The sequence below is a fragment of the Xiphophorus couchianus genome, chromosome 24, assembly GCF_001444195.1.
Source record: "Xiphophorus couchianus chromosome 24, X_couchianus-1.0, whole genome shotgun sequence".
Taxonomy (NCBI): domain Eukaryota; kingdom Metazoa; phylum Chordata; class Actinopteri; order Cyprinodontiformes; family Poeciliidae; genus Xiphophorus; species Xiphophorus couchianus.
In genome coordinates, this window is record NC_040251.1 from 5,597,687 (window position 1) to 5,664,702 (window position 67,016).

The 67,016-nt window shown below is 48.1% G+C and overlaps 6 protein-coding genes and 1 long non-coding RNA gene across 21 annotated transcripts in view; 4 read left to right on the forward strand and 3 right to left on the reverse strand.

Moving 5' to 3' along the window:
• Positions 1-2,146: 2,146 nt before the first annotated feature.
• On the reverse strand, positions 2,147-9,527 carry uxt (ubiquitously-expressed, prefoldin-like chaperone). 4 transcript variants are annotated; one of them, XM_028011167.1, is made up of 6 exons: positions 9,073-9,527; positions 4,488-4,952; positions 4,311-4,392; positions 3,677-3,744; positions 3,467-3,574; positions 2,147-2,536 (listed from the first exon to the last, which is right to left on the reverse strand). In XM_028011167.1, exons 3-6 carry the CDS (start codon positions 4,353-4,355, stop codon positions 2,257-2,259), a joined length of 501 nt encoding a protein of 166 aa, XP_027866968.1. In that variant the 5' UTR covers positions 4,356-4,392; positions 4,488-4,952; positions 9,073-9,527; the 3' UTR covers positions 2,147-2,256. The 4 variants fall into 4 exon arrangements, with proteins under 4 accessions (XP_027866968.1, XP_027866969.1, XP_027866967.1 ...); XM_028011168.1 differs by lacking the exon at positions 9,073-9,527 and adding an exon at positions 8,864-9,058; XM_028011169.1 differs by lacking the exon at positions 4,488-4,952 and adding an exon at positions 2,676-2,739 and having other exon boundaries at positions 2,305-2,536; positions 9,073-9,517.
• LOC114140880 (uncharacterized) lies at positions 5,060-5,860 on the reverse strand. The gene is made up of 2 exons (XR_003594714.1): positions 5,490-5,860; positions 5,060-5,378 (listed from the first exon to the last, which is right to left on the reverse strand). It is a non-coding gene; the product is annotated as an uncharacterized LOC114140880 (long non-coding RNA).
• A 5,004-nt stretch (positions 9,528-14,531) lies between the features above and the next one.
• On the forward strand, positions 14,532-18,581 carry cdk20 (cyclin dependent kinase 20). 2 transcript variants are annotated; one of them, XM_028011165.1, is made up of 8 exons: positions 14,552-16,471; positions 16,557-16,670; positions 16,746-16,934; positions 17,047-17,168; positions 17,257-17,319; positions 17,412-17,535; positions 17,992-18,147; positions 18,229-18,581. In XM_028011165.1, exons 1-8 carry the CDS (start codon positions 16,397-16,399, stop codon positions 18,418-18,420), a joined length of 1,035 nt encoding a protein of 344 aa, XP_027866966.1. In that variant the 5' UTR covers positions 14,552-16,396; the 3' UTR covers positions 18,421-18,581. The 2 variants fall into 2 exon arrangements, 1 of the variants encoding a protein (XP_027866966.1); XR_003594713.1 differs by lacking the exon at positions 18,229-18,581 and having other exon boundaries at positions 14,532-16,471; positions 17,412-17,916; positions 17,992-18,125.
• Positions 18,582-19,213: 632 nt separating this feature from the next.
• LOC114140706 (endothelial transcription factor GATA-2-like) lies at positions 19,214-23,359 on the forward strand. 3 transcript variants are annotated; one of them, XM_028010815.1, is made up of 5 exons: positions 19,214-19,952; positions 20,419-20,647; positions 20,716-20,942; positions 21,073-21,195; positions 23,161-23,359. In XM_028010815.1, exons 1-5 carry the CDS (start codon positions 19,629-19,631, stop codon positions 23,281-23,283), a joined length of 1,026 nt encoding a protein of 341 aa, XP_027866616.1. In that variant the 5' UTR covers positions 19,214-19,628; the 3' UTR covers positions 23,284-23,359. The 3 variants fall into 3 exon arrangements, with proteins under 3 accessions (XP_027866616.1, XP_027866617.1, XP_027866618.1); XM_028010816.1 differs by having other exon boundaries at positions 20,716-20,930; XM_028010817.1 differs by having other exon boundaries at positions 19,216-19,952; positions 20,716-20,849.
• A 1,556-nt stretch (positions 23,360-24,915) lies between these two features.
• LOC114140705 (uncharacterized) lies at positions 24,916-30,534 on the forward strand. 4 transcript variants are annotated; one of them, XM_028010812.1, is made up of 15 exons: positions 24,916-25,157; positions 25,777-25,978; positions 26,091-26,640; positions 27,389-27,450; positions 27,544-27,578; positions 27,650-27,724; positions 27,837-27,884; positions 27,971-28,108; positions 28,178-28,333; positions 28,448-28,630; positions 28,705-28,791; positions 28,860-29,177; positions 29,252-29,410; positions 29,486-29,620; positions 30,085-30,534. In XM_028010812.1, the coding sequence occupies exons 2-15, from the start codon at positions 25,900-25,902 to the stop codon at positions 30,295-30,297; spliced, it is 2,238 nt and encodes a 745-aa protein (XP_027866613.1). In that variant the 5' UTR covers positions 24,916-25,157; positions 25,777-25,899; the 3' UTR covers positions 30,298-30,534. The 4 variants fall into 4 exon arrangements, with proteins under 4 accessions (XP_027866613.1, XP_027866615.1, XP_027866612.1 ...); XM_028010814.1 differs by lacking the exon at positions 24,916-25,157 and having other exon boundaries at positions 25,188-25,978; positions 26,091-26,143; positions 26,198-26,640; XM_028010811.1 differs by lacking the exon at positions 24,916-25,157 and having other exon boundaries at positions 25,188-25,978.
• A 743-nt stretch (positions 30,535-31,277) lies between these two features.
• Positions 31,278-52,636, reverse strand: magixa (MAGI family member, X-linked a). 6 transcript variants are annotated; one of them, XM_028010808.1, is made up of 22 exons: positions 52,408-52,632; positions 47,515-47,601; positions 46,676-46,727; positions 46,359-46,602; positions 46,060-46,176; positions 45,703-45,822; positions 44,823-44,996; positions 44,588-44,753; positions 43,806-43,876; positions 43,193-43,360; positions 42,812-42,978; positions 42,526-42,616; positions 42,223-42,394; positions 41,082-41,685; positions 40,687-40,753; positions 40,414-40,596; positions 40,081-40,332; positions 36,121-36,309; positions 34,108-34,178; positions 33,560-33,706; positions 33,343-33,481; positions 31,278-32,461 (listed from the first exon to the last, which is right to left on the reverse strand). In XM_028010808.1, exons 3-22 carry the CDS (start codon positions 46,715-46,717, stop codon positions 31,944-31,946), a joined length of 3,702 nt encoding a protein of 1,233 aa, XP_027866609.1. In that variant the 5' UTR covers positions 46,718-46,727; positions 47,515-47,601; positions 52,408-52,632; the 3' UTR covers positions 31,278-31,943. The 6 variants fall into 6 exon arrangements, with proteins under 6 accessions (XP_027866609.1, XP_027866605.1, XP_027866606.1 ...); XM_028010810.1 differs by adding an exon at positions 32,623-32,710 and having other exon boundaries at positions 32,313-32,461; positions 44,588-44,996; positions 52,408-52,636; XM_028010804.1 differs by having other exon boundaries at positions 44,588-44,996; positions 52,408-52,634.
• Positions 52,637-63,156: 10,520 nt separating this feature from the next.
• cacna1fb (calcium channel, voltage-dependent, L type, alpha 1F subunit) overlaps positions 63,157-67,016 on the forward strand; it is a 28,397-nt gene continuing 24,537 nt past the window's right edge. The window contains exons 1-3 of the mRNA XM_028011476.1: positions 63,157-63,363; positions 65,921-66,159; positions 66,886-66,986. Of these exons, the coding sequence (XP_027867277.1) occupies positions 63,342-63,363; positions 65,921-66,159; positions 66,886-66,986 (362 nt within the window). The 5' untranslated portion in view covers positions 63,157-63,341. The remainder of the gene's footprint in view (positions 63,364-65,920; positions 66,160-66,885; positions 66,987-67,016) is intronic.

The following is a 67,016-nucleotide window of genomic DNA, read 5'->3' on the forward strand; positions in this document are numbered from 1 at the left end:
TGATGGAGAACATGGAGCCATTGATCAGAGATCAGATTGATCTGCTGGTTTCTGATCGTTTAGATTCATCCAGACTGATCATCCTGGAGCTCTGAGCAGAACTTAAAGCAGGTACCGGTACCGGTCCAGCTGCAGCCGTCCTCCAGTGGAGCCAGAAATCATCTGGACTCTGTAAATGTAACTTCTGCTCCTGATTCCTGGATTCAGAAGAAACGTTGAAATCCCGGCTGAACGCTCTGCTGCTCTGAGATCTTTAGGATTCATTTGGAGTTTGTTTCTTTAAAATGTATTAGTTTGATTTTTGTGAGGTGACCTTTGTGCCCTGAAAGCAACTTAGAAATAAAAGATAGAATTATTATTATTATAAATACTTATTCTGCTTCGAACAGGACGTTGCCATGGTTACTGCTTCACTTTGCGGCAGACTTCCGGGTATTTATACCAATTTACATTAAGATGTATTTATGGAGGCGACAGGCGGCGCAGCAGCTGCTCTGCTTCCTGTAAATCAGGATGAATAAAGGAAAGGTGCGCAGGCTTCATACATCGGAATTTGTTTGTGCGCCGAACTTTTCTAAATTTGTCCTACGCCAAGTTTTAGTGTGAAAACTGCGCAGTGTTTTGTACATGAGGCCCCTGGTCATTTCATGCGGTATGACTGGACGCTGTAAGCCTTTCTTACAGGCCTCCTACTTTCTGCCTCTATTTGAGGTTTTCAGGAGGTTTTTCCATATCTCGTTGTGAAACATTTGGAGTTTTATATCTTTTTCTTTAGAAAAGAAATGCACCACATTGCTTTCTTAGGTTCAGTTCAAGCCACTTCTAACACAATGAACTTTGACCTCTAGGAGCAGACGCTCACCCGACAGGACGATACGGAGCTTTACTCTGAAGGGAAGCCCGGGTGTTTTGATATAGTTTCCGGTGGGAGCGTGACATTTCATGCAGGACTGTTTCTGCGGCACCAGGATGGAGACGTCATCAGGAGCTGCTGCTGGCGAGGAGCCGCAGAGCAAGGCAGAGAAAAGCCTCGGTGTTAAATTCCCGGAGGAGAATTTAACCAGATTAATTTAATCTGGCTTTATTTCCGGTTCATATTAATCTGGAAATAAAACTTCAAGATTCATTCTGCTTTTTACTTCCGGTCAGAAGACCTACAATCCTGGAAAATATCAACAAATATCAGAAACGTACTAATAAAAAGAACAAATAAATGAATGTAACTAATCTGAATTCAAACAAATCTTAAACAGTAAAGACCAGCAGATATCTGAACACAATATGGGAAGAATTAATAAAAGTATCAGAACAAGAAAATAAATCTGCATTTTAGTTCAGAAGAGACGAGTTGGTCAGAATTTCTTTCTAGAAATAAAAGAAAAACAAGAAACAGAAGAATCTAGATGAAAGTGAACTTTGACCCCAAGGAGGCAGCTGAGATGGAAAAGGTCCAAACTATTTCAGTTCTGGTCCGACCCGGTTCAGTCCATTTTCATGTTAATTTAAAAGCTGCTGCTTTCTTCTTCTGCGGCTCATTCAGCAAGCCGTCCGTTACCATGGAAACAAGCTCCACGTTGCCAAGCATCTGAGAGCAGCTGAGACCCGACAGCACCGGACCGGTTCCGAATCAGCAAAGTCAATAGAAATCCAGAACAAAGTTGTTAAATATCCTGAAATAGGTTTTGTATCAAAAAGAATATTTACAAAAACATCAGATTTTAGAATAATTCAACATCTTCTCAATATTCACAACATAAAGAACAAGAATCATAAAACATATGAGAGAGCCCAACCGGACCTGAACCGGACCAGAACCGGACCTGCGGGGTTCAATAACCAGAATGGTTCTAATTAATCTGGATTACAAACTGGATCTGTTGGAAATCAGCATAAAATAAACTTCATAACATTTTAGGTGAACTTCTGTAAATATGTATTAGTGGCTAGAAATGATAAAATAAGGAGAAACATTTTCTAATCAAAAACACACCTAAATAAAATCTAAAGGAAAATGTCAAATAAAATACTTTATTGATCCCTTAAAGGGGGAAATTTTGTTTGTCCTAGGATAGTACACAATAAAACATAAAATAAATAAAAGTCATAAAAATAAACATACAATAATAAATCAACCAAAGCAACAAAATATTCTCAAATTCTTTATTAAATTTACAATAAAAAAAACACAACAAACAGCAAAAAGACGAGAACTTGTTCATGTTTGTTTCTTCAGCTTCAGTTCAGCTGATTCTCTGTTTACCAGACAAAACCACTTCCTGACATTTTATTTTGAAATGTCTCAGTGATGTGGAGGACTTCCTGTTTGAGCAGCAACAGGAAGTAGATGTCATCAACGTTTCCGTTCACGTCTAAGAAGAAGTTGGTTCCACTGTGTGTCCAGTTGGAGATCATTTGCCTCCTGATGAAGAGGCTCCTCCTCTTCTTCCTCCTCATCGTCCAATCAGAGCTGAGCAGCAGCAGCAGACTTCCTGCAGACGTCTGGAAGCTCCTCCAACCCCTGCAGCTCCCGCAGACCCTGGACAGAAGAAGAAGAAGAGAGCAGCCAATCAGATTTGCCCAGAGACAAACTGGTTCTACTGGGACTGATTTAAGACCCAACGGTCCTCTGGGTCAGACTGTGATCAGAACCGGTCCAGTTCTGCAGATGAACTGACCTCCAAGACCATGCGGATATGGGCTTTTATTTTGGCGGCGTCCTTGGTGAGCTGCTCAGTGAAGCTGCAAGCAAACACAGTTAGCATGACTAGCATCTCTCATTAGCATAGCTAGCATACATCATTAGCATGACTAGCATCTCTCATCTGGTCCACAAGTGGATCCTGTTAGCGTCGAGCTAACCTGACTGAACTTGTAGAAATCTGACATTTATATGTTGCTGAATATTCAGGACAAAATACAACAATTTATCATATCAATTTGCTTTAACTTGGGCTAATATTGTAAAAAATCTCCAATATTTATGTTTGATATGGAGAAAAACAGAAAAATATTCTAGATTAAACATTTTGTCTCACGCTTCAGCTGATTTTTTTCTTCAATTTTTAAAATTAATATCAAAATGTTCTACAGAAATATTACTATTTTAAACAAAATGAAAAAGATGTTTTAAAAACGCTGATAAATTGCTCAAATTTAAGTATATAAATAAAATCAAAGTTGAATTTTTTACATTTTATATGTTTAGACAATATTTTAGTATTTGATATGAAAAATATTTTAAAATCTGAAAATAAAAAAAATCTTGCTAAAGCATAAAAATCACAGGGAAATTTTTCCATTTCTAAAATAAAATTTACATCTGGAGAAATTATACTTTGAACTTTTCGAACTTGAATAATTTGAGACAAAGTAAAAACAGAAATCAATAAAATGTTAAAATCAGTTTCAAGAAGTAAAATTTCCAAAATATCCTCTATTGCTGTCGCCATGGCGACAGCGAGCGTACAGCGTCAGCTGATTGGTCTTCTTGTCGATGAAGCGCAGCGCCTCCTGGTGGCTCATCTCCACGAAGAACCCGAACCCGACCAACACCAGAATCCTGGACGGATTGTCCCTGAGGAGAGGAGACGAGCCAGTCAGAACCGGAACCGGAGTCTGGATCATAAACGCCTGGCGCCGTCCGGGTCACATGGCCACGGGAAGGGGCGGGGCTTACACTCGGGCCTGAACGAAGAAGCTGCAGCCCAGATCCACGTCTGCCTTCAGCCGCTGAGGCCCCGCCTCCTGCAGGAACACACCGTGACATCACCGTGACGTCAGAGACGCCAACTACAGCCACACAATATGAAACTAACTTACAAATAAAATATGGAAGAAATTCAAATCAAAATGAAAGGTGCCCGAGGTGTAAATGTGAATTAAATCTTTAAAAACTGAAAAGATGTGAGAAAAAATGTACAATTATCCTTTGGAGTAAAATAATAAAAGATTATTTTTAATCCCAAAATAAATTAAATGTAGAAATGGTAAAAATCCAGAATATTTCTTTATCCAATCTGAAAATAAGCTCCGGCTCTTTGTTTGATCAGCTGTCCAGACTGAAGATCAATAATCCTGAGAAATGACGATCAGGAGCTGATTGGTTGTTTTTCATGTTTATCCAAATGAATAAAAATGAAACTAAGAGGCAGCTTCTGATTTCAGGTTATACTTTCATTTCATCTCCTGGGATTATAATCCAACTCCTGAAAGCTGCTGAGGTCACAGCGCCCCCTGCTGGAGAAATGAGGGAGAAAGGAAAGCAGTGGCAGAGTGAGACCTCTGTCTGGATGGAGAATCTGTGCAGCTACCTCCAGACTCTGGATGGCGTTCTTCAGCTGCAGGTAGTGAGACATCTTCTCATAGAGACGATCCCTCTGCTCTAACACCGCCCTGCAAACACCACAACACCAGAACCGGGTCAGAATCCCTGTGTCCAGCAGAACCAAGACTTCCTCCATCTTGACCTGCAGACATGGTTCTGGTACCGGGTTCTGGAGGACGGGAACAGTTTTCATTGTAGTCCAGAAATCGATTACAAATGGAGAAAGTGTTCTGATGGTCCGGGTCCGCTCAGACGGTTCTGATGGTTCCGGTCCAGGTCGAGCCGATCTTCAACCAGATCCAGATCCCAAACATCAGCTGACATTCTGAGCAGAACCAGAGAGGTTCTGGACCGGTTCCGGACGGAACCTTCTGCTCCCTCTGGCAGCATGAAGCTCTGAGAGACCAGAGAACATCTGGAACCGTCATGGTGGAGCCGCAGGACGCCCGGTTCAGGACTGAGGACTTGGACCGAACCGGACCTCCGGAGCTCCTCGGTCCGTCTCACACCGCAGTCAGCTGGGTGTCCAGTCGGATGTTCGCCATGGAGTCAGCGGCGTCCAGCGCCAGCCGTTCGGTCCGCTGCCTGCCAGGAGCTCAGAGGTCCAGTTAGGGACCGTCAGCAGGTTCTGGTCCAAATATCATCCAAATGCTGATTTAAATCAGTAATTCCATTCAAAAAGTGAAATTTGTAAATTATATTCATTCATTACACACAGACTGATATATTTCAATGTTTTTTTCTTTTAGTGTTGATGATTATAACTCATAACTAATGAAAACTACAAATTCAGTGTCTCACAAAATTAGAATATTGTGGAAAGATTCAATATTGAAAATCTCTGGTGCTCCACACTAATCAGATAATCACCTGATTAGTGTGGATGTTTCTATTAAAACCTGCAGATGCTTTAAATTGTCTCTCAGTTCAGATCTGCAGGTCACATGACCGCTGACCTGACGGCCGTCCAGAAGACGACCTTTGCTTAAGAAGCCGTTCAGAGTTCAGAGTTCAGAGTTCAGAGTTCAGACACTGAGGTGAAGGGAAGGAAACCCTGAGGTGGAAACAAATGAACAATCAGGAAAACCGTCCTGGAGAGGATCAGGAAACAAACATTCCTCACGTCAGACCTGAACCAGAACCAGGTGAGACACAAACGTCTCACCTGGACTGAACACAAACTGCTCTGTTCTCTGGTTGAAGTGAATTTTTATTTCCTCTCAGAGTCTGGAGGAAGAGCAGAGCAGCAGAATCCATGTTGCTTGAGGTCTAGTCAAAGTTTCCACAGTCAACCATAGTTTGGTGCCATGTCGTCTGCTGCTGTTGGTCCACTGTGATTTGTGAGGTCAAAGGTCAATGCACCTACCAGCACTTCCTGCTGCTGACCAACTTTATAGAGATGCAGATTTAATTTTTCAGCAGGACTTTACTCCAGAACACAGAGTCCAGAACCTGGTTTAAGGTCCGTGGTGGAAACTGGTGATGCACCAGACCGACGTTTCATTAGAGCTGAAGGCCACAAGCAGAGGAACGCCTCACCGCCTGGACGCCTCACCGCCTGGACGCCTCACCGCCTGGACGCCTCACCGCCTGGACGCCTCACCGCCTGGACGCCTCACCGCCTGGACGCCTCACCGCCTGGACGCCTCGCCGCCTGGACGCCTCGCCGCCTGGACGCCTCACCGCCTGGACGCCTCACCGCCTGGACGCCTCGCCGCCTGGCCGACGGACGCCTCGCCGCAGACTGACGGACGCCGCCTGGCCGATGGACGCCGCCTGGCCGACGGACGCCTCACCGCCTGGCCGATGGACACCGCCTGGCTGACGGACGCCTCGCCGCAGCCTGACGGACGCCTCACCGCAGACTGACGGACGCCGCCTGGCTGACGGACGCCTCGCCGCAGACTGACGGACGACGCCTGGCCGACGGACGCCTCACCGCCTGGCCGATGGACACCGCCTGGCCGACGGACGCCTCGCCGCAGCCTGACGGACGCCTCACCGCAGACTGACGGACGACGCCTGGCCGACGGACGCCGCGCCGCAGACTGACGGACGCCGCCTGGCCGACGGACGCCTCACCGCCTGGCCGATGGATGCCGCCTGGCCGACGGACGCCTCACCGCAGACTGACGGACGCCGCCTGGCCGACGGACGCCTCGCCGCAGACTGACGGACGCCTCACCGCAGACTGACGGACGCCGCCTGGCCGACGGACGCCGCGCCGCAGACTGACGGACGCCGCCTGGCCGACGGACGCCTCGCCGCAGACTGACGGACGCCGCCTGGCCGACGGACGCCTCACCGCCTGGCCGATGGACGCCGCCTGGCCGACGGACGCCTCGCCGCAGCCTGACGGACGCCTCACCGCAGACTGACGGACGACGCCTGGCCGACGGACGCCGCGCCGCAGACTGACGGACGCCGCCTGGCCGACGGACGCCTCACCGCCTGGCCGATGGATGCCGCCTGGCCGACGGACGCCTCACCGCAGACTGACGGACGCCGCCTGGCCGACGGACGCCTCGCCGCAGACTGACGGACGCCTCACCGCAGACTGACGGACGCCGCCTGGCCGACGGACGCCGCGCCGCAGACTGACGGACGCCGCCTGGCCGACGGACGCCTCGCCGCAGACTGACGGACGCCGCCTGGCCGACGGACGCCTCACCGCCTGGCCGACGGACGCCGCCTGGCCGACGGACGCCTCGCCGCAGACTGACGGACGCCGCCTGGCCGACGGACGCCTCACCGCCTGGCCGATGGACGCCGCCTGGCCGACGGACGACTCGCCGCAGACTGACGGACGCCGCCTGGCCGACGGACGCCGCCTGGCCGACGGACGTCGCGCCGCAGACCGACGGACGCCGCCTGGCCGACGGACGCCTCGCCGCAGACTGACGGACGCCGCCTGGCCGACGGACGCCTCACCGCCTGGCCGATGGACGCCGCCTGGCCGATGGACGCCGCCTGGCCGACGGACGACTCGCTGCAGACTGACGGACGCCGCCTGGCCGACGGACGCCTCACCGCCTGGCCGATGGACGCCGCCTGGCCGACGGACGCCTCACCGCCTGGCCGATGGACGCCGCCTGGCCGATGGACGCCGCCTGGCCGACGGACGACTCGCTGCAGACTGACGGACGCCGCCTGGCCGACGGACGCCTCACCGCCTGGCCGATGGACGCCGCCTGGCCGACGGACGCCTCACCGCCTGGCCGATGGACGCCGCCTGGCCGATGGACGCCGCCTGGCCGACGGACGACTCGCTGCAGACTGACGGACGCCGCCTGGCCGACGGACGCCTCACCGCCTGGCCGATGGACGCCGCCTGGCCGACGGACGCCTCACCGCCTGGCCGATGGACGCCGCCTGGCTGACGGACGCCGCCTGGCCGACGGACGACTCGCTGCAGACTGACGGACGCCGCCTGGCCGACGGACGCCTCGCCGCAGACTGACGGACGCCGCCTGGCCGACGGACGCCTCACCGCCTGGCCGATGGACGCCGCCTGGCCGACGGACGACTCGCTGCAGACTGACGGACGCCGCCTGGCCGACGGACGCCTCACCGCCTGGCCGATGGACGCCGCCTGGCTGACGGACGCCGCCTGGCCGACGGACGACTCGCTGCAGACTGACGGACGCCGCCTGGCCGACGGACGCCGCCTGGCCGACGGACGCCGCCTGGCCGACGGACGCCGCGCCGCATGGCTGCAGTGAACCAGGCAGAAGGAAGAACTCAGCACTGAGAGCTGAACATCATCACTCCTTCCTATTGGCCAAGATTTCTAAAAATCTTGTTTTGTTTTGGTCTTCAGTGATACTCTAACTTTCTGAGATACTGAATTTGGGTTTTCATTAGTTGTCAGTTCTAATTATCAACATTAAAAGAAAAAACATTTTAAATATATCAGTCTATGAGTAATAAATGAAAATAATATGCAAGTTTCTCTTTGTGATTGGAATAACTGATTTAACTTCATGATATTCTAGTTGTTTGACCATCACTGTGGATTTCTGGCCTTGTGACCAACTGACACAGAAAGTGGTCATTCATGCTGTCACAGGAGACCCTTTGCTCTCCATCGAATTTTTAAGTCATACTCAATCTTTAAAATAATTTTAATATTTTTTCTTCAATAGCGTCCAACTCATGTGACCCGGTGACATAAAATCAGTGTGAAATTATTCTACTAGACTGGAGAGACGATGCTCTGCATTTTACTTTACATTTTTACATAACTTTATATTTAAAAATACACTTGGTTTTTAATAGTTTACATCACATATGACCCACTGACAAGAAATAAAAAGGGTGAAATAGAATAAAAATAGTCACAAGGCAAGAAATCTATGTACATACAGTAGATGCTCATGTTTGGTTCGGAAATTTGTAGAAGGTCCCTAACTGAACCTCCGAGCGCCAGGCAGGGAGCGGGAGAGAACGGCTGGCCGAAATTAGCGTTCATAAACCGGATCAACCTGGAGCTAGACGCCGCTTGCTCCGCGGAGCGCGAATATCCGACTAGAAACTAACCTGGTTCCTCTCACCGCGTCTCCATTTCCTTCTGGTTCCGATCCACGTCTGCCAGGTAGAACCTACAGAACCTTCAGTTGACCCGATTCTGCTCAGAAACTCAGCTTCTTCTTTAAATCAGTTCAACCTAACTTCCGGTTTGGTTCGGTTTGGATTCGGAATGAACCAAACCTGTTTCTGTCTAGTTAGTAAGATCGGGTCAGGCTTACCGCAGGTCTCTCCTCAGAACGTCGTTGATGAAAGCTTCATACTGCAGAACCTTCTGGTCCAGACCGCCGGCAGAACCAGCAGGACGAGCCATCATGTTCCGGTTCCGGTTCCAGTTCTGGAACGCCCGAGCATATCCAGATGAAATTCTCTGATCCCGAAGAGGACTTCTAGAACCCGAACCCTCCTGTTAGCACAGCTAGCATGCTGCTAACTTCTTCTTCTTCTTCTCGTTTTTTAATGGTGGTTGGCAAACAACTTGTATTTGCGGTACCGCCACCTTCTGGATTGGAGTGTGGATCAGCCGTGTAGCTGTTAAAATCTCCCCGTGATTCCCGTTCTGCTAGGAAACTAAAAACACTGCAGATGATCTCTGAAACTATTCCCTAATATCTCATTTATTTTTACTTCTACTGAAATCTCTAAGTAACACCTTTCTTTCCTGAACACATTTATTACATTCTAAAAAACAAATATGCTGGACTGTATTATGTTTATTAATTATTTTAAGAGTATTATTTAATCCTGAAAGTCCAACTTATTCTAGATATAACATCTTCTTTTTTGATTCTATGACTTTTCCTAAATTCCCCAACTTTTTTGGATACTATAATAAAACCTAGCATTGCCTCCTCTATCCCACTGTTCTTACCATTTCTTCTTGATATACATTTTAATAATATACTTTACCTGATTTTTACTTATTTTAATATTTAAATCAACAATATTCTTTTTTGCAGCACTCTTAGTAAAACTATCAGCCAACTCATTTCCTACCACACCAATGTGGGCAGGAATCCAAACTAGTTTAACATGAGAAACATCATTTTTAATCCTAAATATTGAGTGACTTATATCCATTATAATATCTTGCCTTGATTCTGAATTGAACTCTAGAATATTTATTAATACTTATTGAATCTGAACAAATTAAAACCTCCCTCTCTCTAGTTTCCTCAGTCCACTCTAAAGTCATTAAAATAGCCATTAATTCACCTACACTGTCAATTTTGTATCTGTTATTATTTTATTTCTCATAATATTTAAATCTGGAATTACAAATGATACACCTACTCTATCATTTAACATTTTAGAAGCATCTGTATATATTTGTATATACTCTGAATATTCTCTTTTTATATAACTTTCCACCTCCATTTTTTCTAACTGTAAGTTTAAATCAACTTCAGTCCAAAGATCCATGATAGAATAACAGGAATAAAAACCACAAGACTAATTAGAAAGTTATCTATTCTTACATCTTTTACTTTATTTATTATTATCCATCCAAAACTATTCATTTGTTTCTTTTTTTTCTTGACTAGGTTGCAGCGTAATACATGGAGGATGAACTTCATTCTGTCTGTAAATGTATTAATAATACATTTACTAATTTCTGAATTTAATTCATTTATCGATTTATTTGTATCTACATTTTTCATATTAACCCCTCTCATCACTTTAAAACTATCCCAGTTTGGTTTTCTTCTGTTTCTATTCCTATGCTGACAGAAATTGGATCATAATAAATTTATTATGTTTTCTTTAAACTGTCCAGCTGCAAATATCAGCTAAAGATTAAGAATCTAAGGTCAGATCAATAACCGATTCCTTACCTCTTACCAAGTCCACCCAACTGCCCACCCCGTTACTTAATACCCCGTTACTTAGTACCCCGTTACTTAATACCCCGTTACTTAATACCCCGTTACTTAGTACCCCGTTACTTAATACCCTGTTACTTAATACCCCGTTACTTAATACCCCGTTACTTTGTACCCCGTTACTTAATACCCCGTTACTTAGTACCCCGTTACTCTATACCCCGTTACTTAATACCCCGTTACTTAGTACCCCGTTACTTAATACCCCGTTACTTAGTACGCCGTTACTTAGTACCCTGTTACTTAGTACCCCGTTACTTAATACCCCGTTACTTAATACCCCGTTACTTAGTACCCCGTTACTTAATACCCCGTTACTTTGTACCCCGTTACTTAATACCCCGTTACTTAGTACCCCGTTACTCAATACCCCGTTACTTAATACCCCGTTACTTAGTACCCCGTTACTTAATACCCCGTTACTTAGTACCCCGTTACTTAGTACCCCGTTACTTAATACCCCGTTACTTAGTACCCCGTTACTTGATACCCCGTTACTTAGTACCCCGTTACTTAGTACCCCGTTACTTTGTACCCCGTTACTTAGTACCCCGTTACTTAATACCCCGTTACTTAATACCCCGTTACTTAGTACCCCGTTACTTAATACCCCGTTACTTAGTATCCCGTTACTTAGTACCCCGTTACTTAATACCCCGTTACTTAATACCCCGTTACTTAGTACCCCGTTACTTAGTACCCCGTTACTTAGTACCCCGTTACTTAATACCCCGGTACTTAGTACCCCGGTACTTAGTACCCCGTTACTTAATACCCCGTTACTTAGTACCCCGTTACTTAATACCCCGGTACTTAGTACCCCGTTACTTAGTACCCCGTTACTTAGTACCCCGTTACTTGATACCCCGTTACTTAATACCCCGTTACTTAATACCCCGGTACTTAGTACCCCGTTACTTAATACCCCGTTACTTAATACCCCGTCACTTAGTACCCCGTTACTTAGTACCCCGTTACTTAGTATCCCGTTACTTAGTACCCCGTTACTTAATACCCCGGTACTTAGTACCCCGTTACTTAATACCCTGGTACTTAGTACCCCGTTACTTAATACCCCGGTACTTAGTACCCCGTTACTTAATACCCCGGTACTTAGTACCCCGTTACTTAATACCCCGTTACTTAGTACCCCGTTACTTGATACCCCGTTACTTAGTACCCCGTTACTTAATACCCCGGTACTTAGTACCCCGTTACTTAGTACCCCGTTACTTAATACCCCGGTACTTAGTACCCCGTTACTTAATACCCCGTTACTTAGTACCCCGTTACTTAATACCCCGGTACTTAGTACCCCGTTACTTAATACCCCGGTACTTAGTACCCCGTTACTTAATACCCCGTTACTTAGTACCCCGTTACTTGATACCCCGTTACTTAGTACCCCGTTACTTAATACCCCGGTACTTAGTACCCCGTTACTTAGTACCCCGTTACTTAATACCCCGTTACTTAATACCCCGTCACTTAGTACCCCGTTACTTAGTACCCCGTTACTTAGTATCCCGTTACTTAGTACCCCGTTACTTAATACCCCGTTACTTAATACCCCGTTACTTAATACACCGTTACTTAATACCTCGTTACTTAATACCCCGTCACTTAATACCCCGTTACTTAATACCCCGTCACTTAGTACCCCGTTACTTAGTACCCCGTTACTTAGTACCCCGTTACTTAATACCCCGTTACTTAAAACCCCGTCACTTAATACCCCGTTACTTAGTACCCCGTCACTTAGTACCCCGTTACTTAGTACCCCGTTACTTAATACCCCGTTACTTAGTACCCCGTTACTTAATACCCCGTTACTTAATACCCCGTTACTTAGTACCCCGTTACTTAATACCCCGTTACTTAGTACCCCGTTACTTAATACCCCGGTACTTAGTACCCCGTTACTTTGTACCCCGTTACTTAGTACCCGTTACTTATTACCCCGTTACTTGATACCCCGTTACTTAGTACCCCGTTACTTGATACCCCGTTACTTAGTACCCCGTTACTTATTACCCCGTTACTTGATACCCCGTTACTTAGTACCCCGTTACTTTGTACCCCGTTACTTAGTACCCCGTTACTTAATACCCCGTTACTTAATACACCGTTACTTAATACCCCGTTACTTAGTACCCCGTTACTTAGTACCCCGTTACTTAATACCCCGTTACTTAGTACCCCGTTACTTAGTATCCCGTTACTTAGTACCCCGTTACTTAATACCCCGTTACTTAATACCCCGTTACTTAATACACCGTTACTTAGTACCCCGTTACTTAGTACCCCGTTACTTAATACCCCGTTACTTAGTACCCCGTTACTTAGTATCCCGTTACTTAGTACCCCGTTACTTAATACCCCGTTACTTAGTACCCCGTTACTTAATACCCCGTTACTTAATACCCCGTTACTTAATACCCCGTTACTTAGTACCCCGTTACTTAATACCCCGTTACTTAGTACCCCGTTACTTAGTACCCCGTTACTTAATACCCCGTTACTTAGTACCCCGTTACTTAGTATCCCGTTACTTAGTACCCCGTTACTTAATACCCCGTTACTTAGTACCCCGTTACTTAATACCCCGTTACTTAATACCCCGTTATTTAATATTACCAATTCTTTTTCTTCAATCTTCTAAAATCCCTCCATTATAATCATCTTGATTTCTCCATAAAGTGCGTTGAAGTTCCCACACCAACCTATTTTCCGTCTCCAATTCTCTAGGATTGTTTCAAGTTTTAACTTTTCTAATTGTTTGCAAGGATTGTAATAATTTATTATTTTAATATTCTCATCATTTGTCCAAATTTCTACCGCAATAATTTCTAAATCTGATATTATTTGGAGCTGAATAAATGTTATGTTTCCCTTTACAAATATGGCCGCCTCCTCCAGTCCCATTTCTTCTGTCTTTATGTAAGACTGAGTAACCATGAACACTAAACTGTAGTGATGGTTTGAGCCATGATTGTTGAATGCATATTACATCTGGTTTTGTATTTAGATTATTAATGAAGCCTTTAAATTATTCCTGACCATTTGCTGTTAGACTGCAAGCGTTTCATAGTAATATTAGAATTATGTGATGATTTGAGAAGCTTCAGATGATCCTTCCTCATCTCTAAGCTCATCATGGATTTTTTCCAAGATAAATCTTTGGCATTAAAAAACTTTGTAGCTGCCTTTACTGTGATTTTTATTTTTTCAGCTTTAGTTCTTGCTAGTTCTGAGCAGTTTATGATAGATGCAAGAAAAGGAATCAATTTTTCTAATGTAATATTACACTGATTATTGTGTGCAACTCTTTCATAATTTGTTTTTGGATCATTATCATTATTCTTTATTTCTCTCACTGCTTCAGTAATCCTCTTATCAGTTTAACTTTTTGAATTTCAGCTGCCTCTTTTCTTACCATGCATATGCTGCAGTTTGATTTCCTCCACAGTTACAACATTTAACAGGATTATTTCCACCTGTTCACCTCCACGTCTCTGTTTCCCTTGACAAACGTTCGCAGTTTGTCCAAACCCTTGACACTTATAATATCTGAGAGGTGGTGGAATATAAGCTCTTACATTAAAGCTCATGTAACCAATCATCACCTCATCAGGCAGAACTTTATCTTTGAAATCCAGTAGTAGATGTACTGTCCATTTTCTCCCCACTCCTAAAAGCCTGTAATCGCTTGATGCCTGTAATCTCTCCTCCTTTTATTATTTTCTTTAGCTCCTCCAAGTTTCTCCTACAGGAATCCCTGATTTTACTCCTTTTACTCCTCTTTCTTCCCCAACCACCTTTCTTTCCAGCATTTCTTTTTTACACACCATTTGTAATTTTAGGGCCTTATTATTTTGCTCAGCATTTTTACAAATGATAAATAGGTTTCCATCCCTTAAGACTTTAGCTAGTTCTACATCTCCAATAACTTTCTTTAATCCATTTGACAAACTGATAGGACTTACTCCAATCATATCCTGTCCAGCCTTAAATTTTAATATAACTTTAAAATCTTCCTTCATTATTTTCTTTCTTATTTCAACTCTTTCTTCCTGATCCTCAAGGGATCTTTTACCAGCATTTAGTCGCCTTTTAACCTTTCTTTCCCCCTCCCCTCTTCTATTAATGGTTGATTTTAGCCTCCATTTTAGCTAAAGGACTGAAAATGGTTTAAATGATATCTAAACAATATAATTTATGGTTTAAATGATATTTATACATGAATCACCAAAGGGCTTCATGGCCTTTGGTGATTCATGTATTTATAATCGAATCAGAAATGAATGCAACATTTCTGATTCGATTATAAAGATCTTTTCCCTGGTGATCCAATCATTAGATTATCAAAAGGCTTTTGATACAGTTAGTCACAACTTTATTTTGACTTTATATTTGTCCTTTTTTTAACTTTGGTAAGTTTTTCATTAAAGCCTTTAAGACACTTTATAGAGATAAAAACATTTCTATAAACTTCTATACGGCACATCTAGTTGGTTTTATATCCATGAAGGGCTTGGCCAGGCTGTCCGGCCACAACTTACATTTTCCTGCTTGTTCTAAAAGATTTAATCAGACAGAGCTCATTTCAGGGAATTAAAATATTTGATCAAGAAATAAAAATGTCACAACTTGCTGACGATACAACAGTATTTTTAAGAGATTCTAATGAAATTCCTGTAGCTCTGTCTGTTACAGCTAAACTCTCAAGCATTTCAAGATTGAAAGTCAATCTAAAGAAAAGTGAAATCCTTCCTTTATATTCGACGGCTGTTACTGAAATTTGTGGTATCCCTGTAAAAAACACTGCAACTTACCTAGGAGTTAAAATCTCCACAGTAACAGGGGTCATAATTTTACCCCTGTTTGTGAATCTATTACAAATAAATGTAACACTTGGTTAACCGGGGATTGAACTATTTATGAGCAAAGCAGAAGGAATGTCCAGGGTGTCATATCTTTTCTCGTCACTAGATGTCAGTAAATCGCTCTGTTCTGAATACCTCATGGTGCCTTTTTCACGCTGGTTGCCTGAAATACGTTTATATTCATAAAAAACCTGCTGCTCCTTCCCTGTGTAGAATATAAGTTTTCTACATTTTTATTTTCTTTACTAACTCTGACTATAAAAGTTAAACTATTGTTGCTGATGGATTGGTTTGCCATCGTCACGTGACTGAGTTTCTGGGTTTTCTGACCAATAGCGGAAGGTCCGTGTGACGTCAGAAGGTTAGCTGCGCAGAGCCTCGGTAACCATGGTGACGTCCTCTGCGTGTCTGGTTTAGTGGTCAGTTTGTGAGTCTTTGCTCAGCTCTTCCTGTCGCACAGCTAGCTTAGCCGCACCGTTACCATGACGACACGTCATCTTCAAAGCGGGTTTCTGTTCAGATGCGCGTTTCTTTCCGTTTGTTCTCCGCAGCCGAATGATAGTAACGGGTTTTGTTAGAGTCGTCGTGAAAAGAACGACTGATTCGGTTCGAGCTGAAACGAGAAGAACCTCTGAGTTCCTTAAAGTGATTCATTTCTGCATGAGGTTCTTCCACCATCGCTGCTCACCTGGAAGACCCCAGGTTGATTCTGATTGGTTGTTCTTCACTACAGAGCCCCGGTCCTCCCCGGTTCGGTTCGGTCCGGTCCGGCAGACATGGAGCAGTACAGCATCCTGGGTCGGATCGGAGAAGGAGCTCATGGCATCGTCTTCCAGGCCAAACACATCGAGGTATCTGGGGCTGTTTTGAGTCTGGTTCTGGTCCGGTTCTGGTTCCGGTTCTGGTCCGGCCCATCAGGTCTCTGCTGTGTGTCAGACAGGAGAGACAGTGGCCCTGAAGAAGGTGGCTCTGAGGAAGCTGGAGGACGGGATCCCGAACCAGGCAGTGAGGGAGATCAAGGCTCTGCAGGAGATCGAGGACAACCAGCATGTGAGTGGTGGTTCTGGTTCTGGTTCTGATGGTTCTGGTTCTGGTTCTGATGGTTCTGGTTCTGGTTCTCCTCAGGTGGTGAAGCTGAAGGATTTCTTCCCTCATGGAACCGGCTTTGTCCTGGTCTTTGACTTCATGCTCTCTGACCTCTCTGAGGTCATCAGGAACTCCCAGCGACCTCTGACCCCGGCGCAGGTGAAGGGCTACATGATGATGCTGCTGAAGGGCGTGGCCTTCCTGCACCAGAACTCCATCATGCACCGGGTCAGCGCCGATGGGACTTTATGTCATTTATTTTCTAAACTGAAAAAAAGGATCAGAAAAGTTCCCAGTGTTCCCAGTTTAAAGAATCCATCTGCTTGTGTTTCCTGTCCAGGACCTGAAGCCCGCCAACCTCCTCATCAGTTCCTCGGGTCACCTGAAGGTGGCAGACTTCGGCCTGGCCCGGCTGTTCAGTGACCAGGGGGAGAGGCTCTACAGCCACCAGGTAGCCACCAGGTAAGCAGCCGAGGCTCCGCCCCCACAGGGCTGCTGGTGGGCCATGGCGTCTTAGCAGACCCGACCCAGAAGTGTTTCCTCTCTCCAGGTGGTACCGAGCCCCAGAGCTGCTGTACGGAGCCCGGAAATACGATGAGGGAGTTGACCTGTGGTAAGAGGCTCTGCGGCGGTTCTGGTGGACCGTGCGGCGGTTCTGACCGTGCGGCGGTTCTGTTGGACCGGTCTCAGGATCTCTGGTTTCAGGGCGGTGGGCTGTATCTTCGGAGAGCTGCTCAACTCCTCTCCTCTGTTTCCCGGGGAAAACGACATCGAACAGCTCTGCTGCGTCCTGCGGGTTCTGGGGACGCCGACCCGGGAGAGCTGGCCTGTAAGAACCGCACCTCACCACTCAGCAGAACACACATTGTCTAGAACCAGAACCAGGGTCAGAACCAGGCAGGTATCAGGCCCGGCTCTACCTAAACCCAGAAACAGGAAGGTTCTGGTTCTGATGGGTTCACCTCTGGTCTGCTTCCAGAATCAGATCTAGACCTGAGGAGTTCTGGATGGACTGACTGTTTCTGTCGGTCCAGTCAGAACGTTTGGAGTGTTGAAGGAATCACTGGGGCAGCTTTGGGTTCTGGTGGAGTTCTGGCTCAGGTTCTGGTGGACGGTGAGCGGTTCTGGAGATGGAATGATCGGAACCGCTCATCTGACCGGAGCAGGAACTGGAACCGAGCCCTGAGGAACTTCCTCCAGACGTGTTCAGGTTGAGGATGATCTTTTGGACGATGTCGGTACCCGACTGAGACCAGAACCAGAACCTCTGCCTTCTCTCCTCCAGGAAATGGTCGAGTTGCCAGATTATAATAAAATCACCTTCAAGGAGAATCCAGCGATCCCATTGGAGGAGATCGTCCCTGACACCTGTCCTCAGGCTGTGGACCTGCTCTGCCGCTTCCTGGTCTACCCGTCCAGGCGGCGCTGCTCGGCCACACAGGTGAGCCTCGGGGGTCCAGGTGGCTCGTTAACGGACCGCTCGTTAGTGGAGCTGATCTCTGATTGGTTGTTCCTCCTGTAGGCTCTCATCCATCCCTTCTTCTTCTCCTCTCCTCTTCCTGCTCACCACTCTGAGCTGCCCATCCCTCAGAGGGGGGGTCGCCCTCCCCGCCAGCGCCTGCAGGCTCCGCCCACCGACTTCTCTGTGGACCTGCCCCTGCAGAACAGCGTGGTGGACCCCGCGTTGCTGCGGCCACACGCCCCCTGCCTCTGAAAAGACTCAAAGTGTTGGAAATGAGAGGAGGGGAGAGAACTACTGAACTGAACTACTGAACTGAACTACTGAACTGAACTACTGAACTGAACTACTGAACTGAACTACTGAACGGAACTACTGAACTGAACTACTGAACGGAACTACTGAACGGAACTACTGAACTGAACTACTGAACTGAACTACTGAACTGAACTACTGAACGGAACTACTGAACGGAACTACTGAACTGAACTACTGAACGGAACTACTGAACGGAACTACTGAACTGAACTACTGAACTGAACTACTGAACGGAACTACTGAACTGAACTACTGAACTGAACTACTGAACTGAACTACTGAACGGAACTACTGAACGGAACTACTGAACTGAACTACTGAACTGAACTACTGAACGGAACTACTGAACTGAACTACTGAACGGAACTACTGAACGGAACTACTGAACTGAACTACTGAACTGAACTACTGAACGGAACTACTGAACTGAACTACTGAACTGAACTACTGAACGGAACTACTGAACTGAACTACTGAACTGAACTACTGAACTGAACTACTGAACTGAACTACTGAACTGAACTACTGAACGGAACTACTGAACGGAACTACTGAACGGAACTACTGAACGGAACTACTGAACGGAACTACTGAACGGAACTACTGAACGGAACTACTGAACTGAACTACTGAACTGAACTACTGAACTGAACTACTGAACTGAACTACTGAACGGAACTACTGAACGGAACTACTGAACTGAACTACTGAACTGAACTACTGAACGGAACTACTGAACTGAACTACTGAACGGAACTACTGAACGGAACTACTGAACTGAACTACTGAACTGAACTACTGAACGGAACTGTACTGAACTACTGTACTGAACTACTGAACTGAACTACTGTACTGAGTTTGGTTTTTTCGTTTTGCATCAGCTGCTTTGTGAAGTGTGCAACTGACTTGTTTCCATGGAAACCGGTGGTTGGTCTTCATGACCTCCAGTTACTGGTGTTACTGGGAAGGCCAGTAAAGTCTTCACTCCCATTTTCCTCCCAGTATGAATGAGCTGGAACAGAACCTTCTGGTTCCCTCAGGATGATGGTTCTGGTTGGATTCACTGGGAGAATCCCAGTCCTCCCAGTGTGGAAGCGGAGCACCAGACAGGACTGTTTGGACCCTAGAAGCTTCAGCGCTGATCTATGATGTTGCTTCATGTCCGGTTTCATCACCAAAAACCACAGAACAAGCGTTGTGTGGGCGGGGCCGGCGGTGGGCGGGGCCAGCGGTGGGCGGGGCCAGCGGTGGGCGGGGCCAGCGGTGGGCGGGGCGCTGGCTCCTCTCAGAAGGAGCAGACCGAGGAGCAGCTCCTCAGTCCTCTGTGTTGCATCAAAGATCCTCTACGACCAGACAGAGCTCTCACTCTCAGAAGAACAGAGATGATGTCAGGTGTGACTCCATCAGCTGATTGGTCGTCAGGCTCTCCAGCCACCAGGGGTCAGAGGTCATCAGGCTTCAGGATGAAGGTCAGCACCTGCAGTCTCTGCTTTCTGTTAGCGGATCAAAGAGTTTTTAGGAAGAATAATCTGGATATCAGGTGAAATGTTTTTATTTGTGCTTTTCCATGTTGTTTCTTCGTCACAGTGGAACCAGTTCAGCTCCACTGGTTCCCAGTCAGTTCATGTCAGGATTCAGCCTGCAGCTGGGATTAAATCTGCTCTCCTCTGGTCAATCCAGGAGCCGATCAGGGACAATCTGGAGCTGCTGTCAGCTCTGCGGCTCCTCAGGGCTCCATCTTTGGTCCCTGTTGCTTCCTCTGATCCGCCAGGCCCCCTGCTGGGGTTCCTCTGTGTGTCAGGAAACGTTTGTCTTCAATAGGCTCCAAGATCCCCGAATGCTTCTGACGCTGACAGCTCACCTTTGACCCTGACCTGAGCTTCCTTGCATATTTTTGTGTGTGACGATGTTGTTGCGTCTGATTGGTTGTTGCAGCTCGGCGCTGAAGCTCACTGGTCAGCCTCAGATGAATCCGGGCTCCTCAAACGGCCTCACCGATTGGACGACGCCAGCTGTCTGTCACTGGGCTCCGCCTACAGCCCGCCTCCTGTCTACTCCTTATATGGGCATCCTGCTCCGGCTCCGCCCCCTGCCTTCCTGCGCCCCTCCCCACCTGGATGGGACCTGCTCAGTCCTTCCTGGTCTCCGGCCTGGAGTGAGCCAGGTGAGTGTTTACCTGTGGCTGTTCTGGCCTGTGATTGGTGGAACCCTGAGCAGCTTGTCTCTCTGCAGAGCGCCGCCAGTGTTTCGGCTGCGGGACCCACAGCGCCCTCCTGTGGAGGAGGGAGGCAGCAGGAACGCACCTGTGTTCCACCTGCAGCGTGCGACAGCAGAACCCGCCGCTGCTGCGGCCCAAGAGGAGAGCGGTGAGGTCACGCCTGCTGGTTACCGTAGAAACAGATCCACCTGGGGGCAGAGCCAGAGCCTCTTGCTGGAACTGTGACAAGGTTCTCAACCGGGTCAGAACCGGGTCAGAACCGACCCAGTCAGAAGCTGCTGCTTCATCCAGACTGTAGGAAATTCAGCCTCCAGCCAGCAGGGGGCGCTGTGTTCAGGCGTCCTCAGCGTTCCGTCTCTTCCTGCTTCCAGGCGGCAGCCAGGAAAGGAACTCAGTGCTCCAACTGCGGGACGGGAACCACGTCTTTGTGGAGGAGAAACGCTGCAGGAGACGCCGTCTGCAACGCCTGTGGCCTCTACTACAAGCTGCACCAGGTGACGCCTCACTTCCTGGAACTTTGTACTGACAGCCATCTTGGTAGACAGTTGGTATGGCAACAATAAACAAACCACAAGCTTAGAACTAGTGCTCTCCTCTTATACAAGTTCATTACAGCCTTTACTCAGTTACAGTTTCTGAGTTCTCTGTGTGATACTAAGATAAATATCAGTAACATTTGCTGTAGTTTTTACTGCTGACTGTTAGCTTAGCTAGTGCTAGGCCTGTCACGATAGCAAATTTTGCTCAACGATTAATTGTCTCAAAAATTATTGCGATAAACGATAATATTGTTTGAAGACCTTTTTACACTGATTTAATGGAAATGATGTAATAATTCATGTGATTTCCTGCCAAAGTTAGATACACTTTATTTTCAAAAGAATATTTAACACTGGAACTGATAAACAAAAAAAACTAAACAACCAAAAACAAAAATAAAATGGATTCTCAGTCTCCATTAACAAAAAACTCACTTGAAAAAAAAAACTAAACATAAAGCCAAAGTGGAAATAAATACTGCATTGAACCAAAAGATTATGAAGTCTGTATATTATGTTGCCCTTCAGTAATAATTAGATTTAAATAGAGAAAATGGGCACATCGACTACCTGATGCAATAGTTCACACTACATGATTTTTTGCTCCTATTTTTCCCCATACAACAATCTTAGATCGTTGGTCGTTCTAAGATTGTGTGGTGTGTTACGGTAGATCGTTGTTGCCGCTCCGATCTAAATCAGGGTTTTTCCCAACTGGGATCTTAACTCAACCTGTTGAATGTGACAGGCAGCCAATCAGAAAGCGAGGATTCTCCTCCGTGTTGTCTGAGGGGAAATTATGGAGGGGAATCCCAAACAGCTGACACGGGGCAACCCGAAGTCCAGCCGACATTGGAGATGATACGTGGAAACAACATTAATGTTTATTCATCATGCAAAGAATATAGAAATGACAAGAGGAGGAATTGGAGCGAAATTGTTACCGCAGTTGATAAACCCGGTAACTTTTCAGCTGTTCTTCGTTAACGTGACGTAAACAGGTTCTAATGATTTTCATTCAGTCAGGACTTTACGCTGACACTAGCCACATGCATTGCAGGTAGATTGTAGTAAAGCATTGATTAATGCCTGGTTTTAAATTTAGTTCACTGGACTTGTAGCCATTATTTTGTGCCCATTGTTGGACACCACACGGCAGGACCGAACCCGATGGAACCGTTATACCTAGGATTTCTGTCGGCTAATGTGTGATCTGTCAGGTTTTGAAAATGGGCTGACAATCCAATCGTGTCGTCTGCACTGAGCTTTACACTAAGGAAATGAGGTCAGAGGTCAGTGGAGAGCACCGGAGTTGAGCCTTTTTTCATTCAGTATCATTAACAGAAAGAGAAAAAGGCAGCAAGAGACGATAATGCCGATAATTAAAATGAGGTCGATAGTTTTAATTTATCATACGATTAATTGATTTATCGTTTATCGGACAGGCCTAGCTAGTGTAGCTTTTATCTGCTAGCTAAGAGGACACATAGCCTCTGTGTTTCTACTTGTTCTCCATCTGCCAGTCAGCAGAACCTCATTGTTCACATGAAGAGTTCGTACATATTTTATAAATCTGTTTAAATGTTGATGTTAAGCGGCCATGTTGGATAAACTCTTCCTGCTCACTAGCATTGAGCTGCAGTAGCAGATCAGCGGCGGCTCGTCCACATCGTCGGACATGTTTCATTCTCCGTCTCATCCGGGTCCACCCAACAGCAGCCATTTTGTTCTCGTCTCTTTAACCTTGTCCAGAGTTCAGCTCCGCGCTGCGCTGCCTACCAAGATGGCGGTTCGATGGTGCAGATCTTTTCCGGTTCATTCTTGTGGGAACTTTGTTTTTTTATCACACAGAAATAATTAACTCTGACCAGAGAAGTCTGGAGTGGTGTAACATGTGACCTTTGACCCCTCTGCCTGCAGGTGCATCGGCCACTGGCACTGAGGAAGGACGGGATCCAGACCAGGAAGAGACGATCGGCCAATCAGAGGCCAGGCAGGAAGGGAGCTGACCAATCAGGGCCCTGGGCTGGCCCGCTGTGCTGAACCGGACCAGTTCTGTGACCCGGTTCCTCTGAGGATGATGATGATGATGATGTGGAATAAAGCATGTGAAGCTGGGGTCATGTGTTTGGTTCTGTTCTGGTCCGTTTGGACCCATCTGGGCAGCAGAGGCAGATTCTCCTGCCTGGAGGCAGACAGTGAAGGCATCGCCCCCCCGCCACCCACGTTGTGCAACGCAGGAGGTTCTGGTTTTCCGGAACCAGACAGAAAAAGCCAAGAAAGGAAAAGGGAGAAGAAGAAGAAAACGGTTGGTGGTCTGAGGCCGAAACGCCTGAGAGGCGCTAACGGACCCAACGGCGCCAGAGACCACAGAACTCAGAACACACAGAACACACACCTCACTGAACACACACCTCAGCAAGTCGTGGTTCTGGTTCTGGTCCTCCAGGTGTTTTTTCTTCTTCTTATAATTAGGATGAAACAACCAATCAGAGCTCAGCTCCAATGAGCGGTCTTTGATGTCTTCAATAAACTTTAATAATAATAAATTGATGCTAACATGGAATAAGTGTGAAGATGTTCAGTGAAGCTCAAAGGATTCAAACAGGAAAAACTGAAAATTCAAACCTGAAAAATATCAGAAATAATTTATGAATCAAACGAACGGAAGAGGAAGCAACAAACAGTGATAAAGTTCTGAGTCCAAAACACGAATCCAGACAAGAGGAATAAAAAACGTTAATCAGATTAAATCCACATTTCTGGTTTCTGAAGCCTGACCTCAGTTTACACTTTTTACCAAACTTTAAATCTAAAAACTGATCAATGGTTATCAATAATGTGACCGTTCAGGTGTGTCAGCTGATCAGACGCAGAGAGGAGGGTCAGAGGTCACGGCAGGTCAGCAGGTTCTGGGCCGGGTCAGCAGAAGGTTCTGATGAAGGACTCAACTCGTTGCAGCAAGGAGTTTGGTAATCTGACAATCTGGATTAGAGTCTGGCTACTTTAACATTTACTAACTTATTTAAAACGCTTCTGAAATATTAAACTGGATCTTTTAACGATTGCTGTAAAAATACTGGATTGAAAAATCTGCAGAATGGAGATCTAAAGTAATCATCAGCGGATCAATATCTGGATTGATTGATGGTAAATCTACTTAATCCATAAAACTTCCCAGGTCTTCAAAGTGAATATTAAATATTATTGACAGTCTGAGGAAGTTCTTCAGCTGAATTAATTTTTTTAATGAATTTATGGATAAAGACTTTTTATTTTATTTATTGTTGATTAGGTACTTTATTCATCCTAAAGGGATGAATATGAATATTTGTTTAATTTCGCCCTGACAGATTATTTTATCTCATTAATCTGGTTTGGATGTTTTTTGTAACAAATCTCTAAAATGATTTTCCAAGAATTATTTTTCTGTATAAATAAAGGATTATTTGATTATCGATTCGTTTTGAATGAATCCATATTTCCAGGTCAGCTTGGAGTCCAGTTCTCGGTTCTTATTCCAGGACCTGGAACGTTCTGTTCGGATGGTTCTGTTGGTTCCGCAGAAGCTCCTCCTCCATCCAACAAACTTTTAACAAACCGATCAGCCTGATTGATTCGCAGACTCGCAGTGCGCATGCTCAGAGGCGGGGCACAGAGTGCTGCTTTCAGGGGCGCCTCGGAAAACAAATAAAAAGGTTTTGATGGATTAGACTCTCCTCAGGTTCAACTGAACGTTCACCAGAACCGTGTCGGTCAACATTGAAGAGATGGTTCGTAATGTCTGCACTGATTCGTCAGCTCGGCCGTTCAGCTTCAGACCGGATGCAGTAAAAGACTCGGCTGGAGTCTGTGGATTCCGACAGCCCTGAAGGCAGCAGCGGAGCAGAGGAGGAGCAGCTGAGGGTCTCGGAGCGGTGAGTCTCGTTAAAGCCGTTTATTCCTTCTGGTTCGGGGCTTTATCCGGTCCCGGTCCCGAGCAGGCCGGACCGGACCCATGGGGCACAGCGGGCCGGAACCGGGAGCTCCTGAGGCCGCAGCGGGAGCCCCACGCCGCCGCCGAGGGGCAAACATGTCTGCTCCGGGGCTGCGCGCGTGCTTACGCCGGTCTAAGCGCGTGCACTCTATGCAGTGACAGGTAGAGCGCGTGCAGCGTGAGGTTCGGTCCGGTTCTGGGTTCTGTTTGGCTGCAGGTTCGGTCTGCAGGGTCCAATAGCTGCATGCTCCATCAGCGGACTGCAAGTCCCAGAATCCTTTGCGGGAATCCTGGGAAAGTTTTCCGGATCCAGGATGAGATTCTGAAGGAGCGAGGGGTTTCCGGTTCTGATCTCTGGTCCAAACTGTCAGCTCGGCTCCTAAAGAGGTTCGGGTTACCATGACAACCAACCAGAGGCCAGCCGAGCCGACATGCTCCGTCCAGCTGCAGAGCACGGTGGAGGCTCCCGCATGGTGTGGGGTTGAGTTAATGCAGCGCCACCTGGAGGCTCCGGGCAGCATGACGGCACTTCTCCTCTGACATGTTTGTTTCTCCTCCAGGTGATTTGATCAGTCCATTGATTGATGATTGGCAGCTCATCAGGTGATTGGCTCATGGTAACAACCAATCAGCATGGACTCTGAGGCCACGCCCCCAAACCGCAGGACTCATCCCAATTGGCCATGGTAGCAGAGGGGACGCCTTATCCTAAGATGGAGCAATTGGATGAGCTGAGCTTAGGGGCGGGGCTTGAAGTGGCAGGTGAGACTGACGGCGCCAGGTGTGTGTGTGTGTGTGTGTGTGTGTGTGTGTGTGTGTGTGTGTGTGTGTGTGTGAGATGATCAGCTGATGGTTGACTCTGTTGTTTGTGCAGAGGAAGCAGGATGTGGTGAGGAGGAGGAGCTCTGTGACCAGCCTGAACCGGCTGTGGAGGACGCTCCGCCGGACGCCAAGATGGAGGACGCTCCGAAGGACGCCAAGATGGAGGACGCTCCGCCGGACGCCGTAACGATGGAACAGTGCTGGAGGCGGCAGTTCCCGGACCTCCGGCGCTGCTCGGTCGTCCTCCTCAAGCTTCCTGCGGAGACGCTGCGGCCCTGGCGGTGGGGCGGAGCGGAGAGGAGGCGGAGCCAGCGCGTCAGGTCACGTGACCTGCGGTCCGGCTGGGACTGGATGGAGCCGCTGGACCCGGAGAACGGCGGCGTCGGAACCCGAGCCTTCATCAAGAAGGTGGAGGTGAACGCCCCTGAAGATGAGCCTGGGAAACCCCAGAGCCGGCTGAGGCTGACGCGATGCCTGGAGCCGCCCTCTGGCCCCGCCCACCCAGATGACGGTCCCGCCCTGGGTGAGCAGCCACAGAGCGACCACACCTACTGCCTGGGCTTCAATACACCTGAGAGCAGCAGCCAATCTCTGGAGGACAGGTAAGAGTGGGAGGAGCTACAGAAATGTCAATGAGTTAATCGATAATTTGAAGTTTTCTCTATTTTATCATTTATCTGCCTGTTGTAAGTGGCATAAAGGGTTAAATTACATTTTTGTGTCATCTGTGTTAAATACTGACTAAAGTTTAGACATTTATAAAACATAAAGCAGGATGATGGATAGACAAGATAATAAGAGTAATGAATGAATTCAGCCAGTGACTGTTGAAGCGTTTAGTGACTAAACTCCCCAGAACTCGTTGGCGCCATGTTTGTTCTCATCATGCTGTAATGGCTCCGTGTTTCTGTCGTCATAGCGACTCGGTGAAACTTCAGTTCATGTTTCTGAACTGAAGTGCATTAAGAACGTTCTGGATCCACACCGGACAAATGGTACGGCCGCCATCTTTGTTTCTGGCTCCGCTTTAGGATGAGCGACAGCGTCCTCTGCTGGACAGCGGCCAAACTACAGCACTGAAAGAAGCGCTGTTATTAGTGAATCGATTGGAACTAATTTTAATCTAATAAATCATCAATGGAGAATTAATCATAAGTGGATTCATTGTTTGCTTCCTACCAGACAATTAAACCTTCAGGAGTGGAAAAACCCACAGACTCCTGAATGCATCACCAGCAGGCAGTGAGAGGAAACACAGCGGTTCTGGTTCTGGTCGGTCCATCTGGACCAGAGAACCAGGCGCTGCCCTCCCCTCCGTTACCTGACCTTTGACCTCAGCGTCTCTTCCAGGCCGCCGTCCCGGTTCTTCAGCTGGGCACAAAGAGACGGAGACGGCCGCTGCTCACCTGCAGGTAGCTCACCTGTCCTCTTGTCTGACCGGTTACCATGGAGACCGAACAGCCGGCTGACTCTTCTTCTCTGCTTCCACTTGTTTCTGATTCCAGAGAAGAAGAATGTGCCGAGTGTGGTGCTGAGGAAGGTAAGGGCTCACCTGTGTGTGTGTGTGTGTGTGTGTGTGTGTGAGGCTTCAGTGTGTCTGCTCTGTTCCAGGTGACAGGTGATCAGTGGGTCCTCAGGACTGGATCTGTTAAAGAAGAGGAAGAGGAGAATGAAGAGAAGGTTCAGGTGAGGCTGAATGTCATCTGGAGGTCATGTGATCATCTGTTAACCAGGTTAACCAATAGAATCTGCTCTGCCCACCATGTGACCTGCTGCTGCCCTGTGATTGGCTGATTAGACGAAGAACAGGAAGAGAGACGAGACTTCAGCATCAGGACAGAAGATGGTGAGGAGGATCAGCAGCATCATGCCGTTTTGTGCCGCGGCATCATGCCGTTTTGTGCCGCGGCATCATGATGTTTTGTGCTGCAGCGCCGCCAGGCCTGCCGGAGCTGCGCTGCGTGCCTGAGGGAGAACTGCGGCGTTTGCACGTTCTGCCGCGACATGAGGAAGTTTGGCGGTCCGTCCCGCATGAAGCAGAAGTGTGTGAGGCGGCGCTGCCTGCTGCTGGTGAGTACAGAACCAGAACCAGAACCGGGTCTCTGTCCAGAACCAAACCTCCCTCTGCTTTCTCCTCAGAGCACGCGGAAACAGCCGACCAGGCAGCAGAACCGACCCGGGGAGCAGACGGAACCGCCCGACCCGGTCCGACCTGGAGACGACACCGACTGTCCGGACGCCCAGCGGGACGGCGTCCGCCGCTGGAGACACGAGAGGACGGCAGGGAGGCGAGAGGTAGGGCCTGCCTGTTCTGGTTCTTCACAGCAGAACCTCCAGTCGTTTCCGGACCCACTCCGGTACCGACCCACGGCCCGGTTCGGCCAGATCTCTGAGTTTGTTTGTGTTCAGGAGATGAGGAAGAGGATGTGGATGAAGAGGAGGCGGGGCCAAAGGGGCGGAGCCTCCGAGACCCGGAACGGCAGGATCGGTCCGCTGATGAAGAGCGAGGAAGAGGAGACGCCATTGTCCCACTGGCGCCAGGTCACTGGAGGCAGTGGGACCAGTTCAGCTCCAACTGGGACTCACCTGCAGGTACAGACTTCCTGTCCTCTGCTGTCTGCCAGACCCGGTTCTGACCCGGTCCTGACCCTGTCCGTCTGTCCCAGTGGAACCTGACCCTGGACAGCGGCCACCTGTCCTCCGCCGTCCTCTCTGACTCCGCCCTCACCTGTCTGTCCGGCCTGCTGCCTCAGGTAGAGCTACCTGCCGACCGTTCACCGTTTCCATGGTAACGGTCACCAGAGCGTCTCTGTGTCTCCAGGACGGATCCGTCCTCCACGTCTCCACAGGCCTCACCTTCATCCCTCATCCTCTCCCTCACCTCGCTGCCATCCAATCGCCCGAGCCGAAGGAGGAGGAGCAGCCAATCAGCGTCGAGCATTACGGCAGGGAGGCGGAGCTTCGGACCGGGACGTCTGAGGGGGGCAAGTTCTACGAAGTGGAGGTGGAGCTGCCGGACCCTGAGTCCGACCAGAACACCATGACAACATCATCACCGGCGCGCTCTGACATCACTGCTGACATCACTACTGACATCACTACTGACATCACCTGCAGGCGGCCGGACTTTATTTCATTGGTCGGTGGAGCCACCGTCATCGGCTGATGAAACCGTGTCGGTCCGACCACTAAACCGTTCCCCTCTGCTTCCAGGAACCGCAGGGGTTCTGCCTGTTGGGGGGCGGAGCCAGCCACGCAGGGGGGCGGGGCTTGTTCCATCTGCTGAAGTCGCTGAGGAGGACAGTGCTGCCAGCGCATTGGGTCGCCGTGATGGCTGCAGGACCGGAGCTGCAGCTGCTGCAGTGCTGCAGGGTAGGTAGCTGCCGCCGCCACCGCCGCCGCCGCCATCACCTCTGCTCACGTCTCTCCCGTCTCTCATGTCTCCAGCTGTCCTCCATGAGGGACGCCATCGTCCACGTCCAATCAGATCGCAGCTTCCGGGTCAGCGTGCGGTCCCGTCCGCTGCCTGACGGCCACCGCCTCTACAGGAAGTGCGCTCACAGAGTCTCTCACCTGAGCCAGGTAACAGCACGGTGGGCGGGGCCTACGGACTGGCTCCGCCTCTTCCTGATCCCGTCCTGACTCTTTAATTTTTGATGGGGTTCTGACCCGACCCGACCAAGTTATCGATCAGAGATTCGTTTCCTCTAGCAGAGCATCAAGTCCACAGCATTACTCCTCCTGACCAGCAGGGGGCGACAGTGAAGAGGAAAAATTCCCTTTAGCAGGAAGAACCGCCCAGCAGAACCGGCACCTGCAGGCTGGTATCGAAGGGTTCTGGTAGTGACTGAACAGCGCCTCCTCTGGTCATTCAGGCCCGGTGCCGGTCTTCATAAAAACAAAATGTCTCCACCTGAACACTAACATGCCAATAGGGGGCAGCATAGCACAAAGCTGTTAACCAACCAGAGCAGCTGCTTTACCTGGGGCCAGGGGTCACACTGTTAGCCGCAGGATGCTAATAGCAGTGTGTGTGTGTGTCTCAGCTGGTGTCTCTGCTGCTGGATCTGGAGCGACTCGCTGTCTGCCGTGGCTGCAGGGTTCAGGCGGCGTCCCGTCGGCTGCCACTCCGCTCCGCAGACTGCCACCTGCTATTGGCTCCGCCCTTCCACACCTGCCTGCCGTGCCTGCTGGAGGAGGAGGAAGAGGAGGGTGAAGATGAAGATGGAGCCATGGTGGAGGAGTTCCAGTCTTGTTAAAGCGCCTCACCATGTTGGGCTGGGGCTTCTGGGTAATGGAGTCCATCAGCTCCAAACGTTTCTACCTCAGGTTTTTACTACTGAACAGTTCATCAGAACCGAGTCCGGACCGGACCGCTGGGTGTTTCTGAATGTTACTGAATTTCTGAAACATTCATAAACTCTGAATGTTTCTGTTGGTCCTAAAGAGATTTTTCTACTTTTGATACGTTTATAAAGAGTTTTTCAGAAATGCCACAGTGTGCTGTCTTTGCTTCCTGAAGCAGAGTGGATCTCTGCCAGGGCCCCATCAGGGCCCCATCAGGGCCTCTCCTGGTGGTTCTGTGATACTGAGAAAATTAAAGCAGAAACAGATTTTTGAAGTTTCCTGTTCTCTCAGGTTAGATTAACGATTCATATAAATGAGTTTAAATTACTGTTATTTGTTCACACTATGTCCTGGGGGCCCGGCATCCTGCACGTTTTATTCTCTCTCTGGTTTTAGTAACAACCTGTTCAGCAGGTCAAAGTTCTTCTTAGGACTCTTAACGATCCATCATTGGATCCAGGTGAGTTAAACCAGGGAGAGACTAGAACATGCAGGATGCCGGGCCCCCAGAACTCACTTTGGGTTCCCCTGCACTATGTCAAACTCGAGGCCCGCATCCCAAATTTGGTCCGCCGTAATTATTTCTGTGGCCCTCTGGACTCCAAATTTTGAAAAAGATCTTCCTAATAAGAGTTGTGTGTAAAAATGTTATCAATCAAATCAGTTTCAGATTACATCAACAATCAAAAGATGCTGAATATTATCTCATTTTAATGAGATTAAAAGCTAATGTTTCAGCAACCTGTTAGCTGGCAGCTTTACCTTTACATTCTGCTGCTGCTGGCCCTTTAAAGATGTTGTTGCCATGGTAGCAGACCGTTCAGAGTGGTCTTTAAAGCTACAGTCACTGAGCAGCAGCAGGATTTAACCATTTAATAACAGACACATTGCAGAATGTTTCCTTGGACTTTATTTGATAGAAAAGCTGTGTGTGTGAGTGGGCGTGGCCAGTGGGCATCATGGAGGAGCATGGCGGACAGACAACAGGAAACAAACGAGGCACTTGTTCTGATCCGGAGCTGCACGTCATCCTGTCGCTACGGTTGCTATGGTGACGCTGGAGAACAGCTGGACCTGACATCAGTGTGTGTGTGTGTGTGTGTGGTTATGGCTCTGTTAAATCATTAGTTTCTCTTTACAAGCAAGCAGATTCTTTTCATCTCTAATATCAATAATATATCAGATATCAATAATCATGTCAGGATCATTTACACGTTACAAAAATAAAAAATAATTCCGGTTGTATTCACATGCTGACATACGGCCACCAGGGGGCGCCGCCATTTGCATACAGACTGGAGGAACTTCAACCAAACATGCAGCAGGCCCAGTTGCCACGGTAACCACAGTACAAGGCGGAGACGTGTAGTCAGAGTATTGAGAATGAGGCATGATGGTTAATGAGGTGTGGCTCCGTCAGCAGGAGGCGGGGCTTCTCTCAGCGGCCAATCACAGAAGCCCTTATGAAGCATAAACATCACTGCTGGCCAATCAGAGAAAGCCCGTCTGCTAAGTCCCGCCCACTCCGACTGCAGCCAATCAGAACCTGGGTCAGCCGTCATGAGAGATCCTGCCCACTCCCCGACTCCCTCCTCCAGTCAGATCGCTCCGTAGGAACCATGCTGGCTGCTGATTGGCTGACCTCCAAGAAGCTGGCTGGCAATTGGCTGTCAGACGGAGGCCCGGCATCGCTCATGGGCCTGAGGAAGGAGAACACCGTCTGCGGAGCTGCAGCAGAGCTCCCATGATGCTTTGCGTGGCTGACGGTGTGGCTCCGCCCCCTCAGCGCCTCTTCTGGCAGCAGGGAGTCACAGGGGAAGCTCCTGCTCCTCCTCCCCTCTCTTACCGCCTGACTCTTCATCTCCTCCTCTTCTTCCCTTCTCCGCCTCATCTTCCTCCTCTCCTCCTCAGCCTCCTCCTCCACCAGGTCCAGGTCCAGGTCAGGAGCTCCTGCAACTCCGGCCCTCCTCCCCCCACCGCCTCCTCTCGTCCGCCTGCCAAGGGAAGCTGTTGCCATGGTGACGGACTCCTGCTCCTGTGAGGAGGAAGAGGAGGGGGGGACTTCTTCCTCACGGCCTGATGGAGTAAACAGAACAACGTTCAGAACCAAAACCAGCTTGAAGAGAAACATGTGACCTGATCACATGACTGAGGCTGGACTCCATGATGATGATGATGATGATGCTGAGGAAGAGATGGAAGGATGAAGACAGGAAGGAGGAAGCCGAGCTACAAACCGCGAGTTCTCGGTTCGTCCAATCACGTAGAAGCAGGGCTCGCCCTGCCTGGAGTTGGTCATACAGAGAGAGAGGCTGGAGAGCTCCACTGAGGGCGAGGGAGAGGAGGAAGAGGAGGAGAATAATACTGTTAGCTCAGGATCAGGAGCTAATGACCCTGTTAAACATGAGCTAACGGGCTAATGACCCTGTTAAACATGAGCTAACGGGCTAATGACCCTGTTAAACATGAGTTAACAGGCTAATGACCCTGTTAAACATGAGCTAACGGGCTAATGACCCTGTTAAACATGAGCTAACGGGCTAATGACCCTGTTAAACATGAGTTAACAGGCTAGTGAGAACTGAAGTCATAAAAACATAGAAGCCATTAGATTATCTTTTCATGATTGGGTAAAACTCGGAGGTACTTGATTCCTGGTTCTGATTCTATTCAACACAAGCATGTCTGCAGTATCCAGACAAGAACCAAGTGAATCAGAACCACTGGACCCAAATACAGGGGTCCCAGAAGAGGAGTTGCAATTCCTCCTCTTCCTCTTCCTGACTGGATCCAACAGATTTAAACAGAACAAACATCCAGTAAACGCCAGAAGAAGAAGAAGACCGTGCCATGCCTGCGATCTCCAGAGTGGCCACTAGGTAGCAGCAGACGGCAGAACCGCATCGGCAGGCAGACAGGTGAGCCTCACCTGTCCGCCTCAGAGTCTGGAGTCTCACCATAATCTGGGACGTATCCGTTGCCTTTCTTCAGAACCAGGTGGATCCGGTTTCCTCCTCTGCGGATCTGCTCCACCGCCTGACTGTGGGTCATTCCCGCCGTGCTGCCGCCGTTGATCTCCACCAGCTGGTCCGACACCTGCAGGACACAGGTACACACACCTGTGTGTAATAGTGTGTGTTACAATGTGTTGGCGTGTGTGTGTGTGTGTGTTACCTGTATCTTGGAGCTCCTCTGTGCCGGCCCCCCGTCCATCAGCCCCAGCACGTACAGCCCCATGTTGTACTCGCTGCCGCCCCGCAGAGAGAAGCCGAAGCCGGTGGGCCCTCGCTCCAGATCCACGCTGTAGAACCGGGTCTCGTCCTGCAACAGAACCACAGAGGTTCAGAAGACGTTCACAGGTCGTCAGCTTCTCCTGTCCTGACCTCTGAACTAGTCTTATCTACGCACCTGGCCACGCCCCTCTGGCTCCGCCCACTTTAACAGGATGTTTCTAAATGTGTCAGAGGGGCGGAGCTTAGCTTGTTGCCAGGGACGGAGTTAAGCATTCAGACATTTTCTCTGGGTCTGTTTTTTTTTATTTTTTCTGGTGTTCTGCCATATTTATTGATCTGAAACAGGAAGGAAGGCGGCGACTCATTTCCTGCCAGGCGGATTGGAACCACCTGCGGGTCACATTTTAAGTTTCACTCCTAAATCCCTGCAGGTCTTACTGAAACATTTTCAGACTGAACTCAGCTGAAAATCAGAGAAATAACTGTGACCTTTGACCTCCCTCTGGGCCCTTTGACCAGCCGTCTGTCCGTGTCGTAGTCGGTGCCGTCGGAGGACGACTCTGTGGAGGAGAAGGAGACTGTTCCAATAACCAATTAACCAATTAATCACATGATCAATGAAAACAATCTCAACAAATCATCATTTAGGTGATTTTATGGTTTTTTTTGGATGATAACGTTTTCAGTCGGCTGCTCTGCAGATTTGGTTACTTTATAATTCATTTTATTTTTGTTGTTTTGTTTATTCTGGATCTTCAAAATGTTTTCAGTGATAAATGTTCATTAGGATGTTATTAATCTTTGAGAAAGTGTTCCAGTTTTATTCATCAGCATCAAATCACCAGGAAATCATCCAAAACATCAAAATTATTGTTTATCGCCATAACTTCCCATTCAAGCCTGGAGGGCCGCCAGGCTTTACTTGTGCCCCACCAGGCTAAGCATAGCTAATAAGTCTTTTTAAAAGTCTTAAACTCTTTTGCATTTTTTCACTTTATCATCAGTGAGAATTCTTTACTATATTACTATATTCTTACTGATAGTGTTTGTGATTTTCTTTATTCTTATCCAATGTTCTGTAAGTTTTACTCAGTTCAACTACCTCTACTACCTTCAACTAATTCATATATCAAAACGTTCTGCTTTTTCTGGAGATTTCTGCTATATGTTTTGCTAAACTTCACTATTGTATTTTTTGAAATATTTGTGCTTTTGTGGAAATTTCAGCCCCATTGAAATACATCGAAATTCTACAAAATTCCACAAAATTCTGGTAAAATGTTCTACTTTTTCACAGCTAACTATTTCTGCCTACTTCAACCTAGAAACTCCATTCAACTTTTAAACAAGTCACCAGATTTTAAACTATATTCAAATGTCTCGGCTCTCAGATATCTCTCTCGGTTTTTCCACAGTTGTGATTTAAGTTTCATGCAGATGTTTGATGTCTCTAACTGCTGTCAGCTGTTAAAGTCTAAACTCTAGTAAACATATTTGAACTTTTCATGTTTTTGACAAACAAAATGATGCTGTTCATACATATTAAAATATACAGGAATAACTTATGCATTAAAACGTAGCATGTCTACTTTAAGGAACTATTACTGTCATTGCTACAGGTCTTACTGTTTTCTGTCAAACTCCTCTGGAGTAAAGACATGTCACACCTTCTCCTAGTCCTTCAGTGTATTTCTCTGTTTGCTCCGTTTCTATCTGTGTGTCAGCATTCTGCTTGTCTACCATTCTCTATATGCCTTACTGGTTTTACTGGTTTTGCTGTCTACAAAGGTCTTTTGCAAACTTTAATTTTAGCAATTCATATGTCAAAATGTTCGGCTTCTTTTCCCACTTTATTTCATTTACGGTACTGTTTTATTTTCACCTTTTTCAACTATTTCAGGTTTTATACGAATTTCTGCTTCTGCTAATTTATGGTATTTCGTTTGATATGTTTTAGTTTTCAGATTTTTCTAATATTTCAGGTTTTTATGGTTTGTTCAGCAATTTTTCTAGATTTTTATTATTTTTATTCTTCTCCTACTTTATACTTTGTGCTATTTTCACCATTCAACTTTTATACTATTCACTTTGCTCTCCTAATGCCGGCTATATCTCTTGGTGTTCATAACCTTCGTACTTTTGATATTCAGCTTTTTATGAAGTTTTCATCCCCTAGAAATGGGGGCAACAGCTCCACCCTGTGGCAGGATTGAGGATTACAATATAAAATGTGTTTCACGGTTCATGTCTCAGGTCGGCTTCAAACGCTTCTGCCATTTTCACCAGAAACATTCAGCATTGAGCATTTTCATAGGAAATCCACACTTTAGTTATCAAGTGATATTCTCAAATTTCCTGTCAACTTTCAACTCAAAAACACGACGAGCCGCTGGACGGACGACGCCGAGCGCCCGACCACCGGGCCCAGCAAGCTTTCTGATGAAACCTTGAGTTACCATGACAACCACAGACTGTGTGTGTGTGTGTGTGTGTGTGTCGTACTGGGGGCCACGCTCAGCCTCAGCGTGTTCCCGGCCCTCCTCAGGATCTGGGCCAGGTCCCGGTGCTGCAGCGCGGCGACCGGTCTTCCCTCCACCGCCTCCAGCTGGTCTCCGGGTCGGATCTGGCCGCTGCGCGCCGCCGGGCTGCCGCGCCGCACCGTGACGAAGCGGTGTGACATCAGGGAGGACGCTGCGGAGACAGGGGGCGGGGTCAGAGGTCAAAATGAGACAGAGCTGTGACAGAGAGCTGCAGATGAATTATTGAGGCGCGTCGAGTTCGCTCGGCTGAACACGCCACGCAGCGCCACAGGAAGTTTCACTACAACGAATCCAGGCTGACGCTCAGAACTGGACCGGGCCGCACCAGGACCAGGACTAGGATCCACTTTTACCCAGCTACATTATGTTAGGCTAAGCTAAATGAAGATAAATGCAGGGAAGATAAAATAAACTACAGTGATAAAAAAACATTAAAAAACAAAGTGTTGCTAATGCTAATGCTAACTACGCTAAAAGATAAGGTAAGTTAGGATAAGACAAGGTTAACAAAATAAGCAAAGCTAAACTAAATTAATTCACTTGGATGATCTAATGAACTGAGCTAAGCTAAGGCAGGTTTAGCTAATAAACAAGACTAACTTCAGCTACGCTAAGCTGTGCTACATTTTAAGATGTGCTAAGGCAAAGCTAAGCTAAAGCAGGATAGCCCAAATCAAATCAGGCTAGCTAACAGTTTATTCATTTTCTATTCCAGAAAGAGATGAAGATGTCAGCCGGTCGGTGCTTCTGTCACTAAAACCGTTTCAGGAAACAGTTCAGGTCGGGGTGAAAGCGACTTCCTGCCGACTCCATGAGGAGCGGGGTCAAAGGTCAGGATGAGGAGCTGTTAAAATCTGCAGGTCTATGAACCTGAGATGCAGAAATATTTCAGACCAGAAGTTTAAGAAGACAAATTCTTCGCTCTCGACTCGTCCGCCATTACCGTTTCCATAGGAACGCTCCGCTAGCAGAAAATCACAGGAAAGTTTTGTGGAAGAAAGAAATATCCAGACGGTTTAAGTTCCTCAGGCTGACATGAAAACTTCAGTCACATTAATCAGAACAGAACCAGCAATAAAACATCCATCAGAACCAGAACCATCAGGACCCAGTGACCCTTCAGGGGTCCGCGACCCCCATTTTGAGAAACACGGACCTCGCAGGACCGAATCTGACCAGCAGATGGAGCCTGATAGTCCATAGGACAGAACCCAGCAGAACCTCCTTCAGGTCCAGTCAGTCCGGTGCTGCCTGAGGGAGGAAACAGGAAGTATGCGTTTCCCCCGGCAACGCAACCCGACTCCATCATCATACGATCTTGGCCGGTTCCTGCAGGACATGAAATGGTTCCGGAGGATACAAACAGCTGATGGGCCCGGACCAACAGAACCAGGCGGCTGGAGGTTCTGCAGTATCAGGGCCTCCTTCCTGCCTCCTGACGTACCACCTGGGGGCCCAGAACCGCCATTCCATCCGCAGACCCCTCCTGCTCTCAGAACCACCAGAACCGGTTCTGTTTGCTGCAGCCATGATGAAGCAAACGTAAAGTTTCTGTTCTGGTCCTGATGAGCAGCAGCTGAACACACCCACACACTCACCCACCCACACACACACCCACCCATTCGCGTGTTTCTGGTCCGACTGTAAAACTGATGTGCAGTGATGGAGCTGGGCGTCAGTTCATTTCTACTTTCAATGATTTGATGCTGGAAAAGAAGAAGAAAGCTGTTAGCCTATCACAGTGGTTCCCAAAGTGTGGGGGGAGGCGCCCCCTAGTGGGGCCGCAGTGTCATTACAACGGGGGTGAGAGAAACAGTATGAATGAATGAAAAAAAACAAACAGTTACACAAAAGTGTTTGACTGTAAAGATTGTTTTCTAGTTTGTTTTGTTGCAACCTGAAGTGTGAAATAAAGTTCAGTGGAATCTGAAAACTACCGTATTTTCCACACTATAAGTTGCACCTAAAAACCTTCAATAAGCCGACAGTGCGCCTTATAACCAACTGCGCCTTATAACCAACTGCGCCTTATAACCAACTGCGCCTTATAACCAACTGCGCCTTATAACCAACTGCGCCTTATAACCAACTGCGCCTTATAACCAACTGCGCCTTATAACCAACTGCGCCTTATAACCAACTGCGCCTTATAACCAACTGCGCCTTATAACCAACTGCGCCTTATATATGGACCAATATTGAGCCACAACTGGTCTCACAACTACGGTAAGCAGCCGCCGACTTCATTTTCCCCGTAGAAGAAGAAGCGCAGCCAGCGGTGCAGGCTGGGTTTTGTGTAAAGACCCCAAAATGGCTCCTATTAAGAGACGAGCTGACGACGCAGAGTTTAAGCTCCAGGCGATCAGTGACGCAGTAGAAACACGGGAACAGAGCAGCAGCCAGAGAATTTAACATGAACCAATCAATGGTTATAGTGGAAGTGGAGGAAGCAACAGCTGTTTATTCATTTTGGGAATGAAGGGAGTTTTCAGGACGCTGGTTTGTAATCTATTAATAAAGTTTGACTGACCTATCAGACTGTTTTGTTGACATTCCCTTTAGCGCAGCTCCATCTAGTGGATGCATAACGTAACCGCAGCCTCTACTGTAGCGGCTATTCTATGCGCCTTATATATAAAAAAAGTTTTAAAATGGGCCATTCATTGAAGGTGAGCCTTATAGTGCGGAAAATACGGTAATTGTGTGTTTAGGTTTATGTCTGGTTGAACGATGTGACCAGTTGATTCTTTGTCTTTTTTGGGGGGATTTTATTGTAATCCATAGGGGGCCAGAAAATCTTTGGGAACCACTGGCCTATCAGAAGCTATGCTAGCCTAAAATAGCATCTCAATGCTAACATGTGGCAGCTAATGCTAATGCTAGCACAGTCCATATTTCTAAAGAAACTCCATGAATGATCAGAGAAACTCTGGAAAGATGAGCGATAGAAAACCAGCGAGAGCTGGAGGACAGATTAATAACTAGAAACATCTTTCATGTTCATCTCATTTATTCAATAGTTTGAAATGTTGCTGATTTTGTTGCTAAACGCGATTAATGAATTACAGACTCTCAGATTAACTCCAATAAATCTGTTAATCTGCCACCAGTTCTGTAGAACCCGCCCTGCAGGCCCAGATTGTCCAACATGGACACCATCCTGCAGGACAAACCTGGTGGTTGTCTCACTACAGCTGAAAGTTAGAGCCCAGCAGAACCAATCAGAACCACTCTGCAGCTGATCCAAAGCTTGACCGCTGCCCAGTCCTCCCAGTCCCCACCGTCCTGCAGCAGAACTCACGCCTGGTGTCCCTGATGGTTCTCAGTGCTGACTGGATCCAGTCCAACATGGTCCAAAGTCCAGAGTCAGAACCACAGCAGCGAGGCGTCCAGCCTGTCGCTGCGGCTCCAGCGGTGGGCGAGTCACAGCAGACAGAGAGAAGCAGGCGGAGGGGGCGGGGCCTCGGTGGAGGGGGCGGAGCTCCGATTGTTCTGTCTGTGATGCGTTCAGGTGCTGTTCTCAGCGTGGGACGCCTCACTGATCAGCAGTTTGGACCGGTTCTGCTGATCCTGTGGTGACACCGCCCCCTGCTGGCTCAGGTCGGATCCTACATGGTCCTGATGACCGGCGGTACCAACCGGACCAGACCGGGCTTATCGAATCTTTCTCCAGGAACTGGTTCGAATCTGAGGCCAACTGAATTTTAAAGGACCAGAACAGAACCAGAACAGAACCAGACGGCTTTGCTGGTTCTGTTTGATTTTAATCCCATTTTTTTCTATTTATTTTGTTTTAGTTGTAGATTTTATTCTGTTTCTCTCCAACCTCCAGAGAAAGCAGCCATTTGTAAAAGTTTTGAACAGGACCAGAATCGGTCCAGAGCCAGAACCAGCCGATGACATCAGCAATGACATCACTCACCTCCGCTCACTTCCTGGGAGGCGATGACGAACCCGAAGCCTTCGCCCGGCCGCCTCCTCAGCTCCACTTCCACCATCTTGGCTCCGACTCTTCCATCTTTGGCTCCTCCACTCCGGACAGGACCGCCGCCGTCCTCCACGCCCTGCAGGTCACGGGGCTCCAAGGTCAACGTCACGGGAACCGAGTCCAGGAAGCTGGTGCTCTGGATGAGGGAGGAGACAGGCGGGCCGATGGCGGTCTGAGCAGGAGAACCTGAGGAGGAAAAGGAGTAGCAGTGAGGAATTGAGGAATCAGTCAGTCTCTCTCCCCAGCAGAAGGTGGGGGAGGGGCTACCTTGGTGGGTCCCTGCAGGTGCCTCCAGGCCCAAACCGGCCTGGCTGAGAGGAGGCACTCCACCCAGGGGGGCATCAGTGGACGGCAGGTCAGCGGAGGGGGGAGAGGAGGGCGTGGTCAGGACGTGAGGGGAGGAGAGAGGCTTGTAGAGGTTAGGGGTCACGAGAGGAGAGGAGATGGGACCTGGAGGACAGAGACATCTAACTGGTTCAACTGGTGTTCCAGGATGAATCACAGTGAAACACCAGACCTTGAGTGATCTGATCATCCTACCTCCTCCTCGCTGCACAAGCAGCACCACCTCCCCCTGCTTGGTGTGTTCCTGCAGGACTCTCTGCACCTGCAGACAAAACATGGCTGCTAACATGGCTACTAATATCACTGCTAACATGGCTGCTAACATGACTGCTAATATCACTGTTAACATGGCCGCTAACATGGCTGCTAACATCACTGCTAACATGGCTGCTAACATCACCGCTAACATGGCTGCTAATTGCATGTCTTTGTGACTTGTTGTGACCCCTCCACAGCTCTCCTCGTCTTCAGCTCCTCTTCAGAACCTGCAGCTTCAGGAATTTCAGGTTGGATCATTTTATGAATCTCAGGTTTGGTGCAGGAGGTTCTGTGTGTGACCTTAGCTGCTAGTCGCTGTGTCCATGTCTCACCTGAGTGAAGCTGAGGCTCTGCACGTCGGCTCCGTTGATCTTCATCACCACGTCTCCGGCCTGCAGCGAGGGACACTGCCTCCGGTCCCAAACCCGCCTCACCACCGCCTGTTGGCCTCCCTGACCTCCCGCCGTCACGCTGAACCCCAGGCCACCGATCTCGCTGTGACCCAGAGCCACCGGGACCAGTTCTCCTCGAAGCGGTGACCCCTCCGACCCCAGAGGTAGCACCAGACCTGCGGGCCCCCTGGAGGACGACGGGGTCAGCGCGTGGTTCGCCGGACAGCCGTTGAAGCCGCAAGGGGGAACGTCTCTGGGCGGCGGCGCAGCGAGGGAAGTCTGAGACTTCTGTTGGCGCTGAGCGGGAGCAGAAGGAGGAGCGGAGGAGGAGGCGGGGTCGCTGCTGCTAGCGCTGAAGTCCTGGAGAAGACCCAAATCAATCTGGGTGAGGGGCAGCTTGGACAACACGTGGGAGGACGAGGAGACGTTGGGGAGAGTGGATGTGGACAGGTCGCTCTCTGAAGACTTGGAGCTCTGGTGCAGGAGGAGTGAGGAAGAGGAGAGGGCGGGGAGCGTGCTGCTGTTGTAGCGAATCAGAGAAGACCTGTGAGAAAGAGTAGGAGGAGCAAGAAGAACGGAGAGAACAAACACAACAAAGTCAACAATGCTAAAACCAGTTTACTGTCAGCTGAACACCAGGGAGAAACTTATATGGAAGCTACACAAGGTTAGCAGTAATTCATTAAAACTACTAATGTCAAAGACGCTAATGCTAAATAAGACTAATGCTAACACTGTTAGTGCTTATGTTTTAGGATTGCTAACCCTGATAAAACTAAATGTTGCTTATAGTAAACAAAGCCAACACTGACGCTTAACACTATTTGTGCTAGTAATGCTAAAACTAGCATTGGCATATTGCTAACGTCTGAAACTGCTAATAAGGTTGTAAACGCAAACACCTGACATTGTGTCACATTAAATTGTTAAAGCTAACATTGCACAAACATTTACAAATATCAACATTGCTAATACTACTATCATTAAACACTGCTAATGCTAACAAAGCTAATAACAGCACCAAAAACACATGACACTGCTATTTTCTAGTACAGCTACCAATGCTAACGCTAGCTCTGACCTTCGAGTTCCACTGTTTGATTGACCGCCATCAGAGTCGCTGTGACTGGGTGGAGTCCTGTCTGTGGAGGGAGGGGGGACCTGCGACGCCTCCGAGGACGTGGGGGTCGGAGGTCCAGCCAGGCCATTTGTCATTGGCTGAGTTGCATAAGAGGGCGGGGTTCGTGCTGGACCTGGAGATGATGACAACTTTTTAGAGCTGACCGCTCTGAATACGAACATACACAGATCCTTCCAACATCATCCTCATGTTTTTAACCCAGTTGAGGTGTTTGATCAGTTCTTTGGAAGAACCAGAACTGACCTGCCGTGCTGCCGTTGGCGTCCAGCGTCCGGCTGAAGGTGAGCTGCGTCAGGCCTCTGCTCTGGCTGGAGGAATCGCTGGGAGTCTGAGGCTGCACAGCAGAAAAAACATTACACTGCAGAAACCAAACAGACCCTGAACACACCATTCTACATGATGTCCACATGGTGCATTCAGGAACTGATTGTTGTTTATAAATGATAAACATAAACAATGAATGATTTTTGCTGCAGATGAATCGTCGAGGTCTCTGGTGTGCAAGCAAAGCGGGTTGCGGCAATATCACCTCCAGGTTCTGTTTGGGACAGCCGTCCGGGTTGTAGAGCATGGGGTATCCTCTCCTCAGAACCACATCCACGCTCTGACCCATCGGCACCGCCTTCAGCATCTCCACCACCTCCTTGTGGGAGCGGCCCAGCACACAGCAGTCATTGATGTAGACCAAGATGTCCGCTGCAGAACCACGACACAGAAAAGGGTCGGTTCAGTGGTAGACGTTCTTATCGGTTCTGAATGGACCTTCCTAAACAAAAGCTTCATTAATCTACCCTGAACCTGCTGCAGGTTTCCTGTTAACACACCTGGATGCTGCAAGTTGCTGCTGGGCAGAATTTCTGTCTCTGAAACCAGACTGCCTTCCTGTCCTTGTACCTGGTCACACAATTACCTGTACTGAGAGTGGGCGGTCCTCCAGGTGTGACACTGTACACCTGCAGAAACTCCTGAGGGCGACTTCCTCCGACGATGTTGAAGCCGAAACCTCGAGGACCTTTGGAGAGCCGGGTGTGGATGGAGTAACCTCTCAGAAGGCTCGGCTGGTCCGTGAACTCTGGAACTGTCAGCAACAGGAAGTTTAGCTCCAGACAGGAAGCGAAGCTCCAGACAGGAAGCTTAGCTAAACAGGAAGTTTAGCTCCAGACAGGAAGCTTAGCTAAACAGGAAGTTTAGCTCCAGACAGGAAGCTTAGCTAAACAGGAAGTTTAGCTCCAGACAGGAAGCTTAGCTAAACAGGAAGTTTAGCTCCAGACAGGGAGCTTAGCTACAGAGAGGAAGCTTAGCTACAGACAGGAAGTTTAGCTCCAGACAGGAAGCGAAGCTACAGACAGGAAGTTTAGCTAAACAGGAAGCTTAGCTACAGAGAGGAAGCGAAGCTACAGAGAGGAAGCGAAGCTACAGAGAGGAAGTTTAGCTACAAGCTACTAGTTTGCATTAAGTTTATATTTATAGCAGAGCTTATTGCTCCACATGCTGAATGAAAAATAAAGAATGATGATGGCTACGTTCTGTGGCGGACGTCGACTCTTTGTTCTGCGTTCGAGGATCCACCCAACTGGTCGTCTTTGAGACGTGACTGAAAAACAGAAAAACATCTTCGTCATCTATGACATCATCATCAGCATCATCTTCATCATGTTTGATGCTAAACCTGTAATCTAGACCTGAATATGAATCACCATAAAGTCGTTTCGTTATTGGCTCGTTGCAGTGAGCTACGAGACGGTGTTGTGTGATTCTGCATGTGCAGTAGACGTGGCCGTATGGGCAGTTACCCAGGGCGGCATCGATTTGTGGGGCGCACATGATCAGCTGATTAACTGTAGAAGCTAACGGTCATTAGGGTCAGCTTCAACTGCTTTAATCTGGATGTGGTTCCTGCTTTCTCTCTTTAAACTTTTTGGGTTTTTTGGAGAAACATCTAAAACAAGATGGCGCTGCAGCAACAAAACTAGCTCAAACGTCTAACTGGTTCCTACTGGTTCCTACCGATGAGTGGGGTTGTTGCCCCCTACTGGCTGAGGAATGGTTGTGAGTGGGCAGGCCCGCATCCAGGTCCAGCAGCAGCCATGTTGGCTCCATTAATGAACCAGACTAGGTTCAGGTAATTGGTTTATTGATTATTGATTGGGCCCTGCGACAGACTGGCGACCTGTCCAGGGTGTACCCCGCCTCCCGCCTGGAACGTAGCTGGAGATGGGCACCAGCAACCCTCCCGACCCCATTAGGGACAAGGGTGAACAGAAAATGGATGGATGGATGGATGGATTATTGATTGGTTTCTTACTTGATGTAGTATGGCTCTCCTGAGTCGCTGTAGGCCAGCTCCCAGTTCTCAGGAAGTGGAGCTCCTCCTCTTCCTCTTCCTCTGGCTCCATTCTCCATTTCCTCCCGACTCCCGACTGTCGAGTCCCACGATTGGCTGAGCGGCAGCGCCGTGGGCGGGGCCGAGCCTGCGGAGAGCGGCCCAGTTACGACCCGACCTGGCCTACGGCGGTGGGCGGAGCTTGGCGGCGCCCTACTTGACGGCGCGCCATCATCCTCGCTGTTGTCTCCTTCCTCCACGGCTTTCTCCAGGTTGCTCAGAGACTTGCTCCGGGTCCGGAAGTTCCTCAGCAGGTTGCGATGTTCCTGGTACGTGATTGGAGGGCTCTCTGGTCCGATGTGGACAGGGCGGGGCGTTCCGTAGTAGTTCCCTGTGATTGGACAAAAACAAGGCGGGGTCAGGCGTTTGGCTCCACTACGTTGCATCATCGTCCTGTTTCTGACGCGTTTTATTGGTAGAAGAAGGAAGTCGTTCCTCTCCTCTGTCGCCTCATTCTTGTTCAGGATTCCTGCTGAGGCAGCGACTGAGTGAAAGTGGCTAGCTCCTTAGCTTCCACTTAATCCTAATCTGCTCCGCCTGGTCAGACCCTGATTACTGAGGACAGGTCAGAGGTCAGAATGTAACTGAACTGAAGTCAGGGTTGCAGTGACAGTAACTGGATCTGAATGGTTCTGAAATCTGAACCGGACCTGCCGGGTCAGAAGGTCATTCTTCTAGTCCTGAAGGTTGGGAACACTGGGATGCTCACAGCGCCCCCTAACTGCAGCTGGAAGAAAATCAGCTCAGTGGCTCCTGGTGGTTGTTTCTATTTCAGTTCTTTAATCCCTTCAGATTAATATACAGCGGTGGTGATTCTAATGTACCTTTGTGTGTGTGAGTGTGTGTGGGTGTAAGTGCGTGTGTGTGTGTTTGGCTCTGTCAGGTTTTGTTCTGCAGGTTTCCAGGATTAGAGACTAAATCCTCATATTGTTTTCGTTCGCAGGAAGAAAGAAATCCAGCTGCAGCAGTGCTACATGCTACCTGCCTTCTTAAAGGGCCGGTACACCGGTTTCCCTACCCGTGGTTGGTTTCCGTACCTTTGAACTTGCCGCTCTCCAGAAGCGCTCCGGACTCCTCCAGAGAGAAGAACTCCTCGATGGACACAAAGTTGTAGTCCACACCTGAGATCTCGCCGTCCCGCGGCTGCCGGGTCGTACCTGCCGGGAGGTCATCAGTGAGATAGGTAGCTCAGCTGTTGTCATGGTGATCACAGTCACTGACAGATGTTCACTGCGTGTAAAAAACTTTAATTTGAAAGAGGTCTCACTCTGTCTGATTTTCATGAAATCTTTATAATCTGAGCGGCTTCACATTCTATGACATCAGATTAAATCTGAGTTACATCAGCACAGAATTTAACAGGTGTGCTTAGTGTGTGTCCAGGTGTGTCTTACACGGCACAGCGCGCAGGTACAAGTTCTCCCTGATGAGCTGCTGCAGCTGACTGTCCATGGAACCCGGAGTGAAACACTTGCTGAGGTACAACCTGAGGTCTTTACACAGAGACGAACCTGACAACCAGACAGGAAGTGATGTCACAGTGATGTCACACATGTGTCCTTACAGTTATTCCTGCTCAGATGTCGAAGCGACTCAGGAACAATAGAGACAGAGTTCTTTTGTTTGGAGCTGGTAAACACCGTGCATGCTTTAACTGGTTTAACTGGGCTGGACCAGAACATCATCATCTCACCTGGGAACACAGTCTTGATTCTGATTGGATGAGGACAGGAGTTCAGGACTCCTCGGACATCGCCCAGCGTCATCCCCAACACTGGCGTCCCCCCGATCTCCAGGATGATGTCACCCACCGTGGCCCCGCCCCCAGGGGCGGCGGTGACAAAGGGAAACTCTCCATAATCAGCTCCGCCTCCGACGGCCAGACCCAGCTCTCCAGAGCCGGCGCCGGCGCCCAGCGGAACGAAGCTCTCCTGGACCTGCACACAGGAAACCGGAGCTCAGGAACAGGAAGTCTGGAGGCTGAGCGCGGGGTCAAAGGTCAGGCCGTACCTTGGAGCGCCAGTGGAGCTTCTTGACCGTGGCTTTAGACATGGCCACTGAGCTGCGGACAGAGGGAACAGCTGGTTACTGAGCATGCTCAGTACAGACCTGAGAGAGACCTGGTCAGAACCCGTCATATTTAAAGCTGCTGACCTTTGACCCCTCCATCAGTTTGCAGCTCATTAACAGACCGAACAAAAGGGAACCGGTTCTCCAGGTTTCCACTGATCCAACAGAACCGACCCGGTTGGAAACCAGTCCATGTTCTTCCAGAACCATGGAGAGACCAACAGGCTGATGAACAGAACCTGAACCAGAACCAAACCAGAACCTTAACAAGAACCTGAACCAAACCAGAACCAGAACCAGAACCAGAACCAAACCAAACCAGAAACAGAACCAGAACCTGAACCAGAACCAAAAAAGAACCAGAACCAAACCAGAACCAGAACCTGCAGAACATTTGGTAAAAGGCACTGAGGCAGCACCTGTCTGCCTAGCAGGCGGTTCTGGTTCTGGTACTGGTTCTGCAATTTGTCCAGATCCTCAGCATGTTGCAGTAAAGCAGCTTCTCTGTTAGCGCAGCAGCTAACTGAATGTTTCACTGAAACCAGAACCTGACCGGGTCCAGATGTTCCATCCACTTCGCTCCGCTAGCAGTAAATCGTAAACACATAGTTAGCAAAAGCTAATGCTAACCTGCTAAGCCATTGGTTAGCATTAATAATAATAATTATCTGCCAGCGCCTTTCAAACCCCAGAACCTTTTAAACATTAAAAACACAAAGTAAACAGTAAAAATGGCTGCAAGACACAAAACCACAAAATAACGGCACAGTTAGAAGAACCTGAACAGACGAGCTTTGAGTCGACGTTCCGGATGTCAGGAGGAGCAGCGTTCCTTTTCCCCTCGCTGCTGAGACGGACAACAGGCTCTGAGGATGAGGAAGAGGAAGAACGAAGGTGAACGGGTGGCGATGAGCAGCAGGTCAGACCGATAAGGAGGGGAAAGGTTATGAACTGAATGGAAACAGGATTTAAAGTGAAGTTGCTGTAAAATGCAGTGATGTGGTGAAATGAGGCCAGCAGAAACTGGAACCAGTAGAAGTTTATAGACAGATTTATGAGGCAGAGCAACCAGGAGGGAAATACAGGAATCAATGAGAGAAATGACCAGAATATGGAGGCAGAGAGCAGAGAGGGGGAAATATTACAGAGGTGGAAATGAGCAGATAAATGATATTATTATTAATGGGAGGAAAGAGAGATCTGTTAAGAATGACACGTTTAACCTGAGGAGAGACCAGGGAACCGTCCATGATGAGGGAAAAGTTGTTGACTTCAGATAGTGTAGATTTAGTGCCAATGAGTAGAAACTTGGCTATTTTGTTTAATTTGAGGAAGTTTGATGCAAACCAGTATTTTAATTCATCTAAACAGGAAGTGGGAGAGGAAGAATCTGTGGGTGTCGTCGGCAAAACAGTGGAAGTGGATGTTACATTTATGGAAGATATTGCCAAGGGGAAGGAGGCCGATGATGAAGAGAAGGAGTCCCAGGACGGAGACCTGAGGAACACCTGAGACCACGGAGGATAGATGGGATTTAAATGATTAAAGTTGGATGAACTGAGTGTGACCAGAGAGGTGCGACTGAAACCGAGCGAGGGGCGTGTGTGTGTTTCATGTTCTTAAAGGAGACGAACCGGGCTGTCTTTGTTTTTTAGGTTTTTTTCCCCCTCAAGGCGTCTTTTTGTGGCTCTAGTGTCCCTTTTTTCAAAGTAGACTGACAGGAAAGGGGGAAGGAGAGGAGGGAAGACATGCGGTAAATGTCGTCGGGTCCGGGAGTCGAACCCGCGACGTCCGCGTCGAGGATACGTTTTGCCTGAATGTGGGTCGCGCTAACCCCTCCACCACCACGGCACGCCCAGGCTGTCTTTGTTAATGAAACACACAGTGAAATATTAAAGGATAAGAAAAAGTGGTCAGAAAAGGAGAGTTCATCAGCCTGACAGTCAACAGCATGAATCCAGAACAACAAGTCCAGTCCAAGGTATGTCCTTTAAAATGAGTGGAAAAATCAGCAAACTGTCTGAAACCAGAATTGTCCAGGCAGGACAAAAGTCATTGGTAAGTGGGAGGCTGGGGTTGTCAATATGAATATTAAAATCTCCCAATAAAATAACATTAGGGGAAAAAGCAACAAATGGGTAGGGAAGGCAGAGAAGTCATTTAAAAAGTCCTTGTGAGGCTTTTGAGGGTGATAAACTGGAGCAAAGATGGCAGGAGTTGGTCCAGAGAGTTTACAGCCGTTAACTTCAGGCACACTTTCCAGTTCTGACGGTGAATTACTGCGAGACCCCCAGAGCCGCAGCGTTGAGAGATGCAAACGAAGCCAGCTGCAGTGGAGTCGTCAAGGTGTGAGAAACCCACAGGTTGTTGCCAAGTTTCAGCCAAACAGAGAAAGTCAAGCTTACGGTCAGTGAGGAGATTCTGGATGAGATGCCCTTTGTTCTCGAGAGAACAGATGTCGAGCAGACCGAAGCTGACGAAGGTGAAGTCGGAAGGGATGTTAGCTGACCTGGGTAGGCTAGCTAGCATGTTGCGATCTGCGGTCCGGGTAGCTTTCCTGGCAGGTCGACGGTTGTTGGTCCAGATGGAATGGATGGGTTTTGACCATCCAGACCCACGGTGGATGTACCTCCGGCGGGGGACGAAAGCAACGTCCGGATGGAGGCGCAGCATCACCGCCAGATGATTGGGCAAGTGCCAACGGAGTCAAAGAAGCTCATTGGACGAGTTTTGTAAGACACCTGACAGGTTCAATGAGGAGAGGCAGGAGAGTCCATAGGAGCAAAATCCAGATGTAAAAATGATTGACCCACATCAAGGAGCGAAAGAGTCAGTGAAAGATATGAGAACAATTGGCGTTGACAGGTTAGCCAATACATACAGTCCAGCTCCCCACTGACAGGTAACCAGTATGAGACTGGGAACACAGTCACAGAGAAAACCAGAAACAGGAACGGTTGGCAATCGCAAAACAATAAAAAAACAACAAAAGTACGCCAACAAGCAGCGGCAGCAAAAACGCGGCAGCGTCCAGAAGCAGCCAATGAAACAGTGTAGCAGAAGCTAATGCTAACCAATGGCTGGTCTGAGCTCTCAGTTCCTGATTCTGCTGCTTCCTTAAAGTCGTATGAACAGAAAATCATCTGAGGAGACATGAAGGCCATCCAAGTCATGAAAATGAAATGAAGACAGCCACCTCAAAAACGGCAGCCATCTTGAAAAATGTCCGTCATTCTGAAAATCAAGTGGGAAATATGGAAAACATTCAGCCTGAGGGGTTAGTATGCTAATGCTAAAGCTCAAAGAGTTTTACAATAATTTGCTGCACTGTGTGTGTGTGTGTGTGTGTGAGTATATGGAGGGGGGGTTCTCCCCATAAACGGAGGATTAGCTTCGTCTTCGTCTTCCTGAGAGGAACTGAGACGTTTTATTCTGGGATCCTGACAGCATGGACGAGCTTCCTGTTTGGGAGCAGATAGTCGATGTGCGAGCAGCAGATGGTGGCGACCAGCATGAGCCCAACACACACACACACACACACACACACACACTGCATTAAATATGGATGAGCATATGTGAAGAAAGTCAGTGAGGAAACAAGCAGCGGCGGTCACATTCAGCAACGTTCCCAACAGACGGAGCCACAGAGACAGGAAGTGGAATCATCTCACTTCCTGTGGTCTGAAGCTCTGAGCTGGAACCGAGACCAGAGCAGAACCGGGTTTAATGGGGTTGGAGGTTCTGTTGCTCGGTTACAGGTATGAGCCAATCAAATGGCAGAGTTTCAACCTCCAGACGTGGTGAGGAAGACTTCCTGGGGGTCAGAGGTCAGACAGGAGAACAGAGAGGGTTGAGGAACTCTGACTCTCTCTCTGACCTCTGACCTGCTGGGATTTGAACTTACAACCTCAGGTCCCCAGAGAAGCTCTGAAATGAAGAGGCTCCTGAGAGCTGCCAGAGGTCAAAGGTCAGAGCAGAATTCCTGAGGATTGAGTTAGTTCTGGAGGTCAAAGGAGCCCCGACCCGGTACCAGGCGTGCCTAATAAACTGGCCGTTTCAGTTAGCGAAACGATCCGACCAGAGGAGGAAGAGGAGGAAGAGGAGGAGCAATTTGTGTGTGTGTGTGCGCTGCTACCTCTGGAGAAGTCTGCCCTCGGTGTGTGTCGGTGTGTGTCGGTGTGTATTCGGCCGTCGTGTCGGTTCTGTCTCTTCCTGTTCCACTTTCTCTCTCTGTGTCTCTCGCCCAGAGATAAGGAGGTCAAAGGTCACCACACGAACGGGACCAGCACGAACTCGCCTGCCTCTGATTGGCTCATTCATGAACGACTCATGACTTCATCAGAGGGGAGGGGGTGGGGTCAGGGGTCAGATGGACCTGAGCCGGATCCGGGAAGGATCTGGAGTTATGGATCCGCTCCTCTGGACCTGCAACCCGTTTGGACCATCAGAACCGGTCCGCCTGCAGGAGGTGCTGGTGAGAGCGGGTCCAGTCGGTCCAGTTGGTCCAGCGGGTCGGCGCTGGGACCTCTTTAGCTCCGTGGTTCTGTCCAACTCAGTTCTGGTCTGGTTCTTCTGAGGTGCTTTCAGAACCAGAACCGACCTGGCATCATTAATGTTCTGGAGGAGAACCAGAGAACCATTGACTTCCCCTGGTACCGGAACCAGACCGGAACAGATCAGAACCAGCGGTAGAACCTGGTCTGCTCTCAGCACTTCCTGCTGGGAGTTGTAGTTTTTTAGATCAGAGATCTGTAGTCCTGCTGACGGCTGTTCGGATCAGAACCACTGGTTCTGTCATCGAGATGTTTCCATTTCAGAACCCAAACTAACCCGGTTCTGATCAGGCAGCAGAACCTCTGTCACTGCAGATGGTTCTGATGATCCAAAATGTTTCTGCTCCATCAGAACCGATCCAGGCCAGGTCAACACACTGGTAACCATGGCAACGGCACAAAGGAAAAACCTGCCCGGTCGAACAGAACCAGAACCAGGTCCAGGTCCAGTAACCTGTTCAAGTGCCTTAAATCCTCAATCTGAACATGTAATCTGGTTTTACTAAAACAGAACAGGAAGTTCTCCTGTTGCTCAATCCCAGTCTATTCCCAGTCTAATCCCAGTCTATTCCCAGTCTAATCCCAGTCTAGCAGGTGAAAGTCTTGCTGACCAATCAGAGGAGGAAGTTCAGACTCAGCTGATCGACGGGGGACGGGGATCTGGTCAGGTGATCCTGTTGGATCTGTTGCCATGGGTTACCTGAGCAGGTGTTTGTCACGTGACCGGAGCTCAGGCGAGTTCAGCTGCTGCCTGTGAACCGGGAAGCACCGTGACACCTGAACGCACCACCTCCTCTTCCTCTCATTCATCACCGCAGACAAAGAGATAATCCAGCTGCCGCACGGACTCCATGGAAACACGCGCACGCGCTTCTCACACTGCTGTCCCTCCACGCCGGCCCGCGCGCGCACGCGCACGGCGCTGCTGCTGGAGGAGGTGACCGACCCTCCGCTGCCCCTCAGCCCGGGCTGCGGGCTGCATGTGTCGGATGGAAATCTGCTGACGGAGCCGTTTCCTCGTGCACGAGAGCCAGCAGAAAAACGGCAGCGGGCGCGCGCCCGCGCCTCGCGGTGAATAAACAAACAGTAAATAAACAAACAAACAAAGCGGCTCGTTACCTTCATAATGCTGCCGCGTGCGGTCCGGATGCGCGTGCCTCTTCCTCTGCTGCTGCCGCGCGCTGGTGCTGCGGCGTGCATGCGCATGCGCCAGCGTGCACGCCTGACTGTGCGTAATTGTCCACTGCAGGTAAAAAAAAATGCAAAGCGTTGAAAGGTGGAAGACCACACACACGCATGCGCACCTTCTGCTCTGCGTGTAGATGGCTTTTTCCCCCGAAGCGCTCGTGCGTGCGCGTGCGCGCGAGCAGCCTGCAGCTTTTACAGCAGCAGCTTTACTACTGACAGATAGTGCGTGTGGCGCGGAGCCCCGCCTCCAGGGGGCGGGGCTGCGCGACGAGGAGGGGGAGGAGGGTCCTCAGGGTGACGTCACCGGAGACCGGATCAGCTGGAGGAACGTGGGTATGGCAAGCCGTAAGGAGCAAATATCGTCTGCAGCTGCAGAGATCAGATGTAATAATTCTGCTTAATAAGACAGAATGCTGCATTTTAAACAAATCTTTGATATGAATAAAGTCACAACTTTGAACCAACTATTTTCACACTAAATACTACTTTATTGTTTAAAGTCTACATAGTGTATGATTTTAGATATTAAGAGTTTTCATAGGGCTGCACAGTGGCGCAGTTGGTAGCACTGTTGCCTTGCAGCAAGAAGGTCCTGGGTTCGATTCCCGGCCGGGGTCTTTCTGCATGGAGTTTGCATGTTCTCCCTGTGCATGCGTGGGTTCTCTCCGGGTTCTCCGGCTTCCTCCCACAGTCCAAAAACATGACTGTTAGGTTAATTGGTCTATCTAAATTCTCCCTAGGGGTGTGTGTGTGTGAATGGTTGTTCACACACTGTATGTCTTTGTGTTGCCCTGCGACAGACTGGCGACCTGTCCAGGGTGACCCCGCCTCCCGCCTGGAACGTAGCTGGAGAGGCACCAGCAACCCTCCCGACAAAGGGTGAACAGAAAATGAAGAGTTTTCATAAAGAACTGGAGTCTGAAAACTGGAGCTGAATCATAAATGTTGGTTCTGCTGCTTTAAATGAATAAATCCAATAAAAGCTGAACAGGAAATGTTATCATTACATCGTGTTAAGTAACATTTACTCCTGAACTTTTGCTACACTTTGAAATGATCCTGCTCAGCTGTATAGAATTATTTTGTTTTTTAATATATTTAATCTTTTATTCTGTGTGTGAATCTTCACACATGGACAGGAGAACAGACGGAGGTTTTTATTCTGTTTATTTCATTTCATCTTCAGCAGCTTCCTGCTGTGGACTGATGCTAACCGTAAGAACTACGGAAGCCTAGAAGGTCCTCCAGATTCCAGATTGAAACTACCAGTTTACTGCTGGGAGTTAAACTTCCCGGTCTGGAAAGTTTACGTACCGTCGGCTTTCCAGACCAGGAAACTGGAAACCTTCCTGTGATGCGGCGGATAATCTGGCTGAGATAATCCTGATCTGTCTGGAGTTAAGCTGCCGTAAACACCAAGCTTCGTTCTCCTACTACTCTCCAATTAGGTGTTATCTGCAGTTAAAACTCACATAAACTTTATTTTGTCTGTTTTTTACTCTCTTGCTGTGTTTCCCCAGCAGGGGGCAGCAGAGGTCAGATTACGACTTGCTGTATGACGTCATGATGGGAGGAAGAGGAGAGGTGTAACAGCTCCTTGCTCCCACCAGAGAAACAACGATGCTTTGATGCAACATAAAACTGGTGGAAAATCCTTTCAATGCCACAAATAACAGCAACAGCAAAGATTCCAATCAAAGTCAATCAAATCCGGACCAGTCAAAGTATCATTCAAAGAGGTACCACAAAATTTAGCTGCTCAGTCAAACACTACTCTTAACTAATCTGTATTTTTGGGATGAGGAGCTGCTTCAGCGTCACCACAGCCGGTGATTTTAGAATAACTGCAGAACGAATCGTTTGTCTTGAACCTCCTGTTCCCACAGCAGCCAGCCTCTCCAAACAGGAAGGCAGGATGTTTCAAAGGGCCGTCGTCTTTCTGTGCAATATTTTCACCCAGGAGTTGAATAAACCGAATGTCATCATGGGAAACACAATTTCCTTCTGGACCCTTTTCACTGAAATCCAAAACTCTTAAAGCATCAGAAGTCAATAGGGCATTTCTTCCACCATCACTGTGTACAAATCTTTGGTTACCGTATTTTCCACATTATAAGGCGCACCTTCAATGAATGGCCTATTTTAAAACTTTTTTCATATATAAGGCGCACCGCATTATAAGGCGCATAGAATAGACGCTGCAGTAGAGGCTGGGGTTACGTTATGCATCCATTAGATGGAACTGCGATAAAGGGAATGTCGACAAAATAGTCAGAGAGGTCAGTCAAACTTTATTAATAGATTACAAACCAGCGTTCTGAAACTCCGTTCATTCCCAAAATGAACAGCTGTTGCTTCCTCCACTTCCGCACCATTGATTGTTCATGTTAAATTCTCTCTCTGCTGCTCTATGGGCTCTTTGCACCTCAGCTTAATGATGTACATGGAGCCGAAGCCCCGACAATAAGCTGGAGAAAGGTTTTAACATGTTCGCCTCCTTATACACAGATATGAAGGTGAGTTTTACTTTCTTTAAACTTTGTGGCTAACATTAGCTTTAGCTTATGCCGGACATTTTTCTTGTAAAAATGTGCTATTTAAGTATCTAAACATTTTTCATCCATTCTAACGGACAATGTTTTTACCTTATGTTCAAGTATATTACGTGGTTTATTGTCGTTAGTGTCAGAGACCAAGTAACGGGGATTTTACGGTTCAGGCTTTTTGCTTCTGAAGCACAACGAGTCCATAGCTTAGCATTAGCTCTGGTGTTGAAGTTCTAGTTCAGCTGACTGTTCAGGTTCAGTTGTTGCTTTTAGAAAAATATGGCCGTGTTCCTTAAGGTCTCCATGTTATTTTGCTTTATTAGTTTAGCATGTTTCTTGTGAAGCAGGACGGTGTTTCCAGCAGTTTGTACAGGCGGGTCAGTAGCTCGGCTGTCTGGCTCTGGTCTGCTCTCTGGTTCCCATAAACTCTTTCAGGCTGAATACAGAAGTGATTCCATGGAAATAACACAGGAGGCTCCTTTACCTTCTGCTTTAGGCTGAAGAAGTTGATCCGGAGTGAAGTGAAGGCTGTAAACTTTGCTGTGCTGCGTTAGCTTTAACTGGTAGCGACGGATATTTACAAGCCACCGTCTTCTTAATTCAGGACCGTTTGGAAATCCATGAAAACTTAAAAGCCCATTATATTAGGAAGACAGCAATGTTCATAATATTGTTTTATTTGCGTCTGAAATAAGACTTTGTCTTTTCTAGCTGTCATGGTAACTCAAAGCAAAAAAAGAGAGCCGCATTTGCGCATGCGGTTGTGACGTCAGCGCGGCAGGTGCAAAGAGCCCATTCCCGTGTTCTACTGTGTGACTGATCGCCTTGAGCTTAAACTCTGCGTTGTAAGCGTGTCTCTTAATAGGAGCCATTTTGGGGTCTTTACACAAAACCCAGCTTGCACCGCTGGCTGCATCGGCGGCTGCTTTCCCCCATTTCTTCTTCTACGGGGAAAATAAAGTCAGCGTCTGCTTTCCCGTTTCTTCTTCTACGGGGAAAATAAAGTCGGCGTCTGCTTTCCCCCATTTCTTCTTCTACGGGGAAAATAAAGTCGGCGTCTGCTTTCCCGTTTCTTCTTCTACGGGGAAAATAAAGTCGGCGTCTGCTTTCCCGTTTCTTCTTCTACGGGGAAAATGAAGTCGGCGGCTGCTTACCGTAGTTGCCAGACCTGTTGTGGCTCAATATTGGTCCATATATAAGGCGCACCGGATTATAAGGCTCACTGTCGGCTTTTGAGAAAACTGAAGGTTTTTAGGTGCGCCTTATAGTGCGGAAAATACGGAACTTTGCCGATCTAAATGTGGATTGGCTGCCCTGATAATACTCCAACCAAGAGCAGTCCTCTGAGCAAAAGGTTCATTTTCCCTGCCAACAACAACTTCCGATGAGTAAACCTACATCAGTCTTTCAAAGCAGGCATTTTGCCAGCCAGATGTTCCAGGTGAGGCCACTGTAAAGCTGTTCTTCTACTTGGGATGCAAGATGTATCAACAGGAATGAAGTCACGCGTGTATGCTTCCCACAAACCGTATATAATTATCAGAGAAAAAACTCCAAACCTGCAAGTCAAACACATTTTGACTAGAAACAGGTGAATCAACAGAAACCATGGTACTAAGGTTTAGCTGTACTGGTTTGGTTTCAACAGTCAAGTTTTTCACAAGATCTTCTAAAACAAAGGAGGAGTCACTCTGAGTATCGAGAGGCACATTAGTAAGGATTTCCTTCACAGAGGACAGAAAAACTGGAATAATACTTGATGTGGCAGAAATGTTTCGGGTGAGTGCATGTGATAAAACACTGTGAGAAACCTGAGCTGTTTCTTCTGAGATTGAGCAAAGCTGAGCAACATCCCGACATCTCACTCTGTCCCAGTGTAAACAAGTAGGATGACGTCGTCTACACTCTCCACAAACATGCCGCGTTTTACAGTCTTTCAGTAAATGGCTTTTCCTTAAACATTAAAACAAAGATGGTTCTGATGTATAAATGATCTTTTGTCTTCCACTGATTTAACTGAGCAGGACATTTAGCAACACTGTGTGACATGTCTGTACAAACCAAGCAAGGCAGTTTAGATTTCAGAACATGACCAGTTTCTTGTTTCTTGAACTCCATACTGGTATTAAAAGCCTTAGCTTTCCTGGAAAGATCATTTGAAGAAGTTTTAGACTTTAACAAAAATGGAGAAGCAATAGGATTACATGATATACGTGCTTCCTTTTGTATAAATCTAGAAAAACATTCAAAAGATGGATATTCTCCACACACCTCCAGCACTTCAACAACAACTCTACTCCATTTACGTACAACCCAGTCTGGTCATTTCTTCAACATCTTATGATTTTCTTTACCATCATTTAACTAGAATGGCTGGAGTTAGGCCATTTGGACATATACCTATTCAGGCTAGAGATAGTCCAACTGGCCTGAAGGATTTTATCTAGCAGGTGCTTTTGTTCAGTAAATAGGGCCATTACCTTATCAGTACCCTGGTAATGGCCTCAACGCATCTCACAGTTGCACAATTGTTCCTTAGACTTCGACTTCGACTTCGACTGACTTTGTTGTCATTTTCCTGCACAGGGTGAATACAGAATGAAATTTCGTTGCATACGGCTCAGGATAATGTTTGAGCTTCCAATGTTGTGAGGTTACTCCAGAATAAAAATAAAATACAGTATAAAATGTGAATATAAATCTAAATATAAAATATAAAGTGCAGGACTGACAGTAAAATAGAAGTTATTTAGCTCTGTACATGTGCAAGGTATAAAGTGGAGACCAGATTTTAAGTGCAGTCCAGTTAAGAGTTCAGCAGTCTGATGGCAAGTGGGAAAAAGCTGTTTCGGAACCTGGTGGACCTGCACCGGATGCTGCAGAACCTCTTTCCAGAGGGCAGCAGGGAGAACAGTCCATGGTGGGGGTGTGAGGGGTCACTGACGATGTTTCGGCCTCAGGACACGCATCCTGCATCGATGGTTGACCTGACACTTCGCCCTTTTGCCTGAGCTGGGTGTGGAAGGTTGTTGCCGAAGCAGTTTCTCCTTGTGTGCCTTCTTCTCACTCACATGAGAGTTACCGAACTCTTTTGCAAGCTCAACCAGGAAGTCCACCCGTCTCTCCTGCACCCCAATGCATGCCTGATAAAGCACATGTGCATTCAGTGCTGCCATGTCAATCATGTTTGCCAGGTTTGCTGACCAGCTGTCACATAGTGATGGAACCTTGGTCACCCCCCGCAAGATTATGACTGAAATAAATGCCATTAGTTCTTGTGAACTAAATAGGTGAAGCAGTCACCTATTTATCCTCCACAGCACAAAAGGATGCATGCAAATTTGCATGTGCTAAGTCTCCCAGATCTCTTTTGCTTACACTTTTTGCATGATTTTTTTGAGGTGGATCAACACAATTAATTTGGTTAGTTTATTTCTAAACTGTCATTTTATACCCACTTAGCTTTATTTCAAAGAGAAACATTACTCATTTCTTTTAGAAAAACCTTTGCATATTTTTTGAAACAGATTGTATGTTTTGCAAACTCTATGTACATTTGGCAAAATGACCTGGATAATGCAGCACAACATCATGGATCAGCTGCAAAAGGTCACATCTCTCCAAAAACACTTCATGTATGCTTCAAAACTAAACTGAAGAGCATTACCTACAGGAGATCTGATCTCCTGCAGGTATCATAGATACCCACCCCCAACATGGACTATTCACATTCCTACATTCTGGCCTGACGGTCAACGGCCACATTTACAATTGAAGAAGAATGCTAATTTGAGCCATCAGAGTCGTCAGGGTGGACTCCGGCCTTTTGGCCCTGTTCAGCCATTCTAGGGAGAAATCGAAAACCCAGCCATTCTATTAAGATGGACAGTCCCTTTAACTTGAGGCATAGTCTCTTCACAACTTTTCAAAAAAGTCTGCGAAATCTCTGAGAGACAACAGATCATTTTTTCAATCTTTGGCCATGACATAAATGTATCCCTAAATTCTTTCTGAGTTACAGATGGGTTTCCACATCTCTCCTGTAGAAGTGACCAGGCACCTTCATATGTGTTCAGCGTTTCTGTCAGAGAACCCGTCCTCAGGATTCCCCAGCAGAGATGGACTCTGAATCAATTAAAGCTGCCAATGATGTCTTAAAGTCCACAAATGTCAAAAGGTCACGTGAGAATACGGCAGGTTCAGGAACAGGAAGGCTATGGGGGAATTTTCCTGCCATAATCCGAGAGCACACATTTTCATTTTGAAAGCAAGACTTCATGTATTTTGTTCTCAAAACTTAAAACTCAAAACTTCTCCTTGCGCTCACACTTAGTCTCTGCTTGCTTACAAAACATGGACCTGCCTTTTTGACAGAGTCGCCTAGCAACCTCTCGGCCAATAGAATGAAAGCGTTGTGCTGGGCGCGCTTGTTTCCTTCTAGCTGGTGAGCCTGTGTGGCTACTGTCGCCTCAGCACTGCTGGATATTTTTGGTCATATCAACGGACTATTGACGTGAGATCTCAGGAAATAACGTTTCCCAAGAAAGACGTACATATTACCGTTTTTATTTTGTGAATAGAATATTACTAAACTGTATTTATGTCCACTGGCAAAAAGCCAGCTAACATTAGCTATAGTGCTAACGGTTCAGCCCCGCTATGAAGGCTAACTGAGATTTAGGAAATCTTAAAAAGTTTTAAATGTTTCCTAACATTAATTTAGATTATGTGACACAAGCGACGCTGTTTCTGTGTTATTTAGACTGTTATTAATGTGTAATTCTTTCACTCTGTCTAAAGTAAAATAGCTCCTGTTTTAGTTTTGAAAGTTTCATAAAGACACGATGTGAGGAAGAAGAGAGAAATGTGTTTAAGGAGAGATGGGTTCACTGCTGATGAATCTCTGAAGCTGCAACTCGTCGGCTGGAAACATGAATCAAACCTATGTAGATATTATTTATATAACCATGTGCATTTGAATATGTGTGACAGGACCAGTGTGATCAAAATGGGCAACTTGAATTTAAGACCACTATTGTAATAAAGATAAGATTGCAATAACTCCACTTGAAAAGTCACCTTTCAGGTACACAGACGCTCCAGATGAGGCTCGGTTTTAGCAGAACTCTGAGCCGAGCAGCAACCGCTGCAGCAACCGCCGCAGCAACAGCAACAGCAACAATAGCTGTGGCCCAAACACAGTGGGTTTCACCTTTTTCATCCTCAGGTCTGAGGTAGGAACCTGCTGCATGGCTGCTAGCATCTGAGACGCGGTGTAGTTCTGTTTGTAACGGATAGTAAACTATTCAAAATAAATTGTGTAAATTACTTCAACTTATAGACTATTTAAGGTAAAATTGTAAATTATTCAAAGTGAATTTTCTAAATTATGAATGTTACAGATTGTTTATGAATGTTTGTCTGTTTTGATTGGTTTATGTTTGTTTTGTTTAATGGTATTTGCTCTTTGTAATGTTGGTTTTTTTGTATGTGCCTCCCAGGCTGCCGTAGCCAATGAGGGCAGGCCTAGAACAGCTGGCAGCGTTTTTGGACCAATCAGTGACTTGAACTGTCAAGATGTTTGGTACAAAAAAATCAACGCTCAGTGTTCCCCGGTGAAAACAGCGAGGCACGTTTTGTTTGATTTTAGTTGTATTATAAGTTTAGGTTTTGTATTCTAATGTTTGTGTATGTTTTAGTTTTTATGGCGATGATCCAAGAAATAAACAAAAAACTGAAAATCCCATTTCTTTAGATCAGATCAGCTGGTGATCAGAGCTCAATAATAAATGATTATTGATCACTTACTGACTGGAGATATACCTGATCTGAGAACAACTTCCTGTTTCTCCTCACCAACTTCCTGTTTCTTCTGCTATCGATTTATTCTGAAGCAAATGGACCCAGTTCTGGTTCTGACAAGAAGAGAGTTCTGGTCTCACAAAACAACTGTCCTGGTGGTTCCGTTGGTTCCGCTGGTTCCGTTGGTTCTGCTGGTTCCGGTGGTTCCGATGGTTCCGTTGGTTCTGCTGGTTCCGGTGGTTCCGATGGTTCCGTTGGTTCCGTTGGATCCGCTGGTTCCGTTGGTTCCGCTGGTTCCGATGGTTCCGTTTGTTCCACTGGTTCCGATGGTTCCGTTGGATCCGCTGGTTCCGTTTGTTCCACTGGTTCCGATGGTTCCGTTGGTTCCGCTGGTTCCACTGGTTCCGATGGTTTTGTTGGTTCCGATGGTTCCGTTGGTTCCGCTGGTTCCACTGGTTCCGATGGTTTCGTTGGTTCCGATGGTTCCGTTGGTTCCGCTGGTTCCGTTGATTCCGTTGGTTCCACTTGTTCCGTTGGATCCGCTGGTTCCGTTTGTTCCACTGGTTCCGATGGTTCCGTTGGTTCCGCTGGTTCCACTGGTTCCGATGGTTTTGTTGGTTCCGATGGTTCCGTTGGTTCCGCTGGTTCCACTGGTTCCGATGGTTTCGTTGGTTCCGATGGTTCCGTTGGTTCCGCTGGTTCCGTTGATTCCGTTGGTTCCACTTGTTCCGTTGGATCTGCTGGTTCCGTTAGTTTCGCTGGTTCCGTTTGTTCCGATGGTTCCGTTGGTTCTGATGGTTCCGTTGGTTCCACTTGTTCCGTTGGATCTGCTGGTTCCGTTAGTTTCGCTGGTTCCGTTTGTTCCGATGGTTCCGTTGGTTCTGATGGTTCCGTTGGTTCCGATTGTTCCGTTGGTTCCGTTGGTTCCTCCATCAGATTCCAACGGTTCTGTAATCAGTTCAAACTGTTTGATTTTCCCCAGGATGTTTTTCTGCTTAAATAAAGGAAAAAATTACAAAATGTCTAATAGCTGAAGTTTCCCTTCCAGGCATGACGGTTCCTCCTGCAACAGAACCGGACCAGAACCAGAACCAGCCCTGCAGCCTAGAGGGAAGCTGCATCCACGTCATGATGTGGAGCTGCCACTAGAGGGCAGCGCCACATTGAAGTTCTGCAGGGAAATTAAACGTGCTGCAGAACCGAGCCAGAACCAGTTCTGGTTCTGTCGGCTCCACTCACATTGTGAAGTAAATCCTGTCGAATAAATCAGGATTTAATGGCTGATGATGGGAAAAGGAACCAGTCCAGGGACCAGTTCAGGAACCAGTCCAGGGAAAGTCCTTCTAATGAGACAGAAGGTCCGATAATGAGCCGGGTCGGTTTACAGAAACGATAGGTGGTTCTGAACTGGTGGGTAGAATCTGAACAGAAGAAACACAGATCCGATTCTGTAGAAGTTCAGTAACTCCTGACTGGACCTCAACAGAACCTCAATAGAACCTCAACAGAACCTCAGAAACCACAATGAAAAGGCTTCAGTCAGATCCGGTAGATCTTTCAGTTCCAGGTTCTGATCCGGTTCAGTTCCAGGTTCGGTTCCATAGTTTCTATCTGATTGGGAAGAACTGATGATCCAAACATCTATAAACTCTGAGCAAAGAGTTCTGCTCTGCCTGTACAGAACCAGAACCAGAACCAGAACCAGACTGCACACCAGCAGGAGGCACTGAGGGATGAAAGGGTGATGGAGGAGGGATGAAAGGGTGATGGAGGAGGGATGAAAGGGTGATGGAGGAGGGATGAAAGGGTGATGGAGGAGGGATGAAGTGATGAGTTTCTTTCATTCTGACTGAAAGAACAAACGAGTTAAAGCAGGAAATCCTGAGAGTTCAGCGCTGAGGATTATAAACGGCTTAATATAGCAGCTTAACCTCACACACACACACACACACACACACACACACACGTGCCGGTCATCAGCGTCACATTGCTCCAGAACCAGAACCAGAACCACCAAGTTGACCCCAGAAGCTGACCCCGTTTCCATGCCAACAGGCAGCAGAGCGGTGGTTCAGTTTCGTTTGTCCTGTTATCAGTGGGTTGCCGGTTCGAATCCCTGCTGTGTCTGTCAGAGGCCAGGCATGGTGGAGGAGGTATCATGCTGTGGGAACTTTTCCTGGGTTCCTCTGGCTCTGGAAGGAAGGCGTCCATCTTCTTCTGATGATGACGACGATCTGACAGATCTTCATCATCATCACCAGATCTTCCTCCTCCTCCTCTTCCTCTTCAGTTGCATCAGAGGTTAAACTTTTATTGGCGCTGTCTCTTTAATTCCCCCCCTCCCCCTCCCTCTCTGAGCCTTTGCCTCTAATCTCCGTTCGGGAGCCGAGCGGAGCGGAGCCGGATTACAGACGCTGCTGCGGCCCGATCCGATCGTCCTGCCAGGACATCACAGGACCGCCGGGTCCAGGAGACGCAGAGGATGATGATGGTCCACCAGTGACGAAGAGCAGCAAGATGTACGAGGAGAACGGCAGAGGTAAGTTCTGGAGAGGACGGGTTCTGGAGGAACAGGTTCTGGAGGGACAGGTTCTGGAGAGACTGGTTCTGGAGGGACGGGTTCTGGAAGAGAGGATGGGTTCTGGAAGAGAAGACTGGTTCTGGAGGGACGGGTTCTGGAAGAGAGGATGGGTTCTGGAGGGACAGGTTCTGGAGAGACTGGTTCTGGAGGGACGGGTTCTGGAAGAGAGGATGGGTTCTGGAAGAGAAGACTGGTTCTGGAGGGACGGGTTCTGGAAGAGAGGATGGGTTCTGGAGGGACAGGTTCTGGAGAGACTGGTTCTGCAGGGGACGGGTTCTGGAAGAGAATACAGGTTCTGGAGGGACAGGTTCTGCAGGGGACGGGTTCTGGAGGGACGGGCTGTGGAAGAGAGGACGGGTTCTGGAGGCGACGGGTTCTGGAAGAGAGGACAGGTTCTGGAGGCGACGGGTTCTGGAAGAGAGGACGGGTTCTGGAGGGACGGGTTCTGACTGCTCAGCCTCTTCGGGTTGCAGAAGTCTGGATCAGACCTGAACTCGGTCCAGTTGCCTTCAGCTCTTCCATCAGAACCAACAGTGGATCCATCAGGGCGTCAGAAGCTCAGGTTCTACTGGACCTGCTGGTGGTTCTGATCCTGTGTCTGCTCTCTATCGGACCGCTCTCGTCAAGAGGCGGTTCTTGGTTGGAGCGGCTCCCCCTAGAGCCTCTAGAAGGAGACGACCGTCTTCTTAACGGTCCAATCTGGAGTCCAGGACCATCTTCTCATTCGGGCTAAGGAGAACCGGTTCAGAACTTGGTTCTGGTTCTAAAGGCTTTGAGTGTTTAGCTCTGGTTCCTCCTAGCATCCTGACGTTTCCTGCTGAGGACCAGGTGGTTCTGGAGGGAGAACTTCCTGGGTCAGACTTGGTTCTGGTTTGGCCTCCTGGAAAAGAACCTCCAGTGGAACCAGACCCGTTAGTACCTGAGCTTCAGAGGATGAAGATGAGCAGAAGGTGCAGCAGCGATGAAGCAGTTCAGTCAGAACCTCAGAGCAGGGTGTAGTACCGGGGTATTGGCCCGGTACTACACCAATACCGGGCCACCACACATGGACCCGTTTGGTCCCGCTCTCTGGATGAAGATGCTCTTCACTCCTCATCTGATGTTGCCATGGAAACAGGTGGGAGCACGTGTGACCGGATCAGCGCCGCAGTAGCAGAGTTAATCCTTCCGTTGTTCTGAGTTAATCGAACCGGGCCTAAAACCCGGTGGACTGCAGAGATTCTGGAGGAGCTTTTGGAAAGATCAGAATCTTTCATCAGGTTGAGGTTCTGGGTATTCAGGTATGTTCAGAGGCTCTGCTGCAGGGTTCTGGTTCTGGTATTGCTGCAGGCCCGGTTATGTTCACTCTGATGTCACCATTTGGGTCATTAATCAGAAACTCCTCAAGCAGCAACTTCTGAGCCTCCGTCACTAAAACATCCTCCAACCGACTTGGAGAATCGGTCGGTTCTGCTGTGGGAACGTCTGGCAGCTCAACAACGGAGGGGGCGGTCCACCGCCAGACTGAAGGTTCCACCGCCAGACTGAAGGTTCCACCGCCAGACTGAAGGTTCTCAGCAGATTCAAGCCTTAAGCTTGAGTTCCTCAGAACTCAGACCTTCAGGGATCCAGCAGGTCCAGATCTTATCCGGTTCTGGTTCTGATGCAGTCTGACAGGACAGAGCGTTTACTTCATGGACAATCTGTTCCTGTTTTCCAGGCTGGCAGTGAACATATCACGTCCATGTTTCTCCACCTGCCTCAGAACAACAGCTGGACGGCAGCAAAGCATTGTGGGAAATTCTGGGAGTGACTCCAGATAGGGTTGAACCTCTTCCAGAGCGATGCTTCACACAGCCTCCGGGGGGCGCCGTGACGGTCCCCATAGGGATAGAACCACAGCCTGAACGTGTGTGTCCTCAGGATTTAACACAGAAATCACGTCCTAGATCCGCCGTGGACACACAGATCTAGGTCACAGCTGTTCCACACACACACACACACACACACATACACACACCTCCTCCCCCTCCCTTGCCGCCTCTTCCTCACCTCCTCTTCTTCCTCCTGCTACCCTCCTGTCTGACCTTGCAGGAGGACAAAGAGGACAGAAGATCTTCTTCGTTCTGCTGTCGGGTCAGAACCAGCAGAACCGACATTCCGCCTCCAGAACCCTAAATGTTCTATGGATCCAGGTCCAGATGCAGGATTCACCTGAAGCTTATCTGGACCAGATCCATGGAGCCTTTGGGTTTCAGAGCCGCTGCTGTCGCTCAGGAACCAGACATCCAGAACCATAGAACCAAACTGGATCAAGAACCAGCTAAGATTCTGGTTCTGAGCCCGGTTCCTGCTGCTGAAACACATCAGAGTCTAGATGGAGAAAAACTCCCAGTCTGAACCCAAACTGGGAACCATTTAGACGTTTAGAAACACCTTCAACCCAAATCGGATTAATCGATTAATCTGGTGGTTAACCAGAGAAACGCTGCAACATTCAGGTTCATCAGCTGCTGGTTCCACTCTGTGTCTGCAGGGAGCGCTCGCAACGGCTACGCCACGACGGAGGATGGAGAGGAGGGGGGCGGAGAGGAGGAGGCGGATGGAGGGGGAGGAAGTGGAGGAGGAAGAGACGAGGAAGAGGAAGCAGAGTGGGACGAGGAGCTGGACGGAGGAGATGAAGGTGGAGTGAGGATGACGAGAACCGACACGCTTCACTCCACCACGAGCTCCACTGGAACGCAGAGAAGAAGAGGACAACACGCCAAGAAACAGGTGAGAACACGCTAACATCAATCTAGAACAGTGGTTCCCAAAGACTTTCTGGACCCGTATGGATTACAATAAAAGGAAAAGGAATCAACTGGTGACATGGTTCAACCAGACAGAAACCTAAACACACATTTAGTTTTCAGATTCCACTGAACTTTATTTCACCCTTCAGGTTGCAACAAAACAAACTACAAACCATCTTTACAGTCAAACACTTTTGTGTAACTGTTTGTTTTTTTCATCCATATTGCTTCCCGCACCCCTTGCAGTGGCACTGCGCCCCCCCTAGAGGGCGCGCCCCACACTTTGGGAACCACCGGTTTAGAACATGCTAACATCAAGAGAAAACATGCCTTCATTTGGAGAAACGATCAAATCTTTCAGCATTATTTCAGTCATTTTCCTGACCAGAACCCCATCCTGTGTTCTGCTGACATTAAGTGGTTCTGGTTCTTCTGACCCGATGATGATGGGATGAAATGAGAACCAAAGATCTGGTGGTCACACTGAAGTCAGCTGTATTTTTATGAACATATGAAACATGTCAACGTTCTGCGTCCCCAGACCTCAGAGGCCATGACAATCGGTTCTTCTACAACATCTGAAGAACCGATCCGTTTTGTTCTGAAAAACCTTCTCATTAGGAGGATGTGCTGGCTCTTCGCTCTGAGCCAGACACATTACCATAGAAACTGATGATGTAAGTGATGATGTCACCTTCCTCCTCAGGTGCAGGGCAGCAACCAGGTCCAGCGGGCCCCCAGAGCGTTGTTCTGTCTGAAGCTCAACAACCCGATCCGACGTGCCGCACTTCACATCGTCGAGTGGAAGTATCCTTCAGCCAATCAGCTACCAGGACA

What these genes read in the sequence shown, in the direction of transcription:
- uxt (XM_028011166.1), bottom strand. Translation starts at nt 9,167, where the DNA reads ATGATGGCTCGTCCTGCTGGTTCTGCCGGCGGTCTGGACCAGAAGGTT. An exon ending in GTTCTGAGGAGAGACCTGCG is followed by an intron (nt 4,393 to 9,072) that starts GTAAGCCTGACC and finishes TGGTGTTTGCAG; the next exon opens with GGCGGTGTTAGAGCAGAGGG. An exon ending in ACGCCATCCAGAGTCTGGAG is followed by an intron (nt 3,745 to 4,310) that starts GTAGCTGCACAG and finishes GTGTTCCTGCAG; the next exon opens with GAGGCGGGGCCTCAGCGGCT.
- LOC114140705 (XM_028010812.1), top strand. Translation starts at nt 25,900, where the DNA reads ATGGTAGCAGAGGGGACGCCTTATCCTAAGATGGAGCAATTGGATGAG. An exon ending in TGTCCGGCCTGCTGCCTCAG is followed by an intron (nt 28,792 to 28,859) that starts GTAGAGCTACCT and finishes CTGTGTCTCCAG; the next exon opens with GACGGATCCGTCCTCCACGT. An exon ending in GGCCGGACTTTATTTCATTG is followed by an intron (nt 29,178 to 29,251) that starts GTCGGTGGAGCC and finishes CTCTGCTTCCAG; the next exon opens with GAACCGCAGGGGTTCTGCCT.
- cdk20 (XM_028011165.1), top strand. Translation starts at nt 16,397, where the DNA reads ATGGAGCAGTACAGCATCCTGGGTCGGATCGGAGAAGGAGCTCATGGC. An exon ending in AGATCGAGGACAACCAGCAT is followed by an intron (nt 16,671 to 16,745) that starts GTGAGTGGTGGT and finishes GGTTCTCCTCAG; the next exon opens with GTGGTGAAGCTGAAGGATTT. An exon ending in CGACCCGGGAGAGCTGGCCT is followed by an intron (nt 17,536 to 17,991) that starts GTAAGAACCGCA and finishes TCTCTCCTCCAG; the next exon opens with GAAATGGTCGAGTTGCCAGA.
- LOC114140706 (XM_028010815.1), top strand. Translation starts at nt 19,629, where the DNA reads ATGATGTTGCTTCATGTCCGGTTTCATCACCAAAAACCACAGAACAAG. An exon ending in CATCAGGCTTCAGGATGAAG is followed by an intron (nt 19,953 to 20,418) that starts GTCAGCACCTGC and finishes TGGTTGTTGCAG; the next exon opens with CTCGGCGCTGAAGCTCACTG. An exon ending in TCCGGCCTGGAGTGAGCCAG is followed by an intron (nt 20,648 to 20,715) that starts GTGAGTGTTTAC and finishes GTCTCTCTGCAG; the next exon opens with AGCGCCGCCAGTGTTTCGGC.
- magixa (XM_028010806.1), bottom strand. Translation starts at nt 46,717, where the DNA reads ATGTCTAAAGCCACGGTCAAGAAGCTCCACTGGCGCTCCAAG. An exon ending in AATCAAGACTGTGTTCCCAG is followed by an intron (nt 46,177 to 46,358) that starts GTGAGATGATGA and finishes TCTGGTTGTCAG; the next exon opens with GTTCGTCTCTGTGTAAAGAC. An exon ending in AGAGGAGCTCCAAGATACAG is followed by an intron (nt 33,482 to 33,559) that starts GTAACACACACA and finishes TGTGTCCTGCAG; the next exon opens with GTGTCGGACCAGCTGGTGGA.